This window comes from Cibotium barometz, chromosome 13, assembly GCF_041138505.1.
Source record: "Cibotium barometz isolate CiBa-2024 chromosome 13, ASM4113850v1, whole genome shotgun sequence".
Taxonomy (NCBI): Eukaryota; Viridiplantae; Streptophyta; class Polypodiopsida; order Cyatheales; family Cibotiaceae; genus Cibotium; species Cibotium barometz.
In genome coordinates, this window is record NC_141058.1 from 49,827,577 (window position 1) to 49,899,665 (window position 72,089).

General features: G+C 42.1%; 3 protein-coding genes across 7 annotated transcripts; 2 read left to right on the forward strand and 1 right to left on the reverse strand.

The window, feature by feature from the left end:
- The first annotated feature begins 5,544 nt into the window (after nt 1–5,544).
- LOC147632781 (uncharacterized) lies at nt 5,545–43,652 on the forward strand. 4 transcript variants are annotated; one of them, XR_015267235.1, is made up of 13 exons: nt 5,545–5,680; nt 8,694–8,753; nt 30,034–30,073; nt 30,161–30,272; nt 30,465–30,534; nt 30,739–30,777; nt 30,875–30,961; nt 31,062–31,122; nt 41,324–41,448; nt 41,767–41,858; nt 41,977–42,096; nt 42,207–42,384; nt 43,288–43,652. XR_015267235.1 is itself a non-coding variant. In XM_086807650.1 (12 exons), exons 1-11 carry the CDS (start codon nt 5,633–5,635, stop codon nt 42,086–42,088), a joined length of 846 nt encoding a protein of 281 aa, XP_086663776.1. In that variant the 5' UTR covers nt 5,545–5,632; the 3' UTR covers nt 42,089–42,096; nt 42,202–42,583. The 4 variants fall into 4 exon arrangements, 3 of the variants coding, with proteins under 3 accessions (XP_086663776.1, XP_086663775.1, XP_086663777.1); XM_086807650.1 differs by lacking the exon at nt 43,288–43,652 and having other exon boundaries at nt 42,202–42,583; XM_086807649.1 differs by lacking the exon at nt 43,288–43,652 and having other exon boundaries at nt 42,207–42,583.
- On the forward strand, nt 19,306–21,262 carry LOC147632782 (uncharacterized). Its single transcript, XM_086806923.1, has 2 exons — nt 19,306–20,389; nt 20,500–21,262. The coding sequence occupies exons 1-2, from the start codon at nt 19,710–19,712 to the stop codon at nt 20,927–20,929; spliced, it is 1,110 nt and encodes a 369-aa protein (XP_086663049.1). The 5' UTR covers nt 19,306–19,709; the 3' UTR covers nt 20,930–21,262.
- Nucleotides 43,653–47,818: 4,166 nt separating the features above from the next.
- Nucleotides 47,819–50,369, reverse strand: LOC147632783 (co-chaperone protein p23-2-like). 2 transcript variants are annotated; one of them, XR_015267236.1, is made up of 6 exons: nt 50,236–50,369; nt 49,013–49,199; nt 48,688–48,856; nt 48,389–48,457; nt 48,224–48,275; nt 47,819–48,102 (listed from the first exon to the last, which is right to left on the reverse strand). XR_015267236.1 is itself a non-coding variant. In XM_086807652.1 (6 exons), exons 1-6 carry the CDS (start codon nt 50,238–50,240, stop codon nt 48,074–48,076), a joined length of 480 nt encoding a protein of 159 aa, XP_086663778.1. In that variant the 5' UTR covers nt 50,241–50,369; the 3' UTR covers nt 47,819–48,073. The 2 variants fall into 2 exon arrangements, 1 of the variants encoding a protein (XP_086663778.1); XM_086807652.1 differs by having other exon boundaries at nt 48,420–48,457.
- Nucleotides 50,370–72,089: the final 21,720 nt, after the last annotated feature.

A 72,089-nucleotide genomic window follows, 5' to 3' on the forward strand; every position in this document is an offset into this window, starting at 1 on the left:
AAAAAATGACCACACTTAGAGCTGTATTAGCTTTGGTTGCTCATGATGATCTGGATTTGATTCACATGGATGTGAAGACTGTTTTTCTTCACGGTGATCTCCATGAGGAGATATATATGCAACAGCCAGAGGGTTATGCAGTGAATGGAAAGGAGAAGCTTGTATGCAAGCTGAAAAAGAGTCTTTATGGGCTCAAACAGGCACCAAGGGAATGGTATCATAAATTTGATACATTCATGAAATCCCAGGATTTCAGGAGGAGTGACATAGATCACTACTTATACACCAAGAAAGCTTTGGATGGCAGTCTATTGATCCTCATCTTGTATGTTGATGATATGTTGATTGTTGCCGGGAAATCTCGTAAAGAGATGGATGCCTTGAAGAAGAGGCTGCATCAAACCTTTGATATGAAGGATTTGGGTGATGCAAATCACATTTTGGGTATGCAGATACTTCGGGACAGAAATCAGCATGTGTTGTATTTATCTCCGAAGGAATACATTGGCAAAGTTTTGCAGAGGTTCAATATGGAGGGGGGGAAGAAGATTAGTACTCCTTTGCCTCCATATGTGAAACTCAGTGCTATGGACAGCCCACAGTCGGATAGTGATAGGGCTCATATGGCCAAGATTCCGTATGCTTCAGCTTGTGGCAATCTCATGTATGCCATGGTTGCTATCAGGCCGAACATTGCATTTGCAGTGGGAGTGGTTACTAGATACATGGCCAACCCTGGCAAGAAGCATTGGGAAGCAGTGAAAGGTGTCATGAGATACCTGAAGGGCACACAGGATATGTGCATCTGCTTTGGCAAACAGGTCGCGCAATCTCACCAATGTGCCTATTTTTTTGCTCAGCAACTCCATTTTGCTGTGCGGAGTGTATCTACATGTAAACTGTCTCCGAATACCATTCTTCTTCAAAAATTCAGAGAACTCATTGGAGAAGTACTCTCCCCCTCCATTTGACCTTAGGCACTTTACATATTTCCATGTTTGCTTTTCAACCAAAACTCTGAAATTTTGAAAGTGAGTGAACACCTCACTCTTCTCCTTCATGAAATATACCCACACTTTCCTTGCGTGGTCATCAATGAATGTCACTTCTATTACGTGGAAATACATGATTTGTTTTCTTTCCAAATTGGCATGCTTCACATATTCTCTGCATACCTTCCACTTTAAACTTTGGCAGCCCTGTCACAATTCCTTTAGTCTGCATAGACTTCATTCGCTGCACATTCACATGTCCAATTCTTTTATGCCAAATGTCTGTGTCTGCAACAATTCCTGAACCATTTACAAATATCGCAGCACTCATTTCAGGCATGTCTACATTCAACGTAAACATTCTGCCCACTCTGTTACCTTTTGCAACCAACCTGCACTTGTCTTTAAAGTCTTCAACATAACAACCATCAGGGTTAAATCGTACCTGCAAACCCTGCTCAATCATCTGGCCAATTGAAACCAGATTCTTTGTTATGTTCGAAACGTGAAATACATCTGCAAGGTACTTCACTTTGCCATCCTGCATAGACAATGGCACATCTCCAACATGGGCAATTGGATGAGCAGTGTCATCCCCTGTTTCCACAAAACCTGGTCTTTCCGAGTTTTTCATCTCCTTGAACCACTCCCCATGACTTGTCATGTGGTTCGAAGCACCTGAATCCACATACCACACATCATCTCCTTGAAACACTCCCCATGACTTGTCATGTGGTTCGAAGCACCTGAATCCACATACCACACATCATCTTTTTGTGCTGCTTCAACATTTTCAGACATGGCATTCACGACATGCTGCATAACAAACAACCTTTCATTGTCTTCATTATTTATGCTTGAGGATGCATAGTTGTTTTGCTGCACTTTCCCATTTTGCATGTCAGCCTGCTTCTTATAACATTCTGCCTGCACATGTCCAGGCTTACCACAATAATAGCATTCACGTGCATCTGCCTTTGCCAATTTCCACGGCCTCTTTGACTCCCCCTGCCTCTGAATTTGCCTCTTCCACCTGCGTGTTGTTGTTGTTGTTGTTGTGTATTCTGGGACGGTTGTTGTTGCTGCTGCTGGCCATAATTTTGATTACCTGTTCGGCCACCTCCTTGACCGCGTCCACGACCTCCTCTACCTCGTCCTCTTGCTGAACTTGTGTAGAAGGCCTGTTGCTCTGAGCTGTTTTTGTTTTGTGAAGACTGTTGGTCTTCACCCAAGCTCTTCTCTTCTATAATCAGCATAGACACCAAATCTGTAAAGTTGGGAATGTTTTCTCGAGTCTGAGAATAGACGTCTTGAACGCCTTGTATTGTGGCCCGAGACCACGTAGATAGACCTCCACCTTATCATCATCATCTACTACTTACACACCAATAGATGCAAGGGATTCCACAATACCCTTTATCTTCAACACATAGTCATTCACAGACATGCTCTTTTTCTCCACAGTATGAAGTTTATTCTTCAACTGTATCTTACGTGCCTTGATATTTGTTTCATAGAGCTTTACCAAGGTGTTCCACGCCTCCCTTGGGGGACTTGGCATCCTGAATGTACCCAATCATGGTGTCCTGTATACTAATGGAGAGCTAATACATAACTTTCTTGGCTCCTTGGTTCCAGTCTTTAAACTCTTTCACATCTGTAGCCTCGGATTTATGTCCGGTATCTCCGGTGCCTCTTCATGCTCACCTTCTATGTAGTTATTCTTATCAGGAAATTCGTCAACCTGAACCTCCAAGCATGGAAGTTATTCTTATCAAGCTTCTCAGCCACAATCTGGGTTATCCCATCATTTGACATCTTGCCAAACACACAATTTTACCAGAAACAGCACTCTAGTTTGTCCTACACAAACTGCTGTATTTTCTGCAGCGGTACTGTAATACTTTTAAATGTCACAACCAATGACTTCAATATGCATACATATACCCAATGGCAACTGTTCACCTCTATGCAACACCCACAATGTCTGCATAGTCAATCTGTCTTCTTGCAGTTCTTAAAACAGAGTTCTGTAGCAGAGAATCGATGACTTACCCGCAGTGCTCAAAATCGCCTCCTTTCTGAAAAACGGAGGTCCAGACGCGCCCGAAACACGTTTTCGGCCCAGAAAATTATGTCTGATAGGACTGTATAGTTGCCCTATAGCTTTACTCCCGCGAAGAAAGCTCCTCAATCAGAGATCGTTTGCCGGTGCCTCCCGTAGAGAGCTCCCGACAAGGGTGTAGTCACCAACACAAATAGGGAAGAGCAGTTGAAGCTCTTACCCTCGTACTGCTTCCTGTGGTTCTCTTGCTTGCAGCTCAGCCCTTAGCACGAACCAGGCTCTGATACCATGAAAAGATGCAGGGAGGAAGAGAGCTTGAGCGCTAGCAACACACACACTCACAAAACCCTAATAGAGAACACACAAGGTGAGAGGCTGAAAATCTTCTTCTTCTTCACTCAACACTCAACACACGATACACAAGATAAGAGTACTCATAATATGAAAGGTACTCAACCAAATACATACAAGGGTTCTCTATAGTGTGAACCCGACTAAATGAGCTGGTGTTATAACTATGCCAGTCTCTAGAATGGCTGTCACACAGCCTGTCATCCCACTGGCCGCATATCACCCATGATCTCACCAACCATGCCAGTGGTGTAAGTGTGGGGCCTATCCCCTAGGCGGGTCATCAGTGTCCACCGCCTCACTAGACGAGCTCGATATCTCAACAACTTTTACACAGTTTTTAGATTTTTTGTTGATTTTGTTTTGTATGGATTAGCAATGGGATTAGTGATAACTTTATTCAGATAAATACTGATCCCAAATTTCAAAAACCCTAATTCCTACATAGATTTGAGAAAATCTTAATTTTCTTAAATTTTGAGTTCAATTTTACAATCATTTTCAACATGAACTTTCTTAAAATCTGTTGTTAAATTATCTTGATTAGAGCTTTTCTTCAATCATCCTACACAACAACCCTAGTTTTCTTTACCATTTGCCTAGATCTAGTGAATGTTGGCAGTTTGAGAAAACCTATTGTTTGGTGTGTAAAATCTTGGTGCAATTTTCAAGAAAGTGTGCAGAATTACTAGTGTAGAGTGTTGCAGTTTGTAGATTCAACAAGGGTTTGTAGACGAAGTTATGCAGAATACAGTTTATTGTGCAATTTCAAGTACAAAGTTAAAGATTCAAATGTAGAGTTCAAGAATAGTGAAGATTTATTTCAAGATTAGTGTAGATTTGAAGATTCAAGTGCATAGAGCAAGATTTATGCAAAGATTCACAATTATGAGCGATGTTTGTTAAAATGCTACACATTCTTTGCATCTCTTTGCTATTTGTTACAGTTCTCGTTGTTCTTGTAAGAAACAATTGAAATACCAAGAAATGGTTGAAATGCCAATATATGTTTGCAAAGAAATATTAAACAACAGTGGTTTGTGAAGATTATCCTCAGATTAGGTTGTTTACAATTGAATAAAGTGGACTAGTACTAATCTTCAAACGCTAGTGTTAATCTTGTGGAAGTTTAAGCAAACAAGTTCACAGAAGTGCTGTCTTGAAGACATCTTGTCTTCTTGGAGCTTATGTCCAAGCTTTCATAGCTGATTCATTGCAGTATTTCCATGTCTAGGTGCTACTCCCTAGGATGAGTCGGACATGTGTGTACTCCATGCTAATGAGTGCACCCTCTAGGTCCCCTTTATTGCATTGGTATCAGATCCCCCTTTATTACATTGAAGATCTTGCATTGACAAAATTTTGGGGCTTTTTCATAAGAAAGCCTTCTGTATCAAATTGACCATGCTATATTAACAAAAATTTGGGGATTCTTCATTATAGCTTCCAAATCAAGTATTAACGGGTAGTATTATGCCTTGCTCCCTGAGCCTAAAATGATGGCCCAAGTGTCAACCATTGGCAACAGTGCCGAAAGAAGATCTTCATTGACATTGTTCACCTACAGTCCTAAACAACATAAAATTACAAATATTTCTATATAGATACAAGTTTTCCACATTTTCTTCTCTCCTCATCATGAAGACTTGAGAGAGCACATTAAATCAAAAGTCATAGTTAAAGTCGAGGAAAATGAATTCAAGTAGTCAAAGGCCTTCATATTCAGGTGGGCGGTTTACTTATTTGAATAATTTTCCTACATTAAATAAGTGCGTGTGTGTTCATATGTGGTTGTAGATGTATCTATGTGCATGATGGAGTATCTATTTTAAAGTTTGAGTTCTCTATGTGTAAATGTACAATGTGTGTATGTGTGATGAATTTGACTCAGGGAGCTTACACATCATGTGGAAACTCATGTTTTCAACTGGCATCTCAAAAAGGGGGGAAGGGGAAGCTTCATCGGCCATTCCCGATGGACGAGGAGTCTTCCCCATCCCCGTCCCCGTCCCACTTCATCACAAGTTTCCCCCACACAATTGTGTGACGTGGTGACCTGGTGGTGTCCGGCCAAATCACATGTGGCCCTTATATAGGATTAACTTAATCGAAGGGACTAGTATGGTTCAAGGAAGAGGACGTCATTAGAGTGATGTCACTTTAAACAAAATCATACTCGGCACACACAAGGAGTGCAGCAGCAGGGTTTGATTTCTTCCCTCCCATGGCCGCCCCTGCTCTTTCCACACCCTTTCAGCCATATGTCTACCAGGTGAGCACCATCTCGATCTTGCTTTAATCTAAGATCCATTATTAGACTACTCCATGCCATTAATTAAAGAACTCAATTTCTGTCAGATTGATTTACACTACTGTGGCTGTATTCTAAATTGCCTTCGCACACCCTTGTACGGCTTCCCGACAGCACCTTCTTGTACGGAAATTCCAATACAACCTTGTACGGCAGCTTGAAAAGCCCCCAAATGAGACGGTGCAACCTAAGTGTCGCCCGGGAATGACGTGTTACTAGCTATGGTAGCCAATGTCCCTGTGCCAGATGATACAAAAAGGATGCCCCCCATGGGTGGAGTCACAAAGCCAACGTAGTAAGGCAGCTTGCACATATGCTTGCAGTTCTAGGATTGGTATGGCTGGGGTCTTTTCAGGCAGCCAGATTTGTGTAAGGAGCCTAAGATAGCAAGTCATGAGCAGCCAATCCATAGACGAGTTTAGAAGTGGCTTCAGGACACTGCAAGGTTCATGATCCCACTATTTTTGACGAGGTTCATGGACAACCATGGGTTGAAGTAATCTGGTGCCATGTTGCCCACTCACATGGCTGTGGAAGAAAAAATGGGTGACTTCACAAGCTTTTAGTGTGCCCCTGACCTAGAGTTGTCACTCGTTTTAGAGGGATTTGTGAAGTCTCCGTTAGTATATCTCCTGCAAGACAATAATCAATGATGGACATGGCAACCATCATGCTTTAATACGAATTAAACTCTGATGCTAATCACTGAAATTGCTACAGATGGCAAATCGACGTAATCTACTGTGTATTGTCAAAAGATGATTATATACAATGATAATCTTTCATCTAGACTCAGATCCCGACTCTTATTTTATGTGCGCTAATGCAACATTTGGAAAAGGTTACTCTTTGGGATGTTCCCGGGCTGAATCTTGCCTCTGGGAACTCTTGCTGCTGATCCTCAACTCACCCTTTCTGCCCTGGGGTACTGGCATTGCAGATCTGGCGTGGGATGACCCCTCAGCCTATTTTAGGGTTGGTCAACTGCTCAGGGATTTGGTTGGCTGTTGCCAACTGGCCAGAAGATGTCAGGACAGCTCCTTCCCTCCTGAATGGTACCTATCCAGCTTTTTATCTTGCCTCTAAGCAGGCTGACCCTGTTGATGTGGCATCTATATACGTGATGCACGTGATATCCTTCCTACTAAACTTGGAAGACTGGTGCATCTGACGCACTTTTGCCCCACGTCTGATCTGGTTCAACTATAGGCACAACTCATTGCCTCCTCGGGAAAGAGCTCTAACACTGGAACTGAATGACCCTTCACTGTTGAGGCAACCTTATACAAGCCTTTGTATTGTGTTCCAGAAGTGACTATTTCATAACCCTTTGATGGGTCTTTTATCAAACACTTTCCATCTTCAAATTCAACCTTTAAACTTGCCACAAACCCTAGCTTCTGCTGGTCCTCTGAGATGAAATCTCGTGCTTGCCTCGCTCTACCACTGTTGACATCGGCACTTCCTCAGGATTCCACAGCGGTCTATGCTCCATACTTGTGGAAACCATCTCCTTAGCCACTTCTGGTCCTTGAAGCTCTCTGCCATCCTTGGAAACTCCCTCCTCCCGAGTTTTAACCTCTAGCAAACTTTCCATTTTTGTGCCTATCCTAAGGCTCTGTGGTTAACGTGGCACTTCATGCTTGGATCTCTCTCTCAATCTTCACCAACTTGCTGTCCAATTCCTTTCTCTGCCGACTGGATCCTAATGTGTTTAGGATACTGATTTTATTTGTGAAGATATGTTCCCGAAGTCGGAAACTCTAGGCTGTCCCCATCAAGGACAATGCACCCTTGCTGCCTGGCTGAAGCGATAATGCTGCTTTCTCTGGCATTTGACCCTTTGTGAAGCACAAAATGGGATGAGACAGAGGGCCTCGGGCTGCATTTGGCTACAACAACCAACTCAGTGTGTTCTTCTTGAGAATGCCCTTCCACTCCCGATTCTTGGCTGATTTCAACTCCAAACGGCATGTTGAAGAAAAATGCTGAGCTTACTCCCCCAAAGAGAGGAGAAAGAACTGCAAACCTTCTGCGTACAGGACCTAGATGCAAACCCTAGAATCTATGCAAAACTAAGGCATGCCTTGTTGTGCAAAACCCTAAATGACTTGCAAGATAGAAAAAACCCAAATCTTGCTGCAACTTCCTAGGCAAACCTACTGCTCCAATACCACTGTACATCTAGATTGCATAGACAGGGGGTACTCTGATTTTCCCCGAAGAATTTGATGCTGAGATACCATTGTTACATGCAGAATGCATGGACAACAGTACTCTGATCTGCCTCAGGGAGAAGTTAGAACCTGATGCTGTGATACCACTGTTACATGCGGAAGTGGCATTGGAGATCTGGCATGGGATGTCCTCATCTGATCCCTCAACTGCCTATTTATTGTTTCCTTTTAGGTCTGGTTGATTAGGGTTGGTTGGCTGCCTGGCTCCACACTTGGGTGCCTAGTCTAGGGACATTCGTACAGTTCTTGGCCTTAATCATGCCCATCTAGCCTCTAATCTAACCTCTAAGCCGGCTGACCATGTCCTCGTGGCATCTCTTTGCATGATGCACATGTCAAATCCTGTTTCTCAGTCTTCACCCACATGTATTGTGCATTTGCACCATGAAAGACCATCTTAAGAGGTGCAATAAAAAAACACAGCTTTTTGACTGGAGCCTCGAACTTTGCCAGATGTTCGTGTTTCTTCTAGGAAAGTCACACAAACATTCATCACGTGAACTGGTCAATTCTGGTCAAAGCTGGCCCAAAATTATAAAACGGGTCAAAAAATTGTCAGTGTGGTCAAGGAGCAATATATTAATCATTAAAATATCAACAATAAAAAAAGGAAGTAATCTGTTGAACCCAAAATTAGTAGGTGTTGGATGGTATCAAATATGCATTTATTTTATGAAGATGCTCTTGTTTATATCAAATTATCATAAACTAACCCTGAAATTTGAATTGTGTTACAGAGTCCACAGGCTGCATGCATCCCGTTCCAAATTCTTGGTGGAGAAGCACAGATTGTGCAGGTTGTTAGCCAGATGCCACATTTTATTCCTTCATACCATACACAGATGCATATGTAATACCAAATTGCATACCTGCACAAATGCCATACATAGTTTATTTCTTTCTCAGCGGTAGAGCGTGCCCTTGATAATCGTGCCGCTGGACCAATGTGATCTCGCCTTGACGTTGGCAGTGCTTTTGATGAGAAGACTACTAATGTACTAACTTTTTAGTGTAATTGTTAGATGTATACACTAATTATACATATATAGATGGAGATTGAATTTATGCATGCATTACACACATGCAAATATACATTTGCATGCATCTGCGCGCACACACACACACACACACACACACACACACACACACACACATTGATATATACTCAATTCATTTGTTTACTGATATTATTGCATACATGAGAGAGAGAGAGAGAATCTTCTAAAGATCCAATGGGCCTATGAGACCAAAGTGACAATAATGTCCATGGCATATCTCATTAAAATATAACAAATCAAAACTCGGAGTGGAGTGGAGTGATACAAAGCTGTCCATGGAGATCTCATCATGGAATACAAGGAACATGAAACATGAGATGAGCATCAACCACCAATAGATGGTATACCACTCTCCAAAATATCAAGCATGGGGCTAGCTCGATGGCATGGCGATGGAGCATGTCTTGGATCTGGTGCTGATGAGGGGATCGTGGCCGATGTCTTGGTGGCTGGGGGCGTCCACACTCGAATGCGGAGGCTTGGTCCGAGGTAACTGCTCTTGGGTGAGCTGGGTTTGCAGTAGCCCGAGATGGGTCCATGGTATCCACTGTAAGGGTGTCCTCCTCGAGGTGAGAGAGAGAGAGAGAGAGAGAGAGAGAGAGAGAGAGATTTAATTAAGGTCGCGGAGAAGCTCGTTGTGCACTTTGGTAAGACCTCTAACTCTCTGACTATAGAACAAGTGTCTTTTGCCTGACCTATAAAAATGAAGGACACATGAAAGAGGAATGTAAGATGCAACCAACATGTGCCATCTGCCATACATTCACACACCTGACATCAAGTTGCCGATACAATGTTAGAAACAAGGCAAGCGCAACCGTCAATGTAGTAACAACACCACCCATAGCCACCGGCACCTTATAGACCTTACTATGGATAAGGGCAAGGCAGTGGACGAGGTGGCACTAGGCAGCATGTGCTGAAAATCTCAGAGCAAGATGGCGAAAGATCATAGTTACAAGAAATGGGGAAACGGAAATGGTATTTCCAAGGGGGTGGAAATGTGGGAAATGTCACATCAGCAAGGTTTTTTCGGGAGGGAGGATATTGGGTAGTCTAAGTAGAGAGGCAACATGTACAATATTTGAACTTTAAAATGTAGCCATACTTGGTAGTGATGTGTGTGAACACACACACTAGGACCAGTCGGGGTACTTTTTTCCTATTTAGGAGGTTTTTTGTCGTGCTAGTATACACCTATCTTGGGGTATACTTATCATCTTTGTACAACACACATTCATTATCTACCATCTCATTGTTGCTCCCTTGAGCTTCTCCACTGTGTGTGTGCGCGCGCTCGCGTGTGCATTCCTGCAACCCTATTTTCAACATTTGGTATCAGAGCGTATGCTCCTTGTTCCTGTGCTACCGCCTACCTTCACTCCGAGTCGCCTGTCTTCTTGAATCGGATCAAGGAGCCATTCTGGGAGAAGAAAGAGGACCGTGAAGTGATATGTCCTTTGTACTATGATTTTTCGGTCAGATTTTCATTTCGGGCTTGTTTTTGGGCCCGTTCGCGCGGTTTTTGGTTTTCTACAGACATCTTCGGGGATTGGATTTGCACTGTTCATCAAATTCTGGAGCAGTTTTGTCAGATCTACTACTGATGGGTGCGTAGATACACGAGAAAGCATCAGACACTCACCACATCGGATCTTGTCTATGAGTTCACTTTAGCGATATCGATCTTTGCATCTTACGAGTAAAATTTTTACTCACTATACTCTGCATTTCTTTTATATACCTTGTAGGTGCCTATTGTCAGCGGCCTTATTAGCAGCCACCTTGGTTGCATCAAAGGAGCACTCAATGCTTTTGCAAGTTGCATGATTACTTGCTTGGGTATTATTAGAAATGGCAGACAGTGATGTATTTCGGATATTATCCGTTGAGAATAAGCTTGACGGGACCAACTATCCGTTATGGTTCTATATGATGCGGCATGTATTGGTAACCAAAGGGTTGTGGAATATTATGGTTGGTACTGAAAAATGTCCTGGTTCCTCTGATGAACATGATGCAGAAGGCACATCTGCAGACATGGACTCAGTTTCACATGGTGTGTCACAGGCGGGCGCGTGAATACAGAAAACCAGTGGTCCAAATCACAGCATATATTCAACATCCATCACAACATGAGCATGAATCAATACATCTCTCGCGGGCATCATAAACGTATACATCCTGAAAACTACATAAAATAATATTGCACATGACACAGCACTAGGGACTGAAGTTGGGCCAGCTCTCCCCTGAGGTATCTTTATTACCAACAGAGTATTCTATTGTACAAGACACGGGTGCCTGGGAGTTCCACTCCTCTGTCAGCACCAGATTTATCCAAGTTTGTAAAAAACAAAGTAATACAAGCTCTCGGTCACCAACCAGAGCAAAGCAATCACCAATTGCTCAATAAAGAAAGCAAACCCTCGGTCACCAACTAGGGCCAAAGTAGTCACCAATTGCCTTCCAGTGAAATCAAGCCCTCGGTCACCAACCAAGGCTGAACAGTCACCAACTGTTTCCTTGATTTCATGGCTTTCCACACGATTGTGCAAACCAAGAGCTTCAAATAGGCCCAAAACAATACTTTGGCCAAATTGTTTGGCAACCAATGAGTAGGGTTGAAGCCAGACAGAAGCTTTATCAATTCCAACCCAAGAAAGCCTTGTTATTTTGCGGAGTTATGCTGTAAATCAGTACAGCCAGCTTGTAGAGAAGCAAGAGAAACTGTTGACCAGCCCTAGAGAGCCTGTATGCAACTCGACTAGCTCTCTATAGCTTGTTTACAATTCGGCCAGCACAAGGAAAGAGTGATATCCTTGTTGACCAGCTGAGCAGCACATGTTTTAATAGTCGGACCAGCTGTCTGGCACCAATAGAAGCAATCGTCCAACAGCCCTATGCTCCCTTCAGAAGAAGTTGACTTGCTCTTTTTGGCTGCCTTGACTCGTTCAACACACCATGCTCCCAGAAAGGCAACTCGTGTGCCATAAAAATACCTCCTCAGCTTTTAGCAACTCGTGGGCTTTTGGTCCAATGCTCGGGTGCCCAACACTCATAACTCGGTTCATTAATAAAGTCCAACTTGATGTGAACTCTCTTATAATTTATAAGTTTGTCCGCCCTAACTTTAATGAGTATGAGCCTACAACCATAGACTAACTAGTAGACAAAGGAAATAATAATTAAATAAGGTTGAGTGTGCACACTTACCACCTGCAAAACACATAAAAATCACCGCCTTAGTCCCAAACACGTGTGCACACATGCGTCCCCACAGGGTATCTAGGCAAAATACTAGGCAATGTCCAAGCAAACAAAACAAGTCTCACATGCAAGTGCATTTAACAGCCAAATGGTTGTGCGTGATGATTTGGATTAAATCTCCAACTTGTCATCTTGTACACCAAAACAGTTGTGATCATGGACACCACCCATGTTGGATCCAAATACTGTACTCACTACAGCAACTGCTTTGCATGAGTCCAGATAACTCACTAGGGTCACCAACCCTTCCATGAGTTCACATACTCACTGAACTCATCTGGACTCATGCAACTGCTTTGCATGAGTCCAGATAACTCACTAGGGTCACCAATCCTTCCATGAGTTCACATACTCACTGAACAGAGTCACCAACTCTTTCATGAGTTTACACACTCACTAAGGTCACCAACCCTTGCATGAGTGCATAAATTCAGTAGTTAGAGTCACCAACCCTTGCATGAGTGCATAAATTTCGTAGTCAGAGTCACCAGCTCCTCTTACTGACTTAGGGTCGCCAGCTCTAATCACTCATTAGAGTCACCAACTCTTGTATGAGTGAATCCATCATGCTCTAGGAAATCCTTCCGCATGTCATAGACCTCTGGAGGATTGTGACATCCTCCTCGGCTTCTAATCAGTTGTCCGCAACTGAAAAGCGTCCAAATATGTAGTAAGGAGATTCAGGTACTATGCCAGCGTTGGGAGATCTGCAGTAGCATAGCAGCCTGGCACATCTGGCGTGCTAGATGTAGCGAGGCCATCGAGGGTATCCACACTCCGCCGGCTGAGACCATCAGGAGCATATGGCTCGACATCATTCACACCCTTTGTGGTCAGTGGGGGGGAAGCTACAGGGAGGTTCTGACTGCATGCGGAAGGGGCGGGAAGCCTTCTTGAGACTGTGGAGGCCTGGCCCTTTCCTCACAGATAGAGGCGGTGATCCCATTTGGCACTACAGACCACTTGTGTGGTTGTTTCCCTCCCTTGAACCTTCCCCCTTATGAGATAGCCTTCTCCTCATAGAGCGGCCAGCCAGAGGAGAAGCATCTCTCCCCCTTATGATCACTTGTTTCTGGCCCTTATAGGCGAGTTTGTATTTAGCTCTTCGTGGTTGTACTTAGTCCTTTGTGGCTGTTTTCTCTTTAACTAATTGAAGGATCTTTTTCCGAGAGAGAGAGAGAGAGAGAGAGAGAGAGAGAGAGAGAGAGAGAGAGAGAAAAGGAGATTTAGGTACTCCTTAAAATATTCTTCATCAACCCACTTTGCATCAAGTGCTGGTAGTTTTTGAATTTAACCACATATCTACGAACAAGCTTGCCACCACGAGGCGCTTTTTCGTTCCTTGTGAAAGACAATCTGCTCAGGCTGCAGGATTTCTTCCAATTCATCAATCTCAGGTTGGTCCTCCACTACTGGGTTGATGGGATCAGGACCAACATACGGTTTTGAAGAGACTGACATGAAAGGCATTATGTATCCGTCAATGATCTGGTAACACCAATTGAAAAGCTACCTCATTGTAAGATAGCTTGGGATACATTCTCTCGTTGTCAGTCTTCTTACGGAGGTGAGCTTTTTGGAATTTCAATAAAACCCAATCACCCTCCTTTAATTGCAACTATTTCTGATGTTTATTTGCAACTTTCTTATGCTTTTCTTGGGATCTCCGTATGGCTGTCCTGACCTGTGAAAAGGTAGTATCAAGATGCCGAGGAGAAATTCAGCTTGGTTCCCATATTATCAAATAATGCGTGCCAAAAGAGACTAGTGGTGGGAGGATCATGGTCCTCCACAATTGTCTTTGGCATGCCATGATGCTTGAAGATTTGGGCCAAAAATATTTTCGCCATATGCTTTGGCTTTATGGTCTTTCGCATTGGAATGAAATGTGCTTGTTTACTGAACCTGTCCACAATAGTCCAAATAGCATCATTTCCTTGCTGTGTTTTTGGAAGATCCATGATAAAATCCATGGCGATACTTTCCCAAGACTGATTCAAAATTGGCAACGGTTGAAGCAACAATGGAGTCTTATGCCTATCAAATTTGACCTTGTGGCCAACCAAACATTGGCGTACATAATCATTAATGTCTTTACGCATCTGAGGCCAAAGCCAAAAGAAATGCTTCTCCAAAGCTTGTGTAGTGGCAAGAATTCCTCTATGTCCTGCATAAGGTGGTATATGGCATTCCTCCACTTTTTGCCTTAAGTTTTTATGCACACAGGTGGTTGTGCATTATCAAATATACATCACGTATGAAATAAGACGGGGCTGAATTACCCTATTGTAAGTCAACCTATATATGCTGAAAATCATCATTTGTGTGATAGGCATCGTGGATATTTGAGAGATCTTGATGATAGGCGACGGTAATGGCATGAACTTGGAGGCCTTTGAGAAAGCGCATGAGCCACTACATTCTTCTTTCTGGGAGTGTGTAAAATCTGAAAATGAAACATAGAGAGGAAATTTGCCCATCTCATATGCTTTTCAGACAATTTCGTTTGCGTAAGAAAAGTACCGAAGACTTTGATGATCTGTCTTAATGGTAAATTCAGCTCCCAACAAATAATGCTTCCACATCACGAGAGCATGAACCACTGCCAAAAGCTTTTTCTCATAAACCTGCAAATGAAGTTCCGCGTGTTGCAACCAGCGGCTTTTGTACGCTAGAGCATGTCCTTCCTGGTTTAATACTGCACCAATACAATCTCCACATGCATCACTTTCAACGAAGAATGGTTTATGCAAGTTTGGCACAATCGAAACCGGTCTAGACATGATGGCTTACTTTAAACAATGAAAAGCCTTCTTTTGTACATCACCCAACTGAAATACAACCTTTTTCTTGGTGAGATCATGTAATGGTGAAGCAATTTTAGCAAAGTGCTTAATAAAGCGATGGTAATACAAGCATAATCCTAGAAAACTTCGGATTTCATGAACTGTCCATAACTCTGGCCAATCCTTGATTGCTTGCAATTTGGCCGGATCCATGCGTACCCCTTCCTTTGATACAATGTGACCAAGATAGTGGATTTCTGAAAGAAAGAATTCACTCTTCTTATTGTTAATGTAAAGCTTGTGACTATGAAGTTCTTCGAACACAATAGCCAAATGCTCTCGGTGTTACCAACAGAGTATTCTCTTGTACAAGACACGAGTGCCCGGGAGTTCCACTTTTCCAACACTAGATTTATCCAAATCTGTGAAAAACAAAGTTATACAAGCTCTCGATCACCAACCAGAGCAAAGCACTCACCAACTGCTCAATAAAGAAAGCAAACCCTCGGTCACCAACCAGGCCAAAGTAGTCACCAACTGCCTTCCAGTGAAACCAAGCCCTCGGTCACCAACAAGGGCTAAACAGTCACCAACTGTTTCCTTGATTTCATGGCTGTCCACACGATTGTGCAAACCAATAGCTTCAAATAGGCCCAAAACAATACTTTGGCCAAATCCTTTTGCAACCAGTGAGTAGTGTTGAAGCTAGACACAAGCTTTATCAATTCCAACCCAAGAAAGCCTTGTTATTCTGCGGAGTTATGCTGTAAATCAGCACAGCCAGCCTGTAGAGAAGCAAGAGAAACTGTTGACCAGCCCTAGAGAGCCTGTATGCAACTCGACTAGCTCTCTATAGCTTGTTTACAATTCGGCCAGCACAAGGAAAGAGAGATATCTCAATCGACCAGCTGAGCAGCACATGTTTTTGATAGTCGGACCAGCTGTCTGGCACCAGTAGGAGCAGTCAGCTAGCCTAAATTCTCTTCTCCCTGCTGTCCAACAGCCCTATGCTCCCTCTAGAAGAAGTCGACTTGCTCTTTTTGGCTGTCGTGACTCGTTCAACACACCATGCTCCTAGAAAGGCAACTCGTGTGCCATAAAAATACCTCGTCAGCCACTTTTAGCAACTCGTGGGCTTTTGGTCCAATGCCCGGGTGCCCAACACTCATAACTGGTCCCGGTTCATTAATAAAGTCCAGCCCAATGTGAACTCTCTTATAATTTATAAGTTTGTCTGCCCAAACTTTAACCAGTATGAACATGCAACCATAGACTTTAGTCGACAAAGGAAATAATAATTAAATAAGGTTGAGTGTGCACACTTATGCGGATTTTTCCTGAAAATGGTCAAACCATAAAGTTAAAGCTTTTGCATTCTTTTAAATTTGGGGCTTTTGTGCATCAAACAAGAGCACTGCAGCATGGAAAATTTGGGGCTTTTCCAAATTGAAGCCTCCTACATTGAATTGAATCTCCATAGAGCCATGGAAGGAGCAGTGGCATGGAAACGTTGTGGGAAAAGACCGTTCTTCATCGACATACACTCGCGAATTTTATTACCTTCCAAAAATTTCTCTTTTCCCTATTTTTGTGTTTAAGTCATGGGTTCTCTGCTCGAGAAGTCCCCCAAAAACTGAATTAGATAATCCTATGTATGTTTTCCATTTTGTAATGTCTTAATGTTATAAAAGGCCTTGTTTTTGTGTCATCCCCTGCCTAGAGTCAGGGGGGTTGTCTTTCGGTAGATTGATGTTGGCACAGTCATGCATGGTGAAGCTCTTATATTAGGCTCGACATGAGAGTTCAGGTGTTGGCACACTGTGTGCTTTTGTATCACGTGTTGGAGTTTAGAGCCCAAATTATCATGGCTCTTGAAGTAATCATGGCTATTGAAGGTCTTCTCAAGCATCTCCACCTTCGCTCTCCGAAGGCAAGTTTGTTAGGATTCATAGTCTCATGTGTGTCCCCTCGTGTGTGAACCTTTGGTTGTGTGTGTGTGTGTGTGTGTGTGTGTGAATAACCCCTAAAAGGGTTATTGTTCTAGTAGTGTGAACACACTCTTATAAGTGGATAAAATAAGTGTGCCATGTGGCATCCACTTATTAGAGTGATATTTGTATGGGTCAAAAGATAAGGCTGCAAGCTTGCAAAAGCATTGTACTTGGAGTCCCCTCTCTTCATTTGGAGTAGGCTCTCCTGCTGCAAGCTCTCTTCTACCATGTTGCTGCTCGCATTCTTGTCTACAGCGCCTTATGGAGAGCCTCTACGCTACTTCACTCCCCTCTATAGAGGGTTTCTCTATTTCTTTAGCCTCTTCATGGCTGTATGCATGCTGTGAGAGCTGAATCAACCATTGTACCTGCTGTACCAGCCATTGTACCTATTGTACCAGTTGAGTGGAGGGCTGTACCTGCTGTTTTCAGATTATGTACCTGTTATACCAGCCATTGTATATGCTGTACCGGCTGAGTGGAGGGCTGTACCTACTGTTTCAGATTCTGTAGCTGCTGTACCAGTTTTATTGATGCTGCCCTGACCTGTTTTGGTTGCCCATGGTGCTGCCCGACTTGTTCATGGTGATGTATATGGTATATTATTTGCTTCAGCTGAGTTTTTCTCACTATAGCATCTTGAAGATCCATGGTGATGGGGAAGATCAGAACCCTCACAGGAAGAGGTGGTTTACACACATTCATGGTATTTAGGGGCTTCTTTTGATGAAAGCCCGTGTGTATGGTCCAATGATGGTTGTGTATTGATAATCTGGCATCTCCCATGGGGAGAGTAAGGCCCTCAAAGCTTGTACACAGTACATGATATTATTCTCCTTGGGTAATAAAATACTCCATGGTATTTAGGGGCTTCTTAATGATGGTTGTGTATGGATAATCCGGCATCTCCCATGCGGAGAGTAAGGCCCTCAAAGCTTGTACATGATATTATTCTCCTTGGATAATAAAATACTCCAAGGGGGGGGTCGGCCCATAAGGCCTCAATTGCGCATATTTCTTTTTTACAATTTTGTGGATTATGTGGCATATGTTTAAGGCTGTTGCCGATTTCAGTGTTTAATTGCATTCATAGTTGTCTGCGGGAGGCGTACCGCAGCACAGGCACGAAAAGTACGGGACGGTGCGAAACGAGCAGTGCGAAACTATTGCGAGACGGTTTTGACGTCGATGGACGTTTCGGTCCAACGAAACGGTCGTACCGCCATACGGTTTCGTATCGTGCGTCAGTGAAACGGTCTTGAAAAAATTTACCCGTTTTTTATCTTTTTTTTTGTGTCCATTTCTGATCGTTTTTTTCGCTCGTTTTTTCGCACGTGTCTCCCGTTTGTTGTAGCCGTTTTTTCGTGTGCCATGGATGATGGGCCACATGGCCTTGGCCCTTGGATCCCTTTAGGGCCTAGGCTTTCACCTCCATGCTAGTCTCTAGAGCCTTGAGGCTTGGCCCTTGTATAAGAGCTCTCAAGCTCTCTCTCTCTCTCTCTCAAGGCTCTATCTATCTCCCAAGCTCTCTCTCTCTCTCTCTCGGCTCTATCTATCTCCCAAGCTCTCAAGCTCTCTCAATCTCTCTCTCTCTCTCTCTCTCAAGGATCTATCTATCTCCCAAGCTCTCTCTCTCTCGAGGCCTACTACCTAGTACCTAGAGCTAAGGCTCTAGCCTCTTCCTCTAGGCTCTCTCTCTCTCTCTCTCTCTCTCTCTCTCAAGCTCTCTTTCTCTCTCTCAAGCTCTCTCTCTCTCTCTTTAGACTTTGCCACTTTGGCAATGAGGTCCGGAGGAAAGGAAAAGCATGAGGCTTTTGCCTTATACACCACCACCGGTGAGAAACCTACCGGTAATTCGGGGTCATGGAAATGGACGTGTAACTTTTGCGGGAAGGGTTACACAAGTAGCGTCACAAGGCTCCTTGCACATGTGTCCAAGCTTGGTGGGGAAGTGGCGCTGTGCAAGGAGATTTCCCAAGAAATTGTGGATGGTATAGTGAAGAAGTACTCGCTCATCCGCAACCAAGGCAAAGGTGGACGTAGAGGAGCTTCCATGTCTAGTACCTCCGCATCCGTAACTCCTTCGCCCATCCCATGCGGCTCCGGCTCTGTCTTAGGCGGTTCCAACTTCCAATCAAAGAGGCCAAGGGAGGAGAGCTCTCTGGTTTTGAGGCAAACTGCCATCGGTGCAAACATTAACCACCTCACCTATGTGAAGGCGAAGATGAAAGCCGCGAATGAGGAGATTGCACGCACGGTGATAGATTGCAATCTCTCCTTCAATGTGGTCAAGGTTCCACAGAGGCACAAAATGGTGAAGGCCATTGCGGAGGTGGGGCCATCCCATGGTGAATGGCATGGTATCACCTACCATGAGATGCGCACCACCGCGCTTGATGATGAGAGGCAAAGGATCAACGACAAACTCTCACCCTTGCGGGAAGGATGGGCAAAGTATGGTTGCTCTATCCTCTCCGATGGATGGAGTGATCGGAAGAAGAGAGGTATCATGAACATCCTTGTTTCATGCGCTCTCGGCACATACTTCTTATGCGTCGTGGATACCAGAAAGGCGGGGCAAAAAACATCGGGGGACTTTATCTATCGTCACATCCAGCAAGCCATCATAGAGGTATGTACTATGTACTATGTTCAAGCTTCTAACTTCTAAGAATGTCATTGCATTTGTCAAATTGCCATTGTGTTACTTGCAGGTCGGACATGAAAATGTCATTCAAGTCATCACGGACAATGCATCCAGTTGCCGCAAAATCGGGCGCTTGGTAGAGGCGGAGTTCCCATCCATTGTATGGACTCCTTGTGCCTCCCATTGTCTAGACCTACTCATGGAGGATGTGGGGAAGCTAGAGTGGGTGAAGAGGGTGGTTGCACAAGGCCTATCCATTGTGAATTTCTTCACAAAGAAGGTAAAGGTGCTCGCTATGTTTCGCGAGCAATGCGACTTGGAGCTTAAGAAGCCCTCTTCCACGCGGTTTGCCTACATGTGGCTTCTCTTGGAGCGGCTATACGACGTGCAACCGAAGCTCCAGATGACCGTGGTCTCCTCGGATTTCGTCGCATGGCTAAGGGAGGAGTTGGTGACTAGTGCAGATGAGGCCCGAGCCGCTCAACGGCTATGCATGAGAGAGTCCTTTTGGCGCGAGGTGCGTGCCATTGTCATTGCGGTGACTTCCTTGTATAGGGTTTTGTGCATGGCCGACATGGAGGGCTCCACATTGGGGCTACTCACCCACTTCATGCGAGAGGCTCTAGCGGAGATTCGTGCGACCACCGTGCTTGATGAGGAGGGCCCCGACACTCCTATGGAGCGGATTAGGTAAACAGCTAAACCCATGTCCCATGTTTTCAAATCTCGTTTTCACATCTCTTTCTCGTTTCTTAAAGACTTAACCTTAAAGTGAAATTTTTGCATTCTAGGGATCCCACCGAGCCTCCACTCACTCCGGGACGCGATTCGATCGTGGCACTTGTGGAGAGGAGGTGGCGATGGATGCATAGACCTATCCATGGTCTTGCGGCCTTGTTACATCCCGCTTACAAAGTACCAAGGCTCTTCGCCTATGAGGAGCTACTTTCCGATCGAGATGTCTACTTGCCAAGGATACTTCCCGTCCACGAGCAAAGAGACTTCCTCCAAGAGCTCATTCGGTATGATGATCAAAGGGGAGTCGCTTTCACGGACCCACTTTGCTGGAGTAGGGAGTCAATGGTCCGGCCACTTTTTTGGTGGGAGTCATTTGGTTATCAAATGGCTCACGTACAAAAAGTGGCTTTGAGAGTCTTGTCACAGGTGACTATTGAATATATGGTGTATACTCTAGTCTCTAGAGTCGTAACTACTAACTAGTTCTTACATTCTAATTTCTAACTCTCTTATTTTTCATAGGATTGCTCTTCAGGGGCATGTGAGAGAAACTGGAGTTCCTACTCACTCGTACACCCAAAGATACGAAACCGTCTCAGCACCATGCAGTTAGAGCGGCTTGTATATTGCCGTGCTAACATGCGCATGGTGGAGAAGATGCATGACATGGAGATCTCCAAACAGTGTGTGAAAATATTCCCAATATTTACCCAGCCCAAAAAGGGCCGCTTCTTTACTGGCCGACTTCCATGATTGGCTGACCAAATAAAAACACCTTATATAAACATAAGGGTCTCGACTTGCTTTCGCCATCCGTCAACCCACGAGAAATCCTTGGCACCTTGCAATCTTCACGCGCTGCGTTTCATCGCACAGCTTGCCTCGCCATCTCCTGCTGGTTAGCGTTAAACCATTGCTGGTTTTGGCGGCGCCTACACCAGGTTCGCAAGTCCTCTTGCAGCGTTAAACCATTGCTGGTATCGCGCGCCTACAGCGGGTTCGAAGGTTCTCTTGCAGCGTTAAAACCATTGCTGGTATTGCCCTCCTACAGCAGGCAGCGTTAACCGTTGTAGGTTTTGGCCGCCTACATTAAGCCTCACCACAGTCTTTTTCGCTGCCTACATCAGCAGCCTTACTTCAGGCTCCCATCAGTCTTATATCAGGCTCTTTTTCAACGCTTTCATAAGGGTCACTCTAGCCCTGCTATCTGCGTTTTATGGGAAAGCAGCTCTCTCTGCTTATTCGGAGTCTCACATAGAACTCCTTGTATTGAACTTCATCTTTTATATTCACATCACCATTGCATGCTGTGTGTTTTACTCTGATCTTTCATATATTTGGTCCTTTGGTTTCTTTTGTCCTTGCATGGTATTAGAGCGATCGTGAGCAAAGGGATCGAAGACCTAGAAAGTACACACCATGGATCGTCTACCCTCGATTCTGGAGGATCAGCTTTTCATACCAGATACTGACTCCCCTTATTTCGATTTAGATCACACAGAGGATGGAACTCCTCATTCACTAGAGAGCCCTGTTCGAGGTCTTTCTTTGGGAGACCACCAGCCTACTTTTACCCACTCACCCTCTTCACCCTTGGCGTATGGTTTTTCTTCTTTGAGCTTATCAGCCGTCACTTCCAGAGGAGGATACATGCCCACAGCCAGTGTGCCAGTATTGGACCCAGGTATTCAGCCTCAACTGGAGAGCTCTCCTTCTCATTCTAAACGACAAACTGGACTTCAGTACGAGACTCTTTCTCAGGAAGGACACGTACCTCCTCAATCGTTCGGAGATCCATCATCTTCCCTGTCCGTGACCGCGTCAGGTTCGTATGTGCCTATTAGTACGTATATTTCTAACTCTGCATGGGTATCTTCTTTTGTGGCACAGGTTCAACAAACGGTACCATCAACTACCCTCGATCCCTGGCATTTTGTGAACCCTAATAGAGGAGGGTCTAGGAGTATAACTCAACTCTCCGACTTCCGATGTTTAAGGAGGTAACACTGTTTTCTCCTCTGGTTCACTTTCTGTTCCAACTCCTAATGTGTTATGGAATACTGCCCAAATTCAAAGTCAAAACCCTCCCTCCCAACCCATACCACTTGCTACTAGTGTTGGCATGCAGTCATCACTGCCTGCACCTCTTTTGGGTTTTGCGTATGGTTTCTACCTATCCCAGTTATCTTTTAACATGACATCCTCTGGCATTGCGGTCCCACCCAGCATTCTAGGTAAGCTTCTTTACTTTTGTCACCCAGACCATTAGATTAGAGCCTATGCCTAACCTATATGAGTGTGAATGCCAACTCGTGTGTTTCGCTAGGTTGCATGACCAATTTCATCCCAAGAAGTCATCCTCTCCCTCCTTCCAAGAGGGGGTCCTTGTGTCCAATACAAGCTCTACTCAAAAAGGACAATGAGGGAAAGGGAACAGCAACTTAGGAAATCAAGGCAAATCTACTGGCAACCACACTGATTCCAAAAATCTTGCCTCCACACCCATTCCCTACTGGCAAAATGTTCCCAAAAAGAATAGATTTTGCACTTCTTGCCAAATACCTGGCCATGTTGATGATGAGTGTGTTTTTAAAAACAAGGACAATAGAGGCACCAACTCCACCCCACTACCTCCACCGGCCAAAACAACCAAAGTGGTAGCAATGCCCCAAATTGGTGATCCAGAGGGGGTGGCAATCCAGCACCTACTCTACCAAGCTTCCCTCCAAAGACCCAACAACAAGGAAATGGTTCTTCTTGGCCACGTTCCTTCCACTGGCGAGCTAATAGTCAGGTTGCTTACGTCCCACCTTCCCAGTCCGTTTCTTTCACCACTCCTGAAGAGATGTCTGACTGGTCTTCCATCACATCTCATCCTGGCCCTTCAGCCAATATTGCTCAGGTCACCCTTAAGATTGATTACTGCCATCACTCCACAAAAAGGAAGAAACGAAGGCCTAAACAAGGCCATCCGCAGGGAAAGGCCTCTGCCCTCATTCAGATTTGTCAGTTACCTGATAATCCCTCTGTGCTCATTATTGAGGCCCATCCCACTCTTCCTTGTGGTCATCCTATCACTTTGGTAGTTGACAGTGGCGCTACTCACCATATGGCATGTAATGCTGACATTTTCATTTCTCAGCGTCCCGTTAAGGGAGAAGTTCGATGTGGCAACAACACAATGATGCCCATAAAATCCATTGGCACTGTCTTATTTGACACTAACATTGGTTCCAACCAGGCTACCTTGGACAATGTCTATCTTGTCCCTAATTTAGGTCTCAATCTTCTTTCTGTCTCCCAGCTTACCCAACTCGATCGTGGTGTTTACTTCAACAAACGAGTTGTTGAGGTAATTGATGAAACTACTGGTCTTGTTGTTGCCAAAGGACAAGCTCAGAAGGATGGTTTGTACCGAATGTCCACTTTTCTAATTGAGCCATCTTCTGTTGACTCAGATTTTCATCGGGTTTGGGCCTATGTGACCCAAGCTCCCTCCGACATTGAACGATTGTGGCACTTTCGCTATGGTCATCTACCCTATTCCACTCTCTATGAGCTATCTGGAGACAAGTTAGTTGAAGGTATACCTAGCCTCAAACTGACAAAGGATGTCTGTCAGCCCTGTCAACTGGGTAAACAACATCGCTCCCCATTCCCACAACATGCTACTCATCGGGCTTCGGTAATCCTCCGGTTGATTCCTTTCAACTTGAGTGGCCAATCCCCAACCCCTTCCTTGAATGGATCTCTATACTACATGCTGATTGTTGATGATTATTCAAGATACATGTGGGTATATTTTCTAAAGCATAAATTTGACGCTTTCCAATATTTTTCCACATGGGTTCGTTTAGTCACAAATCAAATGGGCGTCTCAATTGGGACTGCTCGTAGTGACAATGGGGGTGAATTTATCTCCCATCAATTTTCTTAGTTCTTGTAAGATCATGGCATTCAACGCCAATTCACTTCCACCAACTCTCTCTCACGGAATGGAGTGGTCGAGCGCAAGAACCGAATAGTCATGGATATGGCACGCTCCATACTTTTTGCAGCTAAGCTGCCTGAACGCCTCTGGTCAGAATCGATCAACACTGCGGTGTATCTTTTGAACCGTTGCCCCACGGTTGCTGTTCCCCACAAGACCCCATTTGAAGCTTTCTTTGGCGAAAAGCCAATCGTTTCCCATTTCCGTGTCTTTGGATGTCGAGCATATACTCACACTAGGAATGATACAAGGGGCAAGCTTGAGCCAAGGAGTGAGTTGCTCATTTTTGTGGGTTACACTCTATTTATGGGCTTAAACAAGCACCTCGGGCGTGGTATCATCGCATCGACAAATTTTTTCACAGCCAAGGTTTTCACCCATCACACTGTGACCCCAATCTCTATATTCACATTGACCAGGTAATGGTTTGCTACCTTGTTCTGTATGTCGATGACCTCATTATTTCAGGCTCCCATCAAGCCAAAATGGTTGATATCATGGCACATCTCAGACAAACTTTTGAGATGACTGATCTCGGTCTTCTCTCATATTTCCTTGGCATGGAGGTGATCCAACATCTTGATGGTATTTTCGTGTCTCAACAGAAATACTGTCTCCAACTCATTACTTCCTATTTTCCTGATGGTGCTATCCCCGTGGCCACTCCATTGGATCCCACCGTTAAACTGTCAAAGGAAGTGGACTCACCTCCACATGAAGAGCGAGCCTATCGGCAGGTGGTTGGGAAACTTATTTGGCTTGGAAATTCTCGTCCTGATATATCCTATTGCACATCCATTTTAAGTCAGTATTTCAATGCTCCCAAGGAGCCACATTGGAGTTCAGCGATGAGGGTTGTTCGCTATCTAGGAGGTACCTATTTGTATGGCCTTCACTACAGTCGTGGGATCACCTTGCACGGTTACACGGACTCCGACTGGGCTGGTGATCTCGATTCCCGGCGTTCTCATGGTGATTATTTGTTCTCCCTCGGATCTGCCCCTTTCTCTTGGTCTAGCAAAAAGTAGGACACTGTTTGCAGGTTCTTCTGCAGAGGCCGAATACCGGGCCCTCTATGATGCCACCACTGAGGTTATGTATCTTCGTCAACTTCTTTCCGACATGCGCATCTCCATCGACACCGCCTCTACCATCTTCGTCGACAGTCAGAGTGCGATTGCCCTTGCTGGCAACCCTATTTTTTTAACCGTACCAAGCATGTGGGCGTCCATTTTCACTTTAACAGGGAACATGTTGAGCTTGGTACCATCCGACTTCAGTACATTTCCACGGCAAACAACCAAGCAGACATCCTTACGAAGTCCGTCAACCGCCCCATTCTCGAGCGTCTTTGCAATCGGATTGGCATCGGTCCACCACCATCACCCTCCGCTCATTGAGAGGGGGATCTGCCTCTCCCTTCATTTTTTACCATTTTTGTATCGGGCACACGAGTCAGTGAAAACCCCATGAGGGCATGACTCCTGTGAAAACCACTACATCGCATTTTTTTCCATCCTGCATTCCCTCTGCTCTGCATTCTGTTTTTTGTGTTTGGGGCGCATGTATGAATGAAAACCCAAAAATGGGCATTCATGCATGTGAAAACCTCTTGCATTGTGGCATTCTTCCAGTACTTCTCAATCCCAGATGCTTGGTCAAACACAGAAATCCTCATCTTCGACAACCAATTTTTTGTCCCCTCATCTTCTCTCATGATCCCTTTTTGGTTTGAGAGGGGGGGTGTGAAAATATTCCCAATATTTACCCAGCACAAAAAGGGCCGCTTCTTTACTGACTGACTTCCATGATTGGCCGACCAAATAAAAACACCTTATATAAATATAAGGGTCTCGACTTGCTTTCGCCATCCATCAACCCACGAGAAATCCTTGGCACCTTGCGATCTTCACGCACTGCCTTTCATTGCACAGTTTGCCTCGCCATCTCCTGTTGGTCAGCGTTAAACCACTGCTGGTTTTGGCAGCGCCTACAGCAGGTTTGCATGTCCTCTTGCAGCGTTAAACCACTGCTGGTATCGCCCGCCTACAGCAGGTTCGAAGGTTCTCTTGCAGCATTAAAACCACTGCTGGTATTGCCCTCCTACAGCAGGCAGCGTTAACTGCTGCAGGTTTTGGCCGCCTACATTAAACCTCACCACAGTCTTTTCGCTGCCTACATCAGCAGCCTTACTTCAGGCTCCCATTAGTCTTATATCAGGCTCTTTTTCAACGCTTTCATCAGGGTCACTCCAGCCCTGCTATCTGCGTTTTATGGGACAGTAGCTCTCTCTGCTTATTCGGAGTCTCACATAGAACTCCTTGTACCGGACTTCATCTTTTATATTCACATCACCATTGCATGCTGTGTGTTTTACTCTGATCTTTCATATATTTGGTCCTTTGGTTTCTTTTGTCCTCACAAACAGGTAGAGATCTCCAGAGTTCAAAGTTCAACTCACTAATAATAATTTATAAATGCATGTGCCATGACTACAGTCTAATAATTTATAAATGTTTGAACTTTGCTTTGAGGTGAATGTCGACGAGTTCAAGTTGACAGTGTCCACAAGGAGCGAGATCCAGATGAGGAGGCCATATATGCCGATCTCTATAGGAAGCTAGAGGAGATTGACCGTCGAGTTTCTCGTACTCGTAGAGGTCGCGTAGCTAGAGGTGGCACACAGGTAGGAGGTCGCGGATGCACTGTTCGGCGCCCTACTTCGACCCTGGTGGCTACATATGTGAGGCGTGGCTCCGGCTCGACTTCGAGGAGCACTTTAGCACCTGTTGCTGAAGAAGAGGATGCTCCTATTGCAGGCATCAGAGAGCCCGAGTACGATGACGAGGGCAATGTCCTTAGCGAGGGCAGTTTTGGGTTGGCCTCTGATGATGGAAGCCTCTCTAGCGAGGGCATTCCTTCCCCTAGTGATTTCTCTGAGGAGGAGGACTAGAGTCTAGACTTTAGACATTTTTGTACTTAGTGTTGTGACTAGTCAGTGGTCACAACACACTTTTTTGTATTTCCTATTGTAGGCCGTGGGCCAAAACCCTTATTTATGGCATGTTCAGTGTTCATTGTTCATGACTCTTGAGTTTATGTCATATGACAAATTACAACTTCTCTAGACTTTGCATCTCTAAAAGTGTACAAATATCTTTTTTTCAAGTGTTTTTTTAAAGTGGATAGTACCTCAATCGAACTTATTTTTCAAAATTTAAAAGTCCCATACCGGTACCGTTTTTCGTACCTTCGTTTCGTACCTTGATTGCATTAATGGTCAAGTGTTTTGCGAAACTCCCGGGTCCTCTAGGAAGTTACACCTCCTGAACTGAGATTGAGCTCCGCTCTAGAACGCTCTCGGTGAGGGACGAAGAGATCCTTATGTATCCCTTACCCATGAACTGAATATTGGTGATCCGGTCCTATTTGCCAACCAAGGTTGCCTCTAACAAGTTGCGGATCTACCGCCGCACGGATTGGTTGTCCTCAAGTTTGCTGATGAGCATGGTGGCCTCCGCAACAACAATGGAAGAGGGTCATTGGGAGCGGGGGTGTCTAGCTCTATGGAGGGGTTGTGCTCTCTCTTCGAGGACTCCCCATGTGCGTGATGCCATCTTGCCGTGGGTTTGGAGGGTGGTCACTCGATGGGGATGTCTAGCTCTGTTGTGGTAAATGTGTCATGGCAAGTCTTGTGTAGGTTGTGTGTTAGTTGGGGTTCTCTGCTAGGGCCAAAGAAGTCAATGATAGATGTTTGCGCGTGGTATCCCACATCTTGGGCTGCTCAATAGTTTGTCTCTGCAGTGCCTTAACTCCAATAGGTATAGTTCTAAGCATCTATGATCTCTGCAGTGCCTTAACTCCAATAGGTATAGTTCTAAGCATCTATGATCTCTGTAATGCATCACCCGTGACAAGAACCGAAACCCCTCCCTTAAGAGATAGTGGTAGCATTGTTGGGTATTTCGGAGTTAGTTTGGAGTTTGGTCAAGTGTCCTTAGTGGTGTGAACATACTAGGTGTGAATGCCCTCTTATTTAGGGTCAAAAGATAAGGCCTGGTTGCCTATACAAGCATTGTACATAGTGGAAGTCTTATGCTTATAATTCATTTATCATTATGTTGTGCAATCGTGCTCCCTTGTGTGTTGTCCCATCTCTCTCTCTCCCCCCCATCCATCCATGTCTATGCACCCACACACCGTGGCTTGATCTCTCCATCCTCTTCTTTCCACTGTCACTCCCTCCTAGAATTGACACCATGGTTTCTTACATGGTATCAGAGCAAGGCTGAACCACATCTGCGTTTTTTTAGGGTTTTTGGACCTTTAGGGTTTCTGCATTTTTAGGGTTTGTGTTTTTCGGTTGGACTGGAAGCAGCAACTCCTCTGATGCGTTTTCAACTCTGAAACCTGCCACATATGCTGCGTTTTTCAGCCTTATAAGCAGCACTTTCAGCTGCTTCTTGTGCTGCGTTTTCCTCCCATCTGATCTTTTGCTTCCTTCAAAGAGGAGGCACAAGCTGCACAAACAGGTGCTTCAACCAACGTCGCTCTGATAACCACAACGTATGTGTTCCACGGCACTATAGCACCCATTGTTACAACTTGGGTATTTTCTTCAGGATCATGGGCTTCGTCGATGGTATCTTCCTCAAAAACTATGCATGAGCCCCAAGTCACACTGGCTTGGAAACGACAACGCAAAAGGATCTTCATCGGCATTGAGGGGAACTCTTTGTCCTCAACTACTTGTCCTTTTTAATTTGGAGTTTGGGTAGTCCCCCAAAATCTGAGTTATATATATTTTTTGGATCCTTTTGCATTATGTAACTCCTTGTTCCTATAACAGGCTCCTCTCCATCATTCCTGTTTTGCCCCTGCTTTAGGGGAGAGGAAGGTATGCCGATGTCGGTTGTCTTTGTCCCCCGGGCAGGACTTGACCTCTGAGTCCTTGCATTGCACTGTGCTATATGAACCTCTGAGCCATGTTCATGAGCCACTGAGATACAATCCACAGGGGCAATAAATGTGTGGCAGGGTCAAGTGTTTGGGGTGGCCGTTGACGGGGCAATAGGCTCCGTATCTGTATCTGTGTACTGGTTGTCTATGTCCACAGTTTGGGGTGGTGCACTCGGGAAGGATCTCCCGAATCTGGACTTGGCAAGGGGATGGTGCTCTCGGACCTCGGTCCTCTCGATCGTGGCCATCTGGATCTCTTGATCTACGTCCACAGTTACCTAGATAAAAAGAAAAACAAACCAGCTACCCAGATAGAATCATCATACAAGAAACCATGTTACAAAGATCAAAGTAGCCCTGCAATGGTTGAGATATGTCCTGTTTGAAGAGGAGAGGGGTGGTCACTGTGTGGGGTCATCTGTTTGTGGCTGTGGAGCATCCCTTTGCCTCTAGAGTATCTCATGGATATGGAGCTGCATGCACGCGCGCGCACGCGCACACACACAAACTGTTTTTTAGCAGAGAGACTTTATAAAAGTGGCAGAACAATGCTTTAGTAGTTCACGACACTTCAAGTTTGCTCTTTCCTTAGAGTTTATGTTGATTGCATCTGGTTTCACTTTCTGTTGGCTTGCAGATTATGCTGAAGTCTCAAGAAAAAATCCTCGCCAAGCCAGGTACGCGTCATGCTGTCTAGTTGAGTTCTAACTACAAGCTGCTCTTATCTTATGTTGAAAGGATGACATCTTCAGGGCTTTTTGTAGGGTCGATGTGCTACATGTCAGGATTGATTCAGATGGAAAATATATTACCTCCCGAGAATGCGGGTGTAAGTCTTTGGCAGGTGATTTTTGGGAGGAGTCCCAGCAGCACAGTGTATGTACCATTACTGATTGGCTTCTTCATGATGTTATATTTGCAATTTATCACAATATCCTAGTGGTGGCAAACAATATTCAATCCAACGTGTATTTTGTATGTGTGTGTGTGTGTGTAGCTACTAGCATGAGTTTGGTCTGTATAAAGTTAAAATGGTAGCTCATTTGAAATAATAATTTAAACTGGCAGGTATACTAACTTGGGATCTCAAGATGGGTATATTGGCATAGCAGCACCATCTCTCTCGAGAATATTACCGGTTTGTTTCTTGACTTTCAAGTCTTCCAAATACTTAATCTGCATTCTACCTTATAACTGTTTTTATGTACTAATAAGTGTTGTTAAATATTAATAATCTGCTTCTTAAGTACATTGTCAACCTGCATGTTGATGTGCTAAGTACACTGTAGCCATGCTTTGTGGAAATTTAAAGCACTGATATGTTTTTAATTCTGTTGTACAGATGGATTTGGCTAGGTTCGGGGGAGAGATAATCTGCCAGGTCAATGTGCCATCAAGTCTCTTGAATTACTCTCTTTTTAGCATGAGGTTTGGCTAATGTCTAAAAACTGCGTACTGTCTTTTGCTTGGAGTCTCAGCCAGATGCATACTTGTGCTCTATCAATGATGTCACTGTGGTGCCTACAATCATGCGTCGTGTACGATCGGGGATCTTTAGTGGAGAAGTAAGATTGCTTTATGTGATTGACTCTTGTGGGTCTTTTGTTTTTTGTGGCCTTTCATAGGCATACTTATAGTTCCCTTGTTTGTTGAACCACATAACAGGGCTTCCTCATGCACAAGCTAACTGGACAAGGACTTGCATTCATAACTGTTGGCGGGTCCAGTAGGTTTTTGCCTTTCCTAATCCTGCTTTAGTCTTACATTAATCTAAACTGCCCTTGATTTGAGTGCCTTATGTGCCATTGTTGCATGTTTATTTTCCCCGTCCAAGAAAAGATCCATCTATTAGTAGAATTCAGAAGGTCCACCTGCAGATGCTGCCATTACCTTGGGCAAGGAAAGTCTGCCCGGTGCTGCTGCATGCTCTCCGAATCATCCGCCAGGTGCTCCAATCCACCAACTCCTCAATGGCCTCACTGCCCTTCGCTTGCCAGATGTGCCTGGCTGGAATGCTATTGATCAGCTCCCTCCGCTAGTTACTGTGGGCCTGGGTTTGTAAGGTGCTATTGGGGCCATGGGGCGGTGATAGCTGTGATCTGAAAGTGAGTGAGCTGAAGCATGAGACCCTTGCCATCCTCCTTGTGGAGGAGTGCCAGTCTTGCCGATGCAATGGTCCCTGGTCCAAAATGGATGTGCTTACCTGCCATAGTGCAGAAATTGCTAAAACATGATATATGGAATAGTAATTTATGTGTAATTGGCTAGGTTACTTGGAGGGTGTGTTGTGAGTGGGATAGATATATAGTGGAGATTGGTGTACCCTTAAAATTGTGCATCTATAGCTTTTTCTTTTGGAATGGGAAGGGGCAACCCCAGTTTTGAGCCCTTTTTTGTTGTTATTGCCTACACCCTGCTTATGGGCTGCCCCCAACCCCTTCTTATTCTTTCTCCCTACCTGTACAACACCCCCTGCCCCTTCCCCTCTGCTCTGGTGCTACTCCAATTGCTCGTCACTGCTGCCACAAACCTTGTGACACCGTTTCACACTGCGTGCCGCCCAATCGGATCACAACCTGTGGTGACCTGGACACGCCTCTCTGTGCAGCTGGCCCTAACTTCCAATGTTCCCTACTCCATTCTCTCCACCACCTGTGCAGTGCAGGCATTGACTGTGGCCCTTTTCCCCACTGTCGACCTCAGGCTAAAGGCTGGTTGGCCAGTTGGCTGCCCCTCAAAAAAGGTGTGTCAAGACTGTCCACACTTGTCCTGACCATGGGCGCCTGGCTGTCCGGTCTGGCTGCCCAAGATCCTTCCATGAGCTGAAACGTGGCCCCTAATTTTACCCAAAAGGCGGCTGATACTGAGATTACTGTCCATGTGACGTGATGAACATGACAAATCATTCGAAAGTTGACTAGTCCTTCCCATGTTTCATATATTGAATCTTGAAAGACCCCTTAGGATCATTTTTAGAGCGCCATTTCTTGCCCAACCATGTATCTATATGAAGGTCTATTCTCAACATCTTTCATGTCCATTTGCACTATGTTTCATTGTACACATTGCTGCTGGTTTGTGGATGTATAGTGATGGCTTACGATCGTCTCACAGACCCTTGTGCTCTTTTGTTAGATGTTGATCGCCTAGATGACACAATTTATGACTCAATGACACATTAATACAGTTATCTTACTTTTTTAGGTTTTTGGAGATGCCTTATGCATCTTTCTATGTACTCTCTCTCTCTCTCTCTCTCTCTCTCTCTCTCTATAGCCCGATCAATCAGAGTACAGCCGCACCAGAGGTACACTGATTGATCGGGCTATAGAGCTGGGGCGGTCCAGGCGCCCCAAGATGAGAGGTCCATCTTGACACCGGCGGAGACTACAACAGAGGATCAGGACCATACTAGCACGGCATGGGAGACGTCCAGTCAGAGTACTCACCATGGAGGACATTGAGGATATCCGCCATCGACCGATGAGAGACATCTTTGGATAGTGATGTGTATGATGCTTACCTTTGTTGCTGGAGTTTTCCTCCCACATGTTATCCATTAGGAGCTCCTGGTACCGTACTTTTCCTCATAGTTGTTTCAGTTTCAGTTAGTTGTTTAATTGTTTTTAGCTTTCCTTACACAGACATTGTATCAGATGCACCAATTGTTGTAACCTTTTTGGTCTCATAGGTCATTTTGGCCTTTTGAAGACGTTAATATATCATTTCATTTTCATTTCATTTCATTTCATTTCTCTCTCTCTTATCAAAGGGTATATTGCTATTTTGAGGACTTAAGAAGGCTTTTGATACAGTATTGTCCATGCAGAAAGCTCTTTGATAAGCTTCAAGCAATAGACTTCCCATCAGATCTTCTTTGGACAGTAGTGGCACTCCATGAGCATGTCACTGGACGGGTTATGTTAGGACCTTAAGACACTTGGAGAAGAAAACTTCAATTTCTCACACAAAAATTAGAGCATAACATATACTTGCACAAATTGAAACCATAAACCTTAACAAACCAAATAAAATGAATAAGAGAGAGAGTAGAGTAGAAGTCACCGTCTTGACACAAGAATGGGTTGAATCTCCCCTGGGTAGAGTGTGGCTTTAATACCACTCTCCCATATTTATATGTATTAGAAAAAGCACTTGCTTTCCAAAAAGATGATTCCAAAAAAAAAAGAAGCAAAAGTGCTTTTGATTTTATGAGCATACTTGCTACAAAAATATTGCAAGTATTAATAAAAAAACTTGGACCTGCCAAAAGTATAAAATATTATTTGATATGTACAAAGGTATGAGACCTTAGCCTTACAAAAATATAGATGTCTTAATATGACCGTGCGTTGGATCACTATGAGATATTTTGAAAGACATGTGAACACCTTTTATGGTTTCATATTAAGGCATCTATATTTTTATAAGGCTAAGGCATCATATCTTTGTACATTAAATAGTATTTAATACTTCTGGTAGGTCCAAGATTTTATATTAATACTTGCCATATTTTTGTAGAGCTTGCACGTTCATAAACTCAAAAGTACTTGTGCTTTGTTTTTGGAATTATCTTTTTGGAAAGTAAGTGCTTTTTCTAATAGGGAGAGTGGTACTAGAGCCACACTCTACCTAGGGAAGATTCATTCCACTCTTGTGTCGACGGTGACTTTTACTCTATCTCTCCCATATTTATATGTATTAGAAAAAGCACTTGCTTTCCAAAAAGATAATTTCAAAAACAAAGCCGAAGTGCTTTTGAGTTTATGAGCGTGCAAGCTCTACAAAAATATAGCAAGCATTAATGTAAAATCTTGGGTCTATCAAAAGTATAAAATAGTATTTGGTATGTACAAAGATATGAGGTCTTAGCCTTACAAAAATATAGATGCCTTAATATCAATTCATAAAAGATATTCACATGTCTTTCAAAACATCTCATAGTGGTTCAACATATCTTCCACCCGTTATTAACACATAATCCGCCATTCATTCTTCGCCTATATCCAAAATAATATTAGTGAGTGCACACAATTGATTAAACCCATTAATCCTAGCCATATCATACCAGCGCACTATAAAAAGGCGTATCCAAAAATAAAATATTCTGACTCGCGGCGCCCGGGGGACTAGGGCATTTGACACACTTGTTGATACCATCAATGCATATTAAAACACTTAAACATGGCCACAGCCTTAACACATATCCATCATCACTTTGCATAAAACATAAAAGCTGGACAAAACATCCACAAATGTTGAAAATGGAGCTTGCACGTGTGACACCGCATAGAGGCCGGAATGGGCCGACCCCCCCCCCCCCCTTGGAGTATTTTATTACCCAAGGAGAATAATATCATGTACAAGCTTTGAGGGCCTTACTCTCCCCACGGGAGATGCCGGATTATCCATATACAAATGCCATAACACAGCCCAACACGAGGCAACCAAGCCGGAACATAGGTTGTAGAAATGCCGAGCCAACAACGTAATCCATATACCTCCGTGTGGGTACTGATTCTTCTCCAAAAACCACGGGTCTTCATGCAATAGAGTTGGTACAGCAAGTACAACTCTCCATTCAGCCGGTACAACAGGTACAATAGCTGGTACAGTCGATACAATGGTTGGTATAACAGGTACAAAGGCTGGTACAGCCGGTACGATGGTTGGTACAGTAGGTACAGCAAGCACAAATGCTAGTATAGCATGTACAGTGACTAGTACAGCAGGTACAGTGGTTGGTACAGTAAGTACAGAAGCTGGTACAATCGGTACAATGGGTGGTACAGTAAGTACAACAAGTACAAGGATTGGTACAGCCAGTACAATGGTTGGTACAGCGGGTACAAAGGCTGGTACAACAAGTACAATGGCTAGAAATCATAATAAATGATTAAATACCCTTGTCTTCAGTATTTCTTCGCGATGGAAGTGTCCAAAACAGTCCCCAGCAGCCGGTATTCTTCATGGGCAGCCTTCAAGAGAGAGAGAAAGAGAGTAGCCATCATTAGGGCAAACTGTAACAGTGGTAGAGGCTAGTGTGCAGCAAGAGAGCCTCTATTAATGAAGAGAGAGGGCTCCAATTTATAGATTTGGGCCTTCCATGAGCTAAAAGGCAAGAGAAGGCTACAATGACAAGTGGAGAGCCACACAATAGCTGAAGTGACAAGTGTGAGGCCACTTGTCTCACTTTGATCCACTTTCTAACAAGTGTCAGGCCACTTGTCTCACTTTGGTCCACTTTCTTGCCATGTGTCCCAATCTAAGAGATGGGTCCTTCCATAAAACTTTATCTCTAAAAATATCCCAACTGGTAGACATTCTGTCATAGGCACTTTGCCAACTCTTGGTATCTGCTCAATTCCAGATGTAATGACGTGAACAGAATTTCCATCGGAGTCGGGCCAAAAATAGCAACTCTCCTAAATTTTAGGAGTGTGGTCCTTTGTATTCTAGGATAATCCCCCATTCCCAAAGCTTGTACTTTCCAAATATTTAGACATCTTGGAGTCCACCAGACTCCTTTCATATTGGGAAATGTCCAGGCTGGTGACAATGATCTTGTGTGAATAGTCTTTTTAGGCCCACGTTTCTCTTTATTAAAGCAGTGGAAGGTGCACCGCTTTAATAAGGGTTTTGGTTCCTTGGCATGTCTTGAGAGGCAATGTCTCCAAGTTTATTTCTAGGATCCTCAAAACTTTTTGACTCTATGGTCCACCTTGCAACCATGTATCGGGCATCCTTTTGGGATGATAAAAAAGAATGGGCCAATATTAAGAAATTGCAAATCATTATGCTTCGAGGCTTATTAGAAGCAAATCTTCAGTATCTCATCGGATTATGTTAGCTGAATTCGGGGTCTCACCAATCAAGGTGTTGCATACCCTCACGAGATTCGGTTTTTTGGCATGTGACGATCTCCCGAAGATTGCACTTCATCCATGCAACTAGTAAATCATGGAATGGGGTGTTACAGAACTACAACATGGCTTCTTTGTAGAGGCATTCTTATGGATAGACTACCATCCTTGAAATATAGTCTTCAGGCTCCCAACCTCAACCTTACCAACCATACAGGATCTCAACCGCATCATTCGGATGGACATCCTCCAGCTTGATACATGGCTCAAAGCTACATATTTTCTGAACATGGATTTAATTGCCAAATCTTCCCACAAAGATGGGTCTCTATGTGGATCGTTTTTTTAAGAAGTTGATTTATTATATATTATACAAACCCTTTATGCGGGAATTTTGTAGGGTTCGTTTTTAACATACTACTACAGATGGATTCATTGAGAGGTCACGTGTTATGTCACATGCTGTGATGATTGCAATTGGTCATATAACAGTCCAACCACGCCACTTGTGATGTGAGAAAAGGATTTATGGGGAGCAGCAGTCATAGTAGGCATGTAGCACTTGTCAGCCTTGTGGTGTTGAAGAGGCAGAGATGGAGGATCATTACCTTTTTGGGCCTGTGGCACCATTTGGTCCTGATCCCTTGACTTCTGAGTATGTATTTGCATCATTCATGTATGCTTGCATGTCTAGATGATTTGCTAGATGTATGCCTTGTTTTATTGTGCTGACAGGGATCAAAAATATGGCCAAAACATCTTTGGCACTTGGCCAAAATTTAGAAGTCATTCACATGCACATTTATTATGGTGTGTGAACACCTACATTGGGCACCGGTCATTTTCAACTATGGCCACCCTCTACGCTCTTTTGGTTAGGCGTCCTCTTTTGGGCTGCTATGGAGTGCCGAAGGCATTTTATTAGTAATTGTGGGCTGGCCAGCCACTTGGCTAGTTTCCTGCATGAACCACCTCATCATCCTCACCAATATCTCTCTCCAAGGAGCTAGCTAGGTACCTCATTCTAGCTATTTCCCAACCTCCCAGCATTGCTGTACGACCTAGACTTGCATTTGTACTTGCTATATGGAGTGTAGGGACGACGCCATACCATCATCTGTATGGACATGTACGGACATCTGTCAAACTATACGGGCAGCATGTACCACCTGTGCAAAAACTCTAATGCTGTTTTCACTAATTTGGTTGCCCGAAAATCAGTAAAACAGGTTGTTGAGCTGCCAATGTCATCATTCTACTATTTGGACTGTTGGAGAACAATCCTTATCCAAGTACAAAAGGATAAAGGTGTGTGAACAACCTCTAAAGGGGTACATGGTATCAGAGCTGTAGGTTGATTTTGCCTCAAGGGTTAGTGCGTGAATTTTTGTTCTTTTCCGTACACATGCGTTTCCACCTTTACAACAGTCTAGTTTGTACAGGCACAAACAGTCCGTACAGCCTCCATACTCTATCAGTAGTAGTAGGGTGGCCCAATCCTGTGCACACATCCCGAGCAACAACCAACAACGTGCACCCATTAGTCCATGAAGCAACCTCAGGAAAGTAAAGCCGATTTGGGCCTTTATTTCCATTTTTTGCAAACCCTTCTTAATCAAAGTAATAAGATCTAATTGCTTTATCATTTTTCAAAATTGAGGGTGCAAATCTAGCATTAAAGTGTTGCTATAGCATGCTAAAGCATCATTGATCAAAATCCCCTTGTTTGGAAACCCTAATTTTTGAAAACCCTAAAATTTTCCGAGTCATTATCTGTAAGGGATTAGACAGATTAGACACTGGCATTAGAAACTCTCCTCTGCTGAGACCTTCCCGATTCATAGCATATCGTGGCTACCCACATGTTTATTGAAAAGTTCAATATGGAAAGTTTCCACACCTAAGCTGAAGTTCAGTCTCATGAGAGAGGGCCTCTGGCCTTTCATTGAAGGAGAAGAATATGCCCAAGAATGAAGATGCAGCTCAAAAAGCATGGAAGCTTAGAGATCAAAGAGCCTTTGGCCTCATGGTCCTTGGTCTCTTTGATAATTTTATACACCATGTCGTATATCTCTCAACCTCCAAAGAAGCTTATGAGAAGTTGGACAAGCTTTTTGGGGCTCAAGCAAAGAACTCCGAAGTTTCTTTGCAAATAGAGTAAGCCTATAAAAGCTTTGTACTTGAATGAAGTAAAACAAGTCACCTCATTGAGTAATGCAATTTATCACTCTTTGAACATTGTCTTATTCTTGCACGAATGTTGTTCCAATTACTAGTGGTGCACAAGAACCTAAAGATTCAAAGACCTCCTTGCGAGGTGTGAGATTGGGAGTTAGCTTGTGAGATCCATAGGAAGATGAGAGACTAGGCTAGCTCTTGAGAGATCCACGTTGGTTGAGGAACTCAGCCTGAAACTCTGTCAACCCAAGTTCTCTCCAACAAGTCAAGGCTTTCCCCTTGAGGAGACCCCGCACCATCTGAATCTTCCTAGCATCTGGGAAAGGATAGAACTCAAAATGAACGTTTCAACGGTTCGGCCACGAATCAACAACCTTTTGGGTCCTCTCCTTCTTCTTAACTGCAAAAGCCTCAGGCATGAAAGAAGGTGCGATTACAACCGTTCCCACGGTAATCTGTGTACCAACAACCGCTCTGTAGAAGTACCATCGATTCCCATAATTGCTGCATATCAGCCTGTATATCTGCCCAGAGTTTGCCATCTCCTGCTTGAAGTAAGTTTTCTTTCCCCTCTACCCATCCTAGTACCAAGATCTTGGTCCCTCTCAGCATGATCCCTTGATCGTCCTCGTGATTTGAGAGGGTATTATCAAAGGGAAGAACTTCCGTCGTGGGTAAAGAGAAGGAATAATGGAAGAGGGAAGATAGAAAGGGTGCTTTTGCTGCAAGAAAAATGCTATATGCTGATTCTGAATGTTAAGGAAAACGGGAGACGAACCACACTTTTACGCGAGACTCTTTTATTTTAAAAATATCAATTTAGGCATGTTTCAAATATGTACTAGGAAAAAGTAGCCCCCCTTCTACACGTAAAACAACCACGCATGCTTTTTAAATCAAAAATAGCATCCGCATTTCTAAAAATGCACCTCCCCTTTTTGCATGCAAAATTGGGCGCCCTGCTTTTTTTGCATGCCATCCTTCTCTTTGCCGTACTACTGCCATCTTGCCCTGCCTGCCCTCTTGTACGGCTATCATGTAAGTACCGTACAGCTGTACGACCTGTGCGGCCTGCTGACCAGCTGTGTGCACTTGGCTCAGCAGGGCGGCCTGCCTAGGGCATTCCCTACAAGCACCTCCCCTGCACACACTTCACCTTGTACAGCCTGGCAAGGCAATCGCTTCTCTGATGCAGCTTTTCGACAGAGCGTAGAAAGGGATAAAATTAGGAATTGTGAATCTAAGGTTCCCGGACAAAATTATTTTCCTCTGCAGATCTACCACACACACACCTCTCTCTCTTTCCTCCCTCTCTCAAAATACACATGCTTCTTTCATGCCAGCAGAAATTCAAGAAAAACACCTACTTCTCTTTGAGATGAAAACATAGGTATGGCGTTGAGAGAAATACTACATAAGACACGCGAACCTTGCTTTTGCCTCTATGTTTAGGTTAGTCCTCCCCAAGGATCACCTAAATCACAGGCTAAACACAAGGTTAGTACAAATCAAATAGAGGGGTAAATGCAAGCTCACCACCCAACCACAACCCACATCTGTAGACCTCCCTTGAGCCAGGGGCTAAGGCTCACTCCCACAGATCCATGCCATTCAGCCTTGGCGTCCCATACCACCAAGACGTGCTTGCTAAGGTCTTTAGCAAGACTATCCATGATCTGCCATGTCCATGGAAGTAGTACGACTACGCTTGGTCTAGACATAGACCAACCATCAATAATAATGATAATAACCCATACCTCACTTATATAGTGACTACTTCTGTTATAAATAACCATCCAGTCATAAATAGCCAATATACATGGATTTATTAATAATATCAGCCATCTTCCTCTAATCTTAGGGCTCCCCTTACCCCGGCAAATCAAGCCTCTAATCCCAAGGATTAGCATCAAGTATGTAATAGCTAGCTCTTGAGAGATCCACATTGGTTGGGAGTGAAGCTTGAAAGCTCCCCTTGTTGAGTGGCTTGGGCGGTGGTTGTCCTTACTCTTGCCCACAGTTACAAGAGACTCACTGTCGAGTACATCTCACATGCCAATGATACCCTGGCGTCCCAACCAGCCTACATTCTCAGTAGAGCCAAAACACCTAATACGGGCGGGCACACCCACAACAGAGGCCCTGGTGTATATGTATAGACAGGAGATGACTTCTAACACCCCCCCCCCCTGCCTTAACTTCGCCTTTATAGACTTGGTCGCTTCGGAATTCAGGTCTTTATCTTCTTTTGCGTTGTGTCTAGACTCTATGGTGATGACTGGTAGATGTGACATTCTCTCTTTCTAAGGCTACATATGTTGTGTATCATAAATACACAACAAAAGACTGATTGCATTTTAGCTTCCATTATGTCAAACCAAGCCCGTCACAATGCAAGAACACAGCAATTGCAAATGATGAGAATGCTTGAGAAGTGACAAGAGCTGAGTCACTTGCACATGTTTTTCTTTTGAGAGCCTCGTCTGGTTATAAAGTAGCCTTCTCTTCCAATTTCAGCTTTGAATTTCTTGGGGCCTATTCCTCACAGAATTATACTAACCCTTTGTGGTCTTAGCAACGTCATGTTGGAATTTATCCTTGCCCTTCTGTTGATGGGTTTGTTGGTTTGAAAGCCCTTTGTACCTCAAATTGCCTCCTCTGCATGCATATGCATGGAGCAGAGGATGAACATTGGTGATTCCTCTCAAACGGGACTACTTCTAAGAACGAGGTCCTTTTGGCTAATGCTCTTGATCGCCTCCATTACTCCTCACTCTGTATCTACTCTTGCTTGTCTCACCAAGTTCATGTGCTAAAATGATGGGGGCGAGTGCTTCCATATTTCCTACAAAGACTTTAACTTTATGTTTTTTTTTTTTTTGGCAGTTGTGCAGAAGAATTTGTCTCAAGGAGAGGTGATAGTAGTTGATGCAGGCTGTGTAGTTGCCATGACGAGCTCTGTCGACATGCAAATCAAGTATGTGGGTGGTGTTAGACGAACGATTTTTGGGGTGAGCTTCAATGTTCCCTGTACTCACACACACACACACACACACACACACACACAAAAAATCACGCACACACCCATCCATGTGTGCATGCATGCACATACCAACCCACCCACACGCATGCAAGTGCCCACATCATACATATACATCCATCCAGGTGCGCGCGCGCGCATGCAGGCACACACACAGGCAAGGCACAGCACAGCACATGCATGTGCACACATGCACTCTCACAAACCCTATGTGTGCATGTGCGCCTGTGCACTGTGTTCACTATTGCCTTCAGGATTGTGTTTATATCATATTGGCTTCTGGCTTCAGGGTGATGGTGTATATGCAGCACATCTCACTGGACCTGGAGTCGTCTTCATTCAGAGTTTACCATTCCACCGCCTAGCTACCAAAATAGCCCGGTAAAAAGGAATTTGATCAAAAGATTTGGACAATAATTAATGCCTAATGATATTCTATTATTGGACTGATATTGCATTGTGCAATCCTCCTTTCTTGTCAATGTGTTTTTGGCGACAGGTCTGTGGCAGCTCCAAATATGCGTGATAACCCTCGGTTGTTGGTACAAATAGCCATCTCTCTCTTCGTGGTTTATGCAGTACTTTATCTCTTGATCCTTACAGAAATTTAAGTTGCAATGTGAGTTTAATCCCTTCTTCCATGTTATACATCGAGTATTCTTACATTACCAAGTATTCTGAGGAATCAGTATGATAAGCTCTCTCTTATATATGATGATTCAAGCATAGGAATAACACAGCAACGGTGGAAGCAACTTGTACAAAAAGCGACCAAGTGTGGTTTATTCTGGTCTTTGATTGAGCAAACGGAGAGCTAAAACCGACAGTTTTGCAGTCATGAAAGAAATCACAGGTGTTCTGGAGCAGTTTAGCGGAAGCGATAATCAATCTGCTTTACAAATTAATCGTAAGTAGAGATGGATCATAATATATCTGATGCAGGCATTGGTTATCCATACTCTTAGTGACCTCTAATAATTCACAATTGCCCATCCCACACCCACTATCGTAGTATTTTCCAGCTTGGGCGAGTACTTGTGTATAAGTTTGTGGAGGTGCTTTGTATCTTGTCGCAAATAGAGAAGATATTTAACAATCTTTAACCAGGTACTGCAAAGTGAACGAACATGGTAGTTTGAATACCCTCAAAACCTCTTTGCATCCATGCTCAAAGTTTTCCATGCTGTGAAGGTGGCAATAATTTCCCGCGTTTAAATGACTGTCAACTGAAAGCTCAAAATGAGAATGAGGTAACTGTGCAGTGTCACAACTCGAACGTTGTCATTGTGCACATGAAGAGCACAATCTGGAGGCGTGTCCTAGTATATAATAATTTCACCATTCAATCCGTTATTCATGCAATTGATTTGTGCGTGATGAAGCAGAGCTTCCTTCTAATAGTCAACTTCTTTTTAACCCACCAGCTTTACCAAAATGCAAGGCTGGATGGTCTTATAGCAAATCAACCATTTCTTCTGTGATTTCAAAAGAAAATGTTTATATCAAGCTCTTGCCTAAAGCAAGGAAGCTATCCTTGCATTAATAGATACATTGCTTTAGATTGTTTAATATCAGTTGGAAGAGGGATGTTCTGGTTTATGTATCGACCGAACAAAAGTATGTGCTTGCGAGAAAGGCCTGCCCTTGCTCTATCTTTGGTGATACTGTATAGAAGAGAAGTCGAGGAGAAAGTGCTCAACCGGTGGTCTACCTTGATTAGTCTAGGAGGATCTGATTATGTTCTGTGAAGTGGTGTATCTTGATTAGTCTAATACTTCTGGTCACCGGTCTCAATTAGTTATACTTGCAGGATTCTCAACTGCCTCAGCTTTAGAAGGTTTGGTGCAATTTGTAAAGAAGTAAATGGTGCACACATTACATGGGATTTGATTCCATGGATGAGGGACTCCTCAGCGACATAGGTTTTACACAGGTGGGCTTTCAAAATTTTCATGTTAACCAACTATCTTGTTTGTAACTTTGTAACCTCCTCCAAAGAAAAAGTCCTACAAAGAGGAATGAGTTATTCAACCTAGCACTTCTGAAAGTGTAGTGTACCAAAGACTCATTTAATGAAGGTAGATCTCTCCCTTGTATGAGTAATTAGAGTTTTATGTGTTTGAAATTATAGATTTGCTTATGAAACATAGCAATTTATATATCAATTATTGCCCTTTTGGCCAATTTTGATCAATGAGGTTCATCTCTCTGTAATTTCTACTCAATCTCACACAAAAGAATGGTGTTCTTTGTTCATAATGAGCAAAGGGTCATCTCTAAGACACTTTAAGGTGTTGTGTGCTTGTCCTAAGAATGTACCATGCCCTTGTAAAAAGCAATAAAGAAAAATGTTATATCCTCCTCGGAATGAAATTTCAAGTGACTATTTTCCATTTCATAGTTGACTTCTTGTGGACCCATTCAAAGAGAAGCATTCATTTATTGACTATTAGAGGTGCACCTTACAAGTGTGGCTACAAATGCTTTCCAAGGTTGCTCTCCAACACATTGACCAAATCATAATAATTACCAACATTAGTTATCATGATCAAAGCCCTCATTTTTTGCAAGAGTGAATATCAAATGGTACATTGATTCTATGCGAAGCCATATAATAAAAAATGCCAAAATAATTTGGGATGATCTCTCATTTGCCATGTACAATATCTATGGAAATAATAGTAAGAACAAGAATTATATGTTAACTCGAGATTGGTCAAGCAATACTTGTTTTACTTTGAATGCACCCCTATTTCCAAGTTTGAATAATTAGCAATAGTGCCCTTGCTCCAAGTCCCCATGAAGGAACGAACCATTTGCACTCTTGCCACCAAGTAGACTTGTTACAACCTCGAATATTTGTGGATGTTCTGAAAGGCTCCTTAAAAAGTAGAAGTAGCAACAAATTTTTTTTTACATGACCTAATTATGCATCGTAAACAACTATATATTGAAATGAGCAATTGTATCTATCTAGAAAGGGTCAATATGATAAAATTGAATAAAGTTCTAAAGCCTTATACGAGTGAGCAAATGATACAAATAGGAAATCATACAGTCCAACCATTCTAAGAGTTTATGTTTCTCAAGTTTCTATATTTAAAACATTGTAGACTCCTTAGCAATGTAAGTTACTGTGGATAATAATCTTTATGTGGATAGTATGCTTCAATGAGCTTGCTTCACTTAAAACATTTTTGAATTTGGTGAATAGTTCACAACCTATATCCTTGTATTACATTATTTTTCTCAAAAGATTTAAATAGTAAGTTGAGTTCATTTATTTGGGAACCAATTTGAGTTCTATTAGTCTCTTTTGCCTTGAACTAATATGTAAGTTAAAGAAGTGGTAGTTGGAAACATACCCTATACACTTTCTTTTAAAGCCTTATAGCTTAGAATACGTGGAAGAAGTTGGTTGAGTTTTGTTATGACTCGCAATTCTTGTCATTTGTGGCTTTGTGTAGATGTAAACTTTAAAAAAGTTACAAAATGACAAATGTGAGAAGATGACCATATGATAAATGTGAACACTATTTTATGCCTTTGTATAAATGAATGAAGAGAGCACAAGAATTGATAAAGAGCTTATGATGGTGTAGGAGAGGAGGTGCAATTAGGAAATTGGTTTGATTCATCTTGGATTATACCCACATACACGCTTCTAGATTAAACTAAAGCTTAATCAAGGGTTTTATGTCTTGTAGAGTTAAAACAAAGGAAAAATTCGAAGTATTACTTAATGATATAGAGCTTCCACATGACACTCCAATGTAATTATGAGAGAAAGAGACTTATTGAACGAGTTAAAAAAACCATCTAATAACAAGATCCATTTCTAATAGAACTTGGGGAATGAGGATTCAAGTGTCGAGAGGAACACAACATTAATGGAATATAACAAGCATCACGTGGCAAATGTGAAGAGGTCCTTGGTTAGCGAAGAGCTAATGGAAGCGCAAGTTTTGACGTAATTTGTCAAGACCAATAAGATACCCTAGTGTATTTGCAAATGATTGTGCACATGGTCTTTTGTTTAGAAACCAACTCTATATATACTATGCATTGCAATTGTTTGAGCAATGAAGTAATCATACTTATTTGTAGGACTTGTTAAGTGATAATGTGCTTACAAGAGCACTCTCAATATCCACAAGGGGTAAATTACGAGCATCCACACAAAGGCTTTTTTACAAGACACTTTTTCCGTTTTGAGGTCATCCAAGATCTAATCTCAAGATATTTCAAGCAAGACAAAGAGGTTGTAAAACAAGACTTGGACCTTGTGAATCAAGCAATTTTTGTGCCACATGTATACATGTAGAGCTTGGTGTGTAGGGTTGTAACATGTCCAATTCAAATTAGAACATGGGGAGAATTGATTCATCAAAAGTAAAATGGATTTACTTCCTACATCTTAGAAAAATATGCATTAAAAAGAATTTTCTACACTTTATCCACTAAAAAATGTAAAAATGAATCAAACCAGTTGTTTACTTTGATAGATTGAGGTAATGTAGACCCTGGGGGCTTAGATTATGAACGATAAAAGACACGACATTAAAAACAAGCTCATTGTATTCAATGTTTTGACAAAATCTAAATCTTATGAGCAATATTTATTTTAATGAGCAATTTGGACTATAAGTAAATAAAGAGGTTTGACTCTTGAGGAAGAAAATGGCATTCTTTGTCTACTACAATGGAAAATGATATTATAGCAAAAATGCAAATTTTTTAACGCTTTGGCCTATATTATTCTTCTAGTGAAGCAAGCCTCACAAAAGCTTAAGAGATAACAAAGGTCACTTGAAACTCTAGTAAGTGTGAATCTACAACTGATCTTTGCACTTCATAGTATTCGTGGCCATAAAATCCACAAGTTGAATGGTACCCCCACGAGTTGGAGAAGCACTATTCACGCGTACGCAACTTTGCTTTTGATCTATACAAGATATCTTGTGTAGGTCCTTGACAGTCATTTTGCAATTAGTGCAACATTGCAAGTCAAGAGGTTTCAAATTCTTATCAAATCTTCTAAACACCATCTGATTTCAAAAGGATTTATGAGTTCAAAGATACATCACAATGAAGAACATGGGTAATGGATGTGAATTGAGTTTGTGAAAGCATGTGTGAGCCTTAAAAAATCATTATAATAAAAAAAACGGTAAGAGTGTAAACACAAAAAGTTGAACCAAGTATTTCTTACAGCCAAACCTTGCATAAAGAGTTTATTCTTTGTGAATGGAGACAAGGAACCTTGAAAAGCCAGTAACCAGAAGAAACATAAAACTTATATGGCAGTTTGATAGCAAGACTACTGGTTCAAGACTTGAAACTTACACTAGCCACAGTTGCAAATGAAGGTACTCACGCTACATGGGTGGAACTGATTCTTTACCCACTTCAAATATATATCAGTTCCTAGGTTTCTCAACAATACTAACTATTCATCCAACTAGTAAACTAAAAGCCAAACTAAAGCTGTCTTAAATTTTCTTAAGTCGTAGTCATTTTACTTACAGACTGGTAGCCAGTAAGTGGAGTAAACTTCATGAGAGGAACATGCCTCTTGATTTAGTCTGGCATTTTTGAGGATTTAAGGAAGAAACCAAGCTTATTACATGCCAATATTCTACGGTTTTTATTCCTTCTACAAACAAGATTAGATAACACAATGTCATGCAATGTGACTTGCATCTCGAACTTCTTAGAACCTGAATCCCTTTAATGAAGACTAGCTTCTAAACCTTAACCACATCCAATCGTTTCAAGATAATATGAAACTACTTGACAGAGCTTATAAAAGGTAAACATGCCATATCTCTATGGTAACAAAACAAAACAACGAACTCACCTCACAAAATGTGGTAACTAGGGGTCAAGCTACCCATATTGGGTACCAGGACATGACATATTGGCATTGTACCAGTGTATATTTAGTCATACTAACATGTTTCAAGGCACGCTACTTATCTCGGATTCAGAAGCGACTTCCATTCTGAGAGCCATGTAAAGAATAGACGCCAAGAGTACAGGTGGTAAAATGCATTAGCCATGCATAGTTGGGGTATGACAAAAACCACGTATCCACGACTTTGCACAAGGTTGCAAATAGCCCTATGCTGGTCCTCCAGTTAAAACACAGAGGAATGTTAATCAATCATGCAAGAGAGCGTAAATAGAACTCATTATCCATACACACATGAAACACGCACGCACTCACACCAACCCCAATCCAAACATAAAATACCTGCACATGCACACCCTCTATCCACACACTAGTCACTCACAAATCAAAATCAAAAGGCAAACAACTTTTCTCATCCATGACAAGACAAGGAAAGAAACTAGCATGCTTCACAACCAAGGTACAGCTCCAAAAACCAAAAACATATCCTCACATATGCCTACTATCAAGGGGACTTCTGAATTGCTTTGCATGCTATGTAGGGGCAAGCAAAGTTGCATTAACTAATACTATACGCCAAAAAACCTGCTTAATCCCTGCTTTAATACTATATAAATGCAGAAATTGTCATCCTGCTGGGGACAGATTAAAAGCCCCCTGATTTAATTTCATAAAACAAGTATTAACCAGATTTTTGCAGGTCTGGAAGATCTGCACCCAAAGCAAAAACACAAGTCAACTCTCACCAGCTTGCTTCAAACTCTGAAGGTCAAAGAAAAACATACCAAGAGGATGGGTACCATGAAGGGTATTCAGGCATTGCAATACTTACAAAGCATGCCTTCATCATCACTCTCAGCTTCCACATCCTCATTGCCATGCTTCTGCAAACAGGAAAACAAACAATAAACAGCTCTCATTAGCCCACCTTTGCCGGTACACACACACTGTACCCATAGGGACAATAGCATCCAGCACAAGAGACTTGAGCACTGACATCGTGGGGATATGCAGGCAAATCCTCATACCGAAAAGTCATCCATGCCGCTAAAGTCAAAGTTGTCGACTGAAAGGTAGCCAAAAGCAAAGAAAAGCAAAGAAAAAGTTGTCAGTTAGTAAATCTGGCCGCCCTCTCTGTGTCATTCTAAACTTAGGGCTTTTACACATACACCTGCCCTGTAATAAGGTCAGCTATCTGACGAGGGGTGGGGGTGGCCGTGCTCTTATATGTGTAAAGGCCCTTGTCACTAAAAAATCAGAAGCCACATTTGTCTAAAAAATTTAAGTGACACTTACATTTTGATCCTTCTGTGTCTTCTTCATCTTCATCAACCCACTTATTCCAGTCAACCTTCAAGTTCGGAGGCGGCTTGCCCTCCGCCTTAAGCAATCTCTTCCACCAGCCCTTCTCTTGCTTTTGAATGATGCAGAAAATGTGCCTTAGACTCACGTTTATCTTACTCGCCTGCCCAACAAAAAACCAAAAAACCATAGCAACCCTTACAGCCAAAAGAAAAGGGGTCATCTTACAAGGTCCACTTCTGCCTCGCCCCACCCCTCCCCACGCCCCCCCCCCCCAAAAAAAAACTAAGAACCAGAAGACACAAGTTTGGTCCCACACCTCAACATTCACTTTGTCAAAAAGCTCCAGTTCAATATCAAACAGCTGATCATCCGCTCCTGCGACGGCAGAAAAGATGAACTTCCCCTCAGGCTCAAGCTTGACCTTGGGATCCTTGGCATCTGGCAGTTCGACTGTGAGGAAAACATGTTCCGATCTTTGCGCCCACACGATCTCAGGATGTCGACTGCAAGCATCCTGAGTCAGATGCAAAACACCCCCCCAAAAAAAATCTAGAGAAAAACATACAAAAAGTGGTTTTTTTTTTAATCAACAAAAGGTCTGCAAGAAGCTGCATTATTCAACAAATACTGATGCTAAATTCAAAAAATGCCAAAATGCCCGGCCGGCGGCTGGAATGTTTCACCAAAAACAATTCTGTTCGTGCCTTTTCTTGCCATGATCAAAGTCATAAAACTCTCAGAAGACCTAGGATTTCAATGTAACGTAGGGTTTGTAAATACGGTGCTTTTTTTTTTTGCGGGTTTGAGTCAAAAAACGGTGCTTGTCTTTGACAGCACCGATGAAAGCGAAGACCATCCCGGCACGGGATGAGCAACCTCGAAACAGGAGAGTCTGAACAACCTTAATGCATGGACAAGGATATCACTAAACCCGTTGAAGTGCCAGTTCTGGGTCAAGCATGGTGTGATACTAGGACACATAGTCTCAAAAAATGGCATATCCACTGATGATAGCAAGGTCAAGTTGATCTTGGAACTACCACCGCCCACCAACTAAGGTGTGCAAAGGTTTATGGGTCATGTGGGTTATTATTGACGCTTCATCATATTAGGGCTTAAGGTTTGTGTCCAAAACAGGCTTTTAAGTTTTAGGGTTTTCTGCAGATTTTCAAGTTCTTGGCGAATTAGGGTTTAAATTTTCAAAAACTTACACCGAAGTAGGGTTTTGTGAAAATTAGAGTTTTAGATCAAATTAGGGCTTCGGTTGCCCTCAAATTCATAAAAAGACGCATAATGCAGAACCATACACGATGCATATCCATAATATAATGCCAAAAAATTCAAGGCAATTGCGCCACAGGGGAAAAAAAAAAAACAGCCCTGCCTAAACCTAAAAGCAAAAAAAAGCTAAATAAGAGCTCCTCTTCTGATTCTGCAGAGTCAGAGGAAACCCTAAAACGAAAGGACCCAAACTTTTTGGAGTGTTTTCGGAGCTTCGGCTTGACGAAAACAAAGAAATCAGAGCGGCCGGAGGGGTACCTCATGGTGAAGAAGCAGCCGAAGAAGCAACACAGTAAAATCGCAGAAGTGGGCTGCTTGAAGGCCACTCTACATGCCCAAGGGTAAAGTACTTCTTTATCATTACCATCTTGATGACATGCTCCTTAACAAGCTCTTTAATGGCGTATTATTAGGTGTATCAAGTGTGGTACACCATTTAATTATATGTTTATTGTGGGAATTTGAAAAACAACCCTGTACTCATTGCCACCATTTAATTATATGTTTATTGTGGGAATTTGAAAAACAACCCTGTACTCATTGCTGAGTACAGGGTTGTTTTTCAAATTCTTAGCAATTGAGTACAGGGTTGGTTGTTTTTCAAATTCTCAGCAATGAGTACAGGGTTGTTTTTCAAATTCCCACAATAAACATATAATTAAATGGTGGCAATGAGTCCTGTACTCATTGCTGAGTACAGGGTTGTTTTTCAAATTCCCACAACAAACATATAATTAAATGGTGTACCACACTTGATACACCTAATAATACGCCATTAAAGAGCTTGTTAAGGAGCATGTCATCAAGATGGTATGGCAAAAGGCTGATGCTATGGCATCAAGAAGACTGGTGGCTAATGACAATTGAAAACCCCCCTAAGCTGAAGGCATTCCAGTGGATTAACCAAACAAGCATCTGGCCTATTCCTCCCAGGTGGAATACCCCTCCAATCCATTGTATTCTAAATCAAAGATGGAATATCCTCAAAGATAGGAGCCAGTGGTATTTCCTCTTCAAATCACTTTGGGGCATACATGTGGAACCTAAGAAAGCTTGTCTTGCTTGGCTTATCATGTACAGGGCCATTTGGACACAGAAAAAAGCTCTAGTCTTTGGCAAGGGAAATGGATCATGTGCCAGATGCCTCAAGGAAGAAGATGACATCCACATTTTTCTACTGTGCCCTAACATAGAACCAATGGTAAAGAAACTCAATGAGTATGTGGCCAGTTGGGGGAAAACTTGCTTATCCTGGAAGCATCTGCTCATTGGGGAACCCATAGGCTGCTCTACTGAACTATGGACAGTATTAAGAACCGAAATCCTCTGGTTCTTCTGGATTGAAAGACTAGCGGCCCTACACAACGGTGATACCCGGAATACCTGCTCCCTCAAAAGTCTCCTTATCCTTGCAGGGGAGAGGGAAGATCACTGACATTGAGGCCAGAATTTCAAAACTGGTAGGCCCTATTGGAAGCACTCCAAAGAATGTCACAGATAAGGTCAAGATTCTTCAGCTTCAAGAGAAGAGAGAATATCTTGTAAACGTGGATCTAAGCTATGTGCTGAAGCTCCAATACCTCTAGAGCCTAGGATAGAGACCCAGAGGGTCATTGCTCGTTGCTGATTGCCTAGGATAGTGAGAGAAGTCTCGGCCTGAAAATGGCCTTGACCACTATTTGATGTCAGCCCGACTTTTGTAACTTGTCTCGATTTTCTTCAATAATAAAAATGCCTTTATTGAAAAAAAAAAACAACCCTCATGCTATGGAAAGGTGTTGGTTGTTTTATGCATGCTTGCTTGCTTGTTTGTGTTGGGCGCTTTGTACGTGTGGTTGCATCTTTATGTATGTGTGCATGCGCGTGCATGCGTGCGTGCGTGTGTGTGTGTGTGTGTGTGTGTGTGTGTGTGTGAGAGAGAGAGAGAGAGAGAGAGAGAGAGAGAGAGAAAGTTGACAAAACTAAGAAGGGCCTTGACTCATTAAGTATTGCTAAGGCCTAACCATCTCAAACCTCAAACATTACCATAGCTTAATGTTGCAGCTTCTCTCATTTGCCGTTTAACCAATTAACTATAAGTGTGGAAATTTGAAAAACCTAGGTAAAATTTATGTGTCCCATGTCATTCTATGGAAAGGTATTGGTTGTTTTATGGGGTATCCATATGAGAGCTTTACATATGCATGTTGATTTGGGGCATGCTTGCATGCTTGTTTGTGTTGGGCACTTTGTACGTGTGGTTGCGTCTTTATGTGTGTGTGTGTGTGCGTGCGTATTTTTACTTACAAAGTTGGGTTTGTGTGTGTGTGTGTGTGTGTGTGAGAGAGAGAGAGAGAGAGAGAGAGAGAGAGAGAGAGAGTTGACAAAACTAAGAAGGGCCTTGACTCAAGAAGTATCACTAAGGCTTAACCATCTCAAACCTCAGACATTACCATAGTTTAATGTTGTAGCTTCTCTCATTTGTTTAGCATACTTAGAAGAGGGTCCAAGACTGAGGTTTGCATAAACACCATGTCACTTTTGTTCATTATAAGGGGGATAGAGTTAAGTCGCTTGTTGTGGCTATTAGACATGAATCATGAACAAGCAATCTTGCTTGTCCATCCACACCTTGCCCATGTGTTAACAAAATGCTAGTCATATAGACTTGTATTGGTGTGGATCATTAATGTGATGATTATGCAATTTGTTGATTTGCAAGGCTTCCACAATAGCATGTAATAAAGGATATTGGCCATACTTTTTTTGCTTCAATGCATATACACTAGGATAAGGGGACCAATACAAGATTTTAACTTAGCAATCCTTTATTACGAGAAAATGTCATTATGCTTCTCCTCGTAAGCTCTTTATCTCCCCTTTAACATTGCCTTCCACTATCTGTGTCCCCCTGGTACATCCAAATTAGCTTAGGGTTTTCTACCACCATCACTTAGTTTTCTTTTATTAGGCAGCGACAATGAATTAAAGATTTATAATGAATTATCAAAATAAAGGTTGTGTAGGTGTGTGTAGGTGACATAGCAATAAAATGATTTTTGAAAGCAATACACCATGTTTTCCCACATGGAATTGACTTTTTCCAAGCACTCGATCTTCTTTTGGACTTTGACTCTCAACAAAAGAAGTGGCAAGAGTATGAAAATACTAGAGGTCTTGCAAGTCTCACAAAGTGAAGGCACATCTCTAACTCTCTCACATCCTTGCCTAGCTTGAATCCAATGATGTTCCATAGCAAGCGGTGTAGTATCTCAACTAGCATTTTTTAGCATCTTACTTGATGTTCCATAGCAAGCAGTACAATATCTCAACTAGCAACTCAAATTTTTGCATCTTACTGGTGCTTGGTGAGCCATCGCACAACACAATGCACCCCTCTCTCTTCTTTACAACCATGCCTATACTACAAGGAAACGTCTTAGATTTTTTTACCTTTTTTCTCTCATCATCATCATCAATAGTAGCGTTAATACAAGACTGTCGGTATAAGCATCAAGATATGCAGATCATCGATATTAATGTCAGTATAGGTATAGGTACCTTTTCTCTCTCATCATCATCATCAATAGTAGCGTTAATACAAGACTATCGGTATAAGCATCAAGATATGCATATCATCGATATTAATGTCAGTATAGGTATTGGTTAACTAAATATACCAACACCTATATCGATGCTCTTACTGATACTTTATCGACTCAGTTTATTTATTGATGCCCATACTGATGCCTATATCGACTCTGTTTGATTTGTTTTTGGTAAAATGAGATAGATAAGGGCTGGTAGACTTGCCAGCCCTAGTCTATCTCATCATGCCATTACTCTATTAGCCCGCATCATAAAGAAAATATAATGTGATTAAGGCTTAGCCATGGAGAGCTTGCTTGATTCTAAGCTTCAATAAAGATAACCTAGAAACAAAGAACCAAATAAATAAGAAAACATTAGCGTTAACAAAGAAGATAACAATAGAGATTATGCATGCCCTCATGTTCTCTTGCATAAGAGCTCATGAGAGCATGCATGCTCCCAAGCCAAAAAGCACATACTCCTAAGCACTTGAGGGTACAATAACAAAACCATAACCATAAGTAAAGACGATGCAAAACTTAGTTGCTTAAATGCTTGGAGTGCAGTGCCAAATGTAAGAGAACCTAGAAAACCCTTAAAAAAAACAAATATCATATAGCAAATCAGAAAAATTCAAAAAACAATGTACATATAGTAGGTACAAGAACAGAGAGAACAAGTACAATTACTTGTAGGAAAGGGGCAGAGGGAGAGAATGAGGAGAGAACTTGCAAAACACACACACACATACATGGAAAAAAAGTCAAAATCCACAAAACTAGTAAACCTTTAAAAAAATTGCTTAACCCTAACATTTAGGAAACCCTTACCTATTTATAGTACATGTTTACCTGCCTACTACAAAGGAGAGGATAAGGGAGAGAACAAGAGAAAAGGAGAGAATATCTACAAGGTTTAGAGGACTTGCACAGGAGAAGAAAACAAAATATTAAAAAAGGGAAGTAGAGGAGAATTGTTCTCAAATTTTAGTTTCTTCATTTCAGTAATAGCATCGGTTTTAATTTTTTCCAAAGTGAGTATGTACGTTGGTATGTGCATCAGTATATTTATATCAGGACACTTTTTACCAATGCCATGACTTTTGTTTGAGTGCAAAATTAATTGTTTGTCTTGACCACATCTAATAAAATGTAGTTATATATATATATATCATGCATCATATTTTTCCATGAATCTATCTTGGTCCTCTCTCTCTCTCTCTCTCTCTCTCTCTCTCTCTCTCTCACACACACACACACACACACACACACACACACACACACACATTTCCCTATGAAAGCATGCATGCTCCCAAGCCTTAAAAAACAAATTTCCAAGTACCCCCGGGGGTGTAACAAATCCATAACCATGATAAGAAAAGATGATACAAAAGATGGTCTCTTACCCATGGATAACTTAGTTGCTTAAGAAAAAACGATACAGAAAATGGTCTCTTACCCATGGATAACTTAGTTGCTTAAATGCTTTGCAGTGTGGTGCCAAACTTAAGAGAACCTAGAAAACCCAAAAAAAAAACAAACAACATATAGCAAATAATAATAATAATAATAATATATGCAATAGGTACAAGAACAAGGAGAACAAGTACACTTGAAGAAAAGGGGGAGAGAGAGAGAGAATGAGGAGAGAATATCCATCAAAAACATGAAAAAAAACTCATTAAAAAAAAATAAAACTAAAAAAACCCTATCCCTAACATATAGGAAACTCTTACCTACTTGCAATACTTGCTTGGGAGAGAATGAGGCAAAAGGAGTGAAGCTCTGTAGGGTTTAGGGTTTAGAGGGCTTGTGGGGGAGAAGAGGGTTTTTAAAAACAAAATATTGGAAAGGGAAAATAGAGGAGAACTGTTCTCAAGTTTTAGTTTCTCTGCCACCGTCGGTATAAGCATCGGTTTTAATTTTTCCCAAAATCATTATGTGTGTCGGTATATTTATATACCAAAGCATATAGTGATGCTTTTACCGATTCCATGACTTGGTCTTTGAGTGTATAATACTCAAAAATTAATTGTTGGTCTAAAATACTAAAAATTAATTATTGGTATTGATCGACTAACAAAGTGTAGGTAAATTAATTATTGGTATTGATTGACTAACAAAGTGTAGGTAAATATATATATATATGTCATGCATCTTATTTTTCCATCAATCTATCTTGGTCCTCTCTCTCTCTCTCTCTCTCTCTCTCTCTCTCTCTCTCTCTCTCCAATGGAGCATGTAGATAATTATTCATCTTCAAAGGCTGAGTGGTTGGCAGAGAGAGTACAGTCTCCTTACACACATTGCAAGTATTCAATAGAAAGGAACGTCAAATCACTATCCACCACCATGTCAAACGATAGGAGAGTTTGACAAATCTATATTGCAACACATAGGAAACTCTGGTTTGGTAAGTTAATGGCTTTCTCTCTCATATTCTCTCTCTCTCTCTCTCTCTCAATATTGCTTACTCTCTCAATCATTGTGTCTACTTAGGATGTGGACGATTCAAACTACATGTAAGTACAACCCGATCCAGCAATACAATTAAGACATTAGAAGCGAGACACAACGAAGGACACAGTTCAATCACTAAGAGTACCCAGTTCAAGACACACATATATATACGGGGGAGGATATAAAGCCACATATACAAGAGTAAGGAATAGAAAACATGATTAATGCATTCTTTGGAGACCAAGAACTTCATAATAGACAAAGCACATTGCTATAAGAATTTAGAGTATAAAATTTGGCATTAACCCCTTTTTAAGGCATTTTCTTATAATCACAAGGAGAAAACACATGTTTAAGTGCAAATCGATAAACAGAGCTAATAACATGACATTATGGAAAAATCGATCCATAGATGGTATCTTAAGAATTCTTGCTGATGGTGCTACATGGAGACACATTAAGGAGATATGATGTGAATTTAAGATAGAGTCTAGATACATACATCTTGGTTTAGTAATGGAAGGTGTTAATCCATTTGGTTTGCGCTCCACATCATAGAGTACATGGGTATTGGTAAATTATAACATCCCGCCAATGATTAACCATTAAGAAGGGGCATCTCTTGGTACTAGTACTTGGAATATACAAATTGACAAACATGGATATGTATCCAGTACCATCAATAGATGAGCTCCAAATGTTATGGGAGCAAGCATTCCTATACATGATATTTTAAAATTCTCCAATTGTAGGCTAGCCAACATAAAGGGAATATTGATGTGGACCATGCACGACTTTCTAGGCTATGGCGAGTGCTCATGTAAATTTTACCATACAAATATATATATATATATATATATATATATATATATATATATATATATATATATATATATATATATATATATATATATATATATATATATATATATATATATATATATATATATATAAAAGCTTAAAAAGGTGATGCCTTACGTACTAATTATACTAACTACATTGGACATGTAATGTTTTGAAAGCAGGCCTTACTACACAAGTGGGTATCATGCATGTCCTATTATGGACCTCACTTAGATGCTTGCCATTCTCAAGCTCTAAAGAAGATGATATATTAAGGCCACACAAGATACCTTCCACAATGAGAAGGAAATCTTGCTCAACCACCTCTCCAAGAATGAAGGCTAGTGATGATTGGTTGGAATCATGCAAAGGGAACAAAAATGTACTACTCTTGGGATAAAGAGACTCTCTATCTTTCATTGGAGTAATTGCTAATAAATATGTGTGAAGATATTTGAGAATAAATTTACTTATTGTATTTTATCAAAAATATTAGTAAATACATTTGATTTAAGAATATTAAAGGAATGTTATGATTGTTCATCCTATATAAAGTCCATGGCTATGAAGAGGTCAATTTCTAATTTGATCTCTATATCTCCTATATCTTCAAACCTAAGATTAAAAGGGAATTCATTACCATCCCATAGAAGGATCTAAGGATGTACTATCAGCATGTTCACTAGGTCATGTTGAGCCCTTCTCATGTTTATCATCGTCCAACAACATTTACATTTATGAGCATATCTTTGAGTACCCTCTAAACCATTGGGGACATATCACCTTATTTCATTTCTTCCTCAACATCTTTATCTTTACATATGTGCTCGCTTTGAGGTACAACTTGTATTACATACTAGCATTTCGATTCCAACGAAAGCTGGTTAGAAGATTATCTACTCTATATTACATACTAACCTTTCGATTCCACACCGAACCTGGTTGGAAGATTATCTGCTCTATATTATAAGATCCTTTGTGTTTTTTCTATTCTATAACTACAAAAGGCTAATATATAAAATAAAAATATACATGTTTTCTTAAAAATTATCACCTGCTCACAATGTTGTGGTAGTACAAATGTATCACGACTATCTATCCATAACTTTGTTGAGTTGATAGTAAAGAATCCACTTTTATCTCTTTTGATTATTGCATTTGGACCATTGCAGATCACTTTCAACCATTTCACATGTCAAATTGCCTAAACTTTACATTTATGATATCTTGTATGATTCCACAATAATCAAAATTGGAGGTGAGAAGATTTATATCATTGGCACTCACTCGTCGACTCTCTTGAAAAGTTAGCCATTAGTTCAGAATTAAAGGTTGTTCTTCTTATCTATATACACCTATATACTCCATGTGAAAGTGACAACCATGGGATCATAATTCTCCAAATTTACGATACTACAATAAACATTTAAGCAAAAAAACTATCAATAGTATGATAAAAATAATTGAATAGGGTTATGTATGTGCTTTAACTTACTTACATGCTAGTCCCATCCTCTTACTTACATGTTAGTCCCATCCTCTTGTAAAACTCCATTGGTTGCTCACTAATCCTTTCACCGAGGAGAAGTGCAAGCTTGGGAAAGGATGAAAGAAATCTATGTCTTCTCCTGAAAAGTCTTCTAGTATTTGTTCTTTCCACGTGTGCCTCTTTATACCTATCAATGTAAGATATCTATGTCTTCTCCTGAAAAGTCTTCTAGCATTTATTCTTTCCATGTGTGTCTCTTTATACCTATCAATCCACTTTTGAATTTTTAGAGAATTCAAGATACCAAATTTATTGATTTCAAGTCATAAGGATTCATCCATCTTACGAGTGATCCCATTTCCTTGTGGTGCCTCTCCAACTATACACCTGTCATCTTTGTTGTGCCAAAGTTGAGGCTGGCGCATATCTATTTGACTAAAAAACTATGAGATATATACTAGTGATTCTTAAACTACCCAACCTTATGGAGTGATCCCATTTCCTTGTGGTACCTCTCCAACTACACACTCATCATCTTTGTTGTGCCAAAGTTAAGGTTGTTGTGGATATATATATTTGACTAAGAAACGATGAGATATATACCAGTGATTCTTAAACTAGCTAGCCTTCTGCCATGATCCTTTTAGGCCTTACCCTTTGTCTCACAAAAACCTTTAAGGTCTTCATAAATCTTTCAAAAAATAATATCCATCAACTACTGATAGCACCTGCTATTGCAACCTCATCTACTACATATACCAAACAAGTGCAGTTGGATAGTGAGAATAGATATTGGAAAATGCTTCTCAACTAGTCACACTACCTACTCAATAGATTGCAAGTTGATCTCCTTTGAAGAAATCTAGTGTTTTCTATACTGAGATTGGTGTATTGTTTATGACAATAAGAATGCAAGTAGCTATGCTATACCCAATGAATCTTATTTATGATTCGTTATATTTTTTGCCTACGGGAAAATCTAATTTTGGGACCTTTCAGTATTATATTGCATGCCCGTCTTTGTCTAGTCTACAATGATCCTGCTACCCACCTTGGATCCCATTGTATCTTGTGGGATTAAGCTTGCAAATGATGTATACAAGTTGACAAAGACATCCACCACAAGATCCAAGGATATTCATTTGAGTTGGTTTTCCTTTATTTGGGTATATTTCTTTGTGACATGGGAAGGGGTGAAGAAAACCAAATTCATCTATGCAAGAAAAAGTTAAAATGAGGACTCAATGATCCATTTCTTGGGTGATCAATGGGATACAAAGAGAACCAATCATGATGATACAATTGAGTGCTGAGTTTCAAAGTCAGATGTTAAGTGAGATTGTGATATAAAAATCATGGTCTTTTAAGGCTATTCTTTGTCTAAGTGGCCTTTGCCTTTCTTAGACAAGAAATTTTGCTAATGTAACAAACTTCTATTTCAAGCTAGATGGCAGGTTGGTTAGGACTATATGTGAAAACAAGATTTCCTTCTCATATCTTCATAGGAACATGGTGCAAGAGATTGTAGTAATTGGAAATCCCACCCTACAACTACTGACGCTCCCTCACTCATAAGATCAAACCCTTCGATCAACACAGTGTGGACCCAAATGGTGTTGGTCTTTGATAGCACTAGTGAGTGAGGAGTATCCAAGCACGGGACGCGCTACTCCTGACTTAGAGATAGGAGGACTAGAGGCTTAGTTCATGGATAGACCACCTACCCTGGAGCAAGACCTAACATCCCCTACCCATTCACAAAGAAGCCTTGCTTCAAGACTCCGAACCTTTATCTTGGGAAACGCACAGTCAGACAATCCAGATCCCGGGGATAGAGGCATGGAACACCAACCTAAAAGAGAGCCCACACTGCCTCTAGACCATAGAATGGAGATGGAGCAAAGTGAAAGAAACCCAACCCAGACTCATCCACCAGCCTGGGGGGCCATGCGTGCCAATGGGAATGGCCAATTCATACAAGACCAGAGGCCAGTGCTAAACCTAGATCAGGAACCAGCTCTCCAAGGACCCGAGACGTCCTATCGGAGAGAGAGAGCCTACTCGGCCCAATCATATCAACCTGGGGCACCAATGTACCAGTAGTACCCGCCTCATAGGGCATACCCAGGATACTATATGGGACTATATGAAGCATAGACCAGTCCTCCTTTGAGACAAGGACCCCCAATTATCCACCCGGCCTAGCTCCCCCACCTATCTGACCCTAACCAACACCCGCTATACAACCATGGCAGGGCTAACCCCTAAAATGTTGAGGATAGCCATGGAAACAAGGAGGGAGGTAGCTACCAAAATCACACCCCCAACACTAGCTCAACCTACACAAGGGCCCAGATAGGAGAGAAACAAACCCGCAAACATCTCTAAGCTGATTACCAAATTTGATGGAACTGGAGATCCCATACCACACTTAGAGATGTTTAATCAGATCTGTGAAGCATTCGGCCACGTGGACGATCAAGTCAAGGTGAGTACCTTTGGCCTCACCCTAGATGGCAAAGCTAGCCAATGGTTTATTAGATCCCTGAAGACAAAGGATAAGGCCACCTTTGAAGCCTTGAAAGAGGCCTTCAAAGTTGGATACTCCTGCCAAGGAACCCAATGGAGTCCAGTTGAGCAATCACACTAAAAAAAAGGGATGGCAAAACCATCCGAGACCTCATCAAGAGGGTAAGGTATCTCCATTCCCATTGTAATGCTAGAGACAAGTTATTTGACGAAAGGCTGATCGGGAGATTCCTTGAAGGCCTTGACGATGTACCCCTACATAATTCCTTGTATGCTCTAGCTCATACCTCCTTTAAGCAAGAGTGCCATGGACTTCAAGGATAATTTCAAGGGAAAACGTTCTCGAGAGCTGCATGAGGGCACATCAGAGGCTTCCTTTAAAACAACCAGCACAAGATTTGATGGAAAAAGCAAGGATTTCACATCAGGAAAACAGGTTGAACAGATGGCCGCGGCATTAATGCAGCAAATGACCCAACACTGGAGAACCGGATCGTCGGTCAACCCCATCTCTACTCCAAGAGGGAACTAGTGTAGTGCCTAATTTGTTGAGCTAACCATACTAGCACGGAGTGTCCACATATGACCCCGTCCCACCCTCTACTGCACATACTGCCAAAGATGGGGCAGTCATGAAATTTCAAATTGCTATCAACAAAGAGCTACTCAAGCTCGAGCCCTGCCAGCAAACCCAAGGCAACCGTTGGCCTTGCCAGCACCTTCACTTCATAATGCACCTCAACCAAGCCAGGAAGTGGCCCAGAGAGAAATCCTTAGGGTACCAGAGATGCCCTTATTGTTACAGGATCATGGTACATGGAGATTAGATTATTCCACAAAATTAAATAATAAAAGAAATTAACCATAACATCATAGCAAAAATCAAGAGCATGAAAGATCAAAGAACACAAGACTCGGTGCAATCTCCCCCCTACTTGTGTGGCTCCACTCCCACACGCGATATTTAAATCATATTAATAAATTTAGCCCTTGGAGTCATAAATAGCATAGCTTTTTCCAAAATTGGGCTTTTACAAAATTAAACCTTAGTCCAATGATTTTAAAGCATCTTATAAAAAATAAACCTTGCCCAACATATGTACAATGGGCCAAACCATATAAAATTAAATATTTAGTACACATGTGCTTGGCTAGATAATCTCGTCCAATGTCCACCTTGGTTGTCTCGAACTCATGATCTATACTCAACATAATCCACAATGTTAGATCACAAAACAAATGGAAAACATTCACGACCATGCTTCACATATGAACCATGCATCACACATAATTAATTGGATTCACTCCCATGATAAAATATTCTGGAAAAATCTCACTCCCGTGATAGTCTTCCCGTTTGAGAAGACAACCATCCACGGTTGTAACTATTAGCACACACGGGTGATCAAACGCATTACTTGTTCCCACATTGGAGTCCATCACAATGTTTTCATACGTGTCACACGTATTCACAAAGTATGTCATTATGTATTTAAGTGAATTCACTCCCACATATCCTCACACGCATCACACGTGCTTAGAGTTGATCGGATTTACTCACGATCAAATTCACAAAACCTTTACATGCGTCACACGTGTCTTAGAGTTGAACGGACTCACTCACAATCAAACTCCTATATTGGATTCACTCACAATGTTTTCATACGTATCACACGTATTCACAAAGTATACCACATGTTTCACACGTGTCTCACAGCTGGTTGGACTCACTCACAACCAACTAGGGTCACCCTCATTAATTCAAAAGAGATGATTGGATTCACTCACAACCAAACTCACACATTTCTTACATGCATCACACATGTCACAATTGGTTGGATTCACTCACAACCAAATTAATCACACTTGGGTCACCCAAGATATTCTTTTTACTTATTCATAACATAGCTTTTTCCAAAATTGGGCTTTTACAAAATTGAACCTTAGTCCAATGCTTTTAAAGCATCTTATAAAAAATAAACCTTGCCCAACATATGTACAATGAGCCAAACCATACAAAATTAAATATTTAGCACACATGTGCTTGGCTAGATAATCTCATCCAATGTCCACCTTGGTTGTCTCGAACTCATGATCTATACTCAACATAATCCACAATGTTAGATCACAATTACTTTGGAATCATTCACAAAAATAATTCTAACAAATGAAAATCATTCATTACCATGCGATACACATGAACCATGCATCACACATAATTAATTGGATTTACTCCCATGATAAAATATTCTAGAAAAATCTCACTCCCGTGATAGTCCTCCCGTTTGAGAAGACAACCGTCCTCGTTTGTAACTATTAGCACACACGGGTGATCAAAGACATTAATTGTTCTCACATTGGATTCACTCACAATGTTTTCATACACGTCACACGTATTCACAAAGTATGTCATTATGTATTTAAGTGGATTCACTCTCACATATCCTCACACGTATCACACGTGCCTTAGAGTTGATCGAATTCACTCACGAAATCAAATTCATAAAACCTTCACACGTGTCTTAGAGTTAATCGGACTCACTCACAATCAAACTCCTACATTGGATTCACTCACAATGTTTTCATACATGTTTTCATACACGTCACATATATTCACAAAGTATACCACACGTTTCACACGTGTCACAGTTGGTTGGACTCACTCACAACCAACTAGGGTCACCCTCATTAATTCAAAAGAGTTGTTTGGATTCACTCACGACCAAACTCACACGTGTCACAGTTGGTTGGACTCACTCACAACCAAACTCACACGTGTCACAGTTGGTTGGATTCACTCACAACCAAACTCACACATTTCTTACATGCGTCGCACATATCACAGTTGGTTGGATACTCACAACCAAATTAATCACACTTGGGTCACCCAGGATATTCTTTTTACTTATTGGGTCACCTAATAATAAATTACAGTTGGTTGGATTCACTCACCAACCAAATTAATCACACTTGGGTTACCCAAGATATTCTTTTTACTTATTGGAGCACCCAATAATAAATTAATTACCGTAACACTTATCACCCCCTGTACTTCCACCTCAACCCCCATTACCTCGAGTCACCCCTATTCGTTAGCTAACATTGATGAAAATTTTCAAAGAAAGTGATGAGGGGGAAGTCGCTGAAGGATCCACCTTCAAGCCTCTTGAATCGAACAATCCACCCTCCCAGATTTTAAGCCACTATGTGATGGAGGGTTACCAGATGTACCCTATATACTTAGCCACCCCAAATCCATGGGGATGGGACATGAACATTGTGGCTAAATGATCACCTGTGCAATGCTATCATTGTGCAGGACCTCACAGAGTAGTTGAGTGTCCAATCAAAAAAGGGATGGCAAGTACTCCCATAGGTGCTTCCACCCTAACCCCTTTATGGATCAGGTGCAAAATCGACCACATGTACAAACAAGGACTATCCATTGAGAGTAGGCACAACAGAATAAGCTCGTGAATCCAATCCCAACACCAGTATTAACTTGCTGAGTGTAAGAGACGGCTTCATCCATACGGTCCCTCTCAACGTAGTGACCAAATTACATAATAAATGAAGGGCCACAGCTCGCAGAGGCATTGACCTTGCAAAACCAGGGACATGCAAAAAATTCATCTCAAAGGAATGTCCCGAAACAAGCGCGTGCAACTAGATGCACGTGAAAGAAGGCAATAAAAATTGGTAAAGGGGATAGCCGGGTAGTCATAAAAAGTGGTTCGAAAGACGGCACAACCACCCATGCAAATCTCTTCCTTTGAAGAGAAGAAACTACTACCTTTAGCCCCCCATGCCATTGAACCAATTGATCCTAACCAACTTCCCAAGAAGTTAGCTGAATACCCTAATCCCATTGAGGAAAAGGAGAGGCTAAAGGCAGCCCAAGAGTTGGTCTGGGACTACCAAGCTCAACTAGAGGATGAGCCTCCAATGACATACCTTGATCCATGTCCCTCGGTTTCCAACATGCAAGCTAGTGAGGAAGCTCAAGTGCATACCAGAGAATTCCAAGACCAAGCACCCCCTCATAGACTCACTTAAGTAGCAGCACCCAACGCTGTAGATACCCCCCACGAGAGCAACATAGTAGCCAAATATATTAAAAACTTAGGGGACAACTGCCTCAAAAGGATGGACGTAGAATTCCAAATCCCAATACCCTATACATGCAAGAGCTTAAGGACAAGCACATGTGATCCACCTCTTTACGAAACCGCACCTGTTTTCCTAGAGACATTGCAGGTCTCTCTTCCTTCCTCTCTTCTCAGATCCAAATTCCCATTGGCACCTTACTCCAAGGTAGTCCAAGCTTATGGAAGGATCTAAAAGATTGGATGGAGAGACGCCTTGGAGAAGGGATGTAAGAGTCTATAGAGCTAGATAGCTTTAATGAGACAAAGGATGAGGAACTCATTAAACCTCATGGGATCACTGGCACCCCCACTGTTTGAGTCAACAAACTAAGACAATATTTTGAAGGTGATGAGCTCAATGTGGCACTACCCACCATAACCTTCGATGGCCTCTAGATCATCGCCATCCTGGATGGAGGGGTAGGAGAAAGCATTGTCACCAAGCAATGTTAGGAAAAATGAGGAGAGCACCTACCATGCATGACACAACCTTATTGGTGAAACTAGCTGATGGAGCCACCGTTAGGCCCATAGGTCTCTCTTGAAGGATTTAACGATCAAGATCCATGGGACCTTTTTCCCCTACACCTTCGTGGTGGTGAATTTTGGCCAAGCCAGTTTCGTATGATTGCATCCTTGGATGACCCTTTATGAGGGAGACAAAAATGATCCATGATTGGGATACATACCACATCTATATTCGGAAAAAGGACCAAACAATCAAGATCAAATTGTGCACTTGGAAGGTCCATCCCATGAGCGGTCGACCATTTGTAGAGGACTCGGTTAACAACAACACGGTCCACTGCAATCCACCTATGCCAAACCTACCACCACAAAACAATTAATGAGGAAAAGGATAGCGAGGAATGTGCACCCCTCTTGGAGCCGAAAGACTCTGAGAATTAGATGCATATCCTTGCTACCTTCTTGGACATACTTCTAAGGCACACACGAACCCGGTTTACGATAGCCCGATGGGCAAGAGATTACGTCTCTCTACATGCTTAGCACCACATACTTGCTTCAAGTCACCACTCATGAGCCTGAAAAGGCTAATAATGAGGAACCATTATGGGGAAAAACTCACATAGAACTCACAAACCCGATGGGTTTCCCGAACAAGAGAACTATGTCTTCCCTACGTTTGGCACAAGGAGTTTACCAATGACTCCCTCTTGGTCCACATGACCACCCCCAAACCAAAGAAACCTGTTAACCCCCAACCCGAATCCCAAAATATTTACTGCTCTTTGTGCACAAAGCACTCAATAAGAAGTTAGCACTTGTAGAGAAAGAAGCTAAAAATTTGATAGAAGAAGAAAGCAGAGGAGACTAAACAAGTCCCCAAACACTTTAGAACCTTTAAGATGGCCAATCGTTTCGTGCAATATGACTCGGCCCAAAGGACCCACAATGGAGAGCCAGGGACCTCATATGATGGTCCAACCAAGGTGAAAGAAGTTAACCTGGCAGGCCCGGGCGAAGACCTGAGGCCTATCTACATAGGGGATGGCCTCTCGACCAAAGAAGAGAAGGATTTAATTGCTATCCTCACTAAATTGTTTTGCCTGGAAGTACACAAATTGAAGAGTGTACCTTCTAAAGTGGTCAAATGTACCATTCCTATGGTAGATGGAGCGAGACCGGTCAAGCAGAGAGCTTACCCCATGAATCCAAATAACTCCAAGATGGTCCGGGAAGAAATTGATCCACTCATAAACGTCACATTCATCTATGAAATAAAACACACAGAATGGGTCTCACCCATACTTATAGTGCTCAAGAAGAATGGAAAGGTGCGAGTGTGTGTGGACCTCAAAAAGGTCAATGCTGCCACTATAAGGGATCACTATCCTTTGCCCTTCACAGAGCACGTGCTCAAGAGAGTTGCAGGGAAGGAAGCCTACAGCTTCCTCAATGGATTCTTTGGATATAACCAAGTGTGATCGATCCAAAAGATCAACACAAAATAGCCTTTGCAACCAAACGGGGAACTTATGCCTACCATGTTATGCCCTTTGGGCTAACCAATGCCCCCCATACCTTCCAACATCTAATGTGCACAGCCTACAAGGAGTATCTCTAAAAATTCCTTGAAGTCTTCATGGATGACCACTGTGTCAATTCCACGTGAAAATCACACTTCGAATGATTACGGAAGGTGCTAGAGAGATGTAGGCTCTACCGTATCTCCTGGAACCCTCTCAAATGCCAATTTGGGTTTGGCATGGAGTCATCCTAGGACATATTGTCTCAAAACAAGGAATCTCCACTAATGTGATAGTAAGGTGCGGCTTATCCTTGAGTTTCCACCACCAACCAACTTTAAAGGAGTCCAGCACTTCATGGGACACGTTGGGTACTACTATTGGTGTTTCATTTTCATGTACGCCAATATATCTCACCCCCTTTACAGACTTCTAGTCCTCTTTGAGTGGACAGAGGAATGTCAAAACAGGCATATAACACCCTAAAGAAAGCCTTGGCAAGTGCTCCCATTTTGAGGTCCCCCAACTAGGACATCATATTTCATGTCCACATTGACGCCTCTGCCTTTGCAGTTGGGTGTGTGCTGGCTCAACCCAGTGACGACATGATGGATGTCCCTATTAGCTTTACCAGTCCTCGCTAACTCAACGAGGCAGAACGCAACTATACCACAACTGAGAGGGAAGGGTTAGCAATGGTTTACATGGTCAAAAAGTTTTATCGTTATCTTCTGGCAACCAAATTTATCTTCTTTGTAGACCATCAATCTCTTCTCTATCTAGTAAATAAACCCTGCACAACCAGAAGGATCACTAGATGGTTGTTGATCTTGCTTGAGTTCGACGTCAATATCACAGTGCATAAGGGCTCACAACATGTCTTGGCAGACTACATGTCACGCATTCCCATGGCGAGCCGCCGGTGGGAGTCAATGACGATTTACCTGATGTCGCCTTGTTCTAATTATGCTTAATTCCTGAATGGAGAGAGGAGGTTTCACACTTCATGGCCAATGGCCTACCTATCAACCCACTCCTCAACAAAGACTGAGAAAGGCGCCACATTAAAAAGGTGTCCCCCTACTAATTGATTTGCAAGCCAACTCTACGGGTAGGGGAAGAACATAATTATCAGATGATGTGTCCGAGAAGACGAGTATGTCTTTCTTTTAGAACAAGCTCACTCCGCCTATGCTGGGGGGCACTTTGCAACAGATATCACTACTTGCAAAGTCCTCATGATAGGGCTATGGTGGCCCACCTTGATGCAAACGCAACTATATATGTCAAACAGTGCGACGATTGCCAAGAGGAGCGGCAGTAATTCCATGCTTTAAGGATAGCATGCCCCTGAACCCCGTTGTGTCCTTGCAACCGTTTAAAAAATGGGGCATTGATCAGACCCATTAGTCCAACGGCTCGATACACTCAAGCTCGATACATCATCGTAGCTATGGATTATTGCATGAAATGGGTCAAGGCTACCCACAAGGCTGAAGCAAGATCCACTGCCAAATTCGTGTATGAATCAATGATCACTCGCTTTTGGATGTCCTCTTGAGATTGTGAGCAACAATGGCACACACTTCATTAATGAGGTGATAAAATTCCTCTTACAAGAATTCCTAGTCATCACTAAAAGGAAATCTTCTCCTTACTACCCCCAAGCCAATGGCTAAGCATAGAGCACAAATAAAGTCCTTTGTGCCATTTTAACCAAAACAGTTGAGGCCAGCCCACAATGATTGGGAACAAAAATTTCTTGCTACACTTTGGGCCTATTGAACATCTAATGTAGCACCCTTTAGTTTAACCTATGGTACTGAAGCATTAATACCTATGGAGTTCTTGGTCCCCAGTTAACGAATTGCAGTAAAGAAAAAACTCACAAGCAATGTCCTCCGGCTGTTGCTTGTTCGAGCTAGAAAAGCTTAATGAAACACACCTCCTCATTGTATATAGTATGATTGTAGAAAAACTGAGGTGTAAACAATGGTTTTATGACTAACTTAAGGACAAACAAATGAACGAGGGCGACATGGTCCTCCACCATAGCACAAAAAACGAGGGCGACATGGTCCTCCACCATAGCACAAAAAACCACAAAAAGAAACTCAAACTTAGAGGCTCAGGACCTTTCCTAGTCATTGAGATAACCCCGCAAGATGTAATGCACAAAGAAACGCTCGACGGTGTCAAGATGACACGATATTTCAACGGTAGCAAACTGAAATACTATTATGGCCCACTCACTGAAACCAGAGCAAGGGACATTCATGACAAAAAAACAACAACGAAAAACATAGCGTGAAGAGATGAAAAAAGAAACATGCCAAAGAGTGGCAAGCCAAACTTCGGGGCAAAAACATAGTGATAAACATGGCCCAAGTAGTAGACCTCAAAGAAGAAGACTGGGAGGTGAAACCTACTCGTTTGTAGTTAGGAATGACCACCCTGACAAGTTTCACCCAAAAATTGGCTCTTGTCAATATAGGGGCTAATCACAACTTAATGTCCTATGACACATGGCTCCCATTAAAAGACACCCCAACCACCACAGTCACAACAGTGGCCTCACCGTCAGTTCAATGTTTAGGCACCATCACAACCTTATTCCACATTGGCAATAATCCCTTGGAAGAGAAGTTTTATGTGATGCGTATAGGAACCATGTGTGAAGAAATTCTTCTCGGAGACGAGGATGGATGGGACACAATCACTGCAACATTGATTGGGATGCAAGGACTGCCACCCTGTAACAACAACTGGCCTCTAGCCAAGTTATTGTCCTAATGACAGAAGAGGAACCTGTTCCGTCTGATCACTTATTCCAAGTTGATAACCGACCTCCCCCCCTCACCACTATTACTTCACCCTCTGACTAATACATATCCATGCTGCTTAAAAGGAGTCCTCTTCCCAATTTGAACACCCGATTGCCTTTCACACCCTCATCAACACCCAACTTTGCAGTCGTCCAACCCTAGATCACCGATGCCACCTCCGCTGACCTCCCTCACAAGACTAATCTCACTCACAACACTAACCCTACTAATAAGTCTAACCGATGTACACAGGGCAAGCACTTTCCCCAGTGGGTACCTAAGAAGCTTCTCGCGGCCCAGAGATATTATGAAGGTGCCACAACTATGTGGATCCCTTCCCGATCCACCTCCCAAACTCACACACTGGCAAAACCAGCTCCTCATCCCTCTCGATGGCAACCCATTTGGCAACTACAAGCCCACAAGAGGTACAGGGGACAATTGTCGGCCCAAACACTCCCCAAGGAATTAGGAGAAATGTGGGCTCATTTTTGGGTCTTTTAGTTTTAAAGAGAGAGTGGCGCTCAAGCAATGAGGAAGAGGCTTCCGTAACGGAGAAATTCGGCATTTTAAAGCAAGCATTCAAGTAAATAGTGTAAAATTATGCTCTAAATGCATCTTGAAATAAAATTTACTCAATTTAAAATAATAATAAAATAATACTACCGAATCTTTGCACGTAAGCTAAAAGATAGTGGTAGTTAATGATAGAGAATCTCTCAATTTCCCCCCAAAACTAGCTTTGATCTTCTTCGTCTCCAACATAGTCGTTCTTTCTTTTTCTAAGTCTCCTCCAAATTAAGCTCTCATCTTCTTCTTCTGTGTGTCTTTTGCTACACAAAATGGCAACCTGTAGCCTCATTCTAGCATTTCAGCTATTACTATATTCAATAGTTATAATACGCACGATGGGACATGGATACCATCTATAATTACAATCAGGAGGAGCTAGGTACTTTTACAGAGAAGGAAGAGGAAGAGGAGAAATGCTAATGAATTTGTGGAGCCATTCAAGGGACAAATTAAAGAGTTCAAGGTATGTGAATCTAGCAAGTGTGTGACAGATGTACTAATACAACATGTTTTCCAGCATGTAGACTTGAGGGTGAAAAAATTTCCTCTTGGTCTTCTACGATATCGTCCCCAACTGTGAGTAGTATCTCAGTCAAAGCTTCTTTTGTTTTAAAACTGTTTAATTGTTATTATGCAGTTGTTTATCCATTCAATCCTATCTCCTTATTGTTTTAAAAGTGTCTAATTGTTGTTTCTAATTGATAGACTGGCAAACTAGTGGAGAGTATAAGTGGGATTTTTGACGCTTTCCATGCATATGTAGGAGAATGAATTTACAAAGGAAGAACTCATAGAGATCTTGCAGACCATGGCATATTTTTCTATGATATGCAGTACTTGAACCAAACATGTCTTCTGAATGGGGTCGTTTGACTCCATTACCTCTCCCATTATTTGGAAGCAAAGATTGGCCATTTCCAACTTCACAAACTAGTGAAAGTTATGGGATCAGGTTGTATCACGACATACAGAAGTCTCTTAAGGCATCTGTTACAACAAAGAATGTCAAGCTTACTATTTTTATGCCTATCGAAGTGTTTGTTGACTTTTTCTTTGATGAAGAAATAAGAAATACTTCAACAATGTTTATTTGCAAGTCAAGTAGTAAGGCACTGGACTTTTTGGACAATGGTTGGGACAGGAGAAAGACAGAAGGCATCATTTCTGTTTTGGAGGAGAAGTCAATAGTTTGCAAGTACATTATTGGCTCTCAAAACTTCATTGCAACTTTTCACTACACCAGATATCATTATGTTAATGGCAACCTTGTTCCATTAGATCAAGATTTGGAGTCAGATCTCGAGAATATGCCTCTAGTAATGGAGATATATTTGGAAGGGCAATTTCTTACAATGCTGAACAAACTATCTAAAACATCTCTTTCTCAAATTAGAGAAGACCTTACATACGAGGAGATTGAACAATTGCCAAAAGATTATACATTTATAATAGATACTAAAAAGGTAAACCATTTATATTTACATTCACCATTTAGTATGCTATGTGCAGAACATTATGTAAGATACCACTAACAAAACCCTTTTTTTACAGGTGCCAAGGCAAAAAGAGAAAATGACTTTCTACAAAGAATCTGTCTCTCATACTATTCACTTGATTAGTCATTGAATGATGACAATCAAAACATTGTAACTCCAAAAGCAATTTAATATATGAAAGATTTTTTT

Coding starts and splice junctions, on each gene's coding strand:
- LOC147632783 (XM_086807652.1), bottom strand. Junction 48,276..48,419: donor GCGGCATGGATGACTTTTCG/GTATGAGGATTT, acceptor TCCTGTTTGCAG/AAGCATGGCAATGAGGATGT. Junction 48,103..48,223: donor TGATGATGAAGGCATGCTTT/GTAAGTATTGCA, acceptor CTTTGGGTGCAG/ATCTTCCAGACCTGCAAAAA.
- LOC147632781 (XM_086807650.1), top strand. CDS start 5,633: ATGGCCGCCCCTGCTCTTTCCACACCCTTTCAGCCATATGTCTACCAG. Junction 30,273..30,464: donor AGGAGTCCCAGCAGCACAGT/GTATGTACCATT, acceptor TTAAACTGGCAG/GTATACTAACTTGGGATCTC. Junction 31,123..41,323: donor CATAACTGTTGGCGGGTCCA/GTAGGTTTTTGC, acceptor TTTTTTTGGCAG/TTGTGCAGAAGAATTTGTCT.
- LOC147632782 (XM_086806923.1), top strand. CDS start 19,710: ATGTTCAAGCTTCTAACTTCTAAGAATGTCATTGCATTTGTCAAATTG. Junction 20,390..20,499: donor GGCCCCGACACTCCTATGGA/GCGGATTAGGTA, acceptor TTTGCATTCTAG/GGATCCCACCGAGCCTCCAC.